The 71,648-nt window shown below is 41.6% G+C and overlaps 3 protein-coding genes and 1 long non-coding RNA gene across 5 annotated transcripts in view; 1 reads left to right on the plus strand and 3 right to left on the minus strand.

The window, feature by feature from the left end:
* Positions 1 to 671: 671 nt before the first annotated feature.
* Positions 672 to 17,314, minus strand: acsl3b (acyl-CoA synthetase long chain family member 3b). Of its 2 annotated transcripts, XM_078263706.1 has the most exons (16): positions 17,105 to 17,314; positions 15,651 to 15,691; positions 12,591 to 13,033; positions 9,174 to 9,351; positions 8,961 to 9,070; positions 8,618 to 8,756; positions 7,715 to 7,865; positions 7,382 to 7,505; positions 6,604 to 6,675; positions 5,662 to 5,801; positions 5,138 to 5,310; positions 4,905 to 4,979; positions 4,630 to 4,821; positions 4,431 to 4,545; positions 3,909 to 4,066; positions 672 to 3,443 (listed from the first exon to the last, which is right to left on the minus strand). In XM_078263706.1, the coding sequence occupies exons 2-16, from the start codon at positions 15,676 to 15,678 to the stop codon at positions 3,286 to 3,288; spliced, it is 2,256 nt and encodes a 751-aa protein (XP_078119832.1). In that variant the 5' UTR covers positions 15,679 to 15,691; positions 17,105 to 17,314; the 3' UTR covers positions 672 to 3,285. The 2 variants fall into 2 exon arrangements, with proteins under 2 accessions (XP_078119832.1, XP_078119834.1); XM_078263708.1 differs by lacking the exon at positions 15,651 to 15,691.
* A 15,211-nt stretch (positions 17,315 to 32,525) lies between these two features.
* On the plus strand, positions 32,526 to 49,964 carry pax3a (paired box 3a). The gene is made up of 9 exons (XM_078263662.1): positions 32,526 to 32,610; positions 33,359 to 33,594; positions 34,086 to 34,215; positions 34,446 to 34,589; positions 43,638 to 43,837; positions 44,473 to 44,638; positions 44,745 to 44,965; positions 48,562 to 48,825; positions 49,947 to 49,964. The coding sequence occupies exons 1-9, from the start codon at positions 32,526 to 32,528 to the stop codon at positions 49,962 to 49,964; spliced, it is 1,464 nt and encodes a 487-aa protein (XP_078119788.1).
* A 7,400-nt stretch (positions 49,965 to 57,364) lies between these two features.
* LOC144526529 (uncharacterized) lies at positions 57,365 to 59,582 on the minus strand. The gene is made up of 3 exons (XR_013502762.1): positions 59,515 to 59,582; positions 59,302 to 59,390; positions 57,365 to 59,192 (listed from the first exon to the last, which is right to left on the minus strand). It is a non-coding gene; the product is annotated as an uncharacterized LOC144526529 (long non-coding RNA).
* Positions 59,583 to 59,771: 189 nt separating this feature from the next.
* LOC144526681 (uncharacterized) overlaps positions 59,772 to 71,648 on the minus strand; it is a gene marked incomplete at its 5' end in the record, with an annotated part of 15,744 nt that continues 3,867 nt past the window's right edge. The window contains 15 exons of the mRNA XM_078264294.1: positions 59,772 to 60,286; positions 61,518 to 61,646; positions 62,125 to 62,145; positions 62,470 to 62,984; positions 63,407 to 63,586; positions 63,809 to 63,919; positions 64,275 to 64,815; positions 65,213 to 65,725; positions 66,081 to 66,282; positions 66,570 to 66,619; positions 67,017 to 67,529; positions 67,885 to 68,394; positions 68,877 to 68,953; positions 69,688 to 69,867; positions 70,556 to 70,797. Of these exons, the coding sequence (XP_078120420.1) occupies positions 59,772 to 60,286; positions 61,518 to 61,646; positions 62,125 to 62,145; positions 62,470 to 62,984; positions 63,407 to 63,586; positions 63,809 to 63,919; positions 64,275 to 64,815; positions 65,213 to 65,725; positions 66,081 to 66,282; positions 66,570 to 66,619; positions 67,017 to 67,529; positions 67,885 to 68,394; positions 68,877 to 68,953; positions 69,688 to 69,867; positions 70,556 to 70,797 (4,299 nt within the window). The remainder of the gene's footprint in view (positions 60,287 to 61,517; positions 61,647 to 62,124; positions 62,146 to 62,469; positions 62,985 to 63,406; positions 63,587 to 63,808; positions 63,920 to 64,274; positions 64,816 to 65,212; positions 65,726 to 66,080; positions 66,283 to 66,569; positions 66,620 to 67,016; positions 67,530 to 67,884; positions 68,395 to 68,876; positions 68,954 to 69,687; positions 69,868 to 70,555; positions 70,798 to 71,648) is intronic.

Here is a 71,648-nt window from a genome sequence, read left to right on the forward strand (position 1 = left end):
ACAATTGCTGCTTACAGCTGAGACAATTAGTCCATTAATCAACTAGCTGATTGACAGAAAATGTTCTGTTCAATTTCGAATTTTGACATTTTTGAAAAGTTTCTCAAGATACTTTTCAAAATACTTGCTGGTTTTCGTAGTCTTCTACGCTAGTTAACTGACAAAAACAAGCAATTGAAATATGTCAGCTTTTGACATTTTATAGACAAAATGATTGAGAAAATAAATAATTGGCAGAAGGTTCGATGAGAATAATTGTTAGTTGCCCTATTGCTGATATCAAAACACTGGTGTAAGATCAGGGCCTAATATATCCATGATTAATCGATTATCCTAAGAAAAGCAGACAATGCTTAAATGCTGGACTCGGACTTATTCAGACGCATTTGGCGGCAGGACAGAAGGTGTACGTGGTGCAGGGAGCCGAGCTTCTTATTTTAATAAATCAAGTGATTTACACGTCTGAAGCCTGAAAGGGGGATCCTTTGTTTACTAGCTCTGATTGAACCACATTCACTCAAACACACACATTCAAAGACACACTGGCCTTCGTTGCCATAGAAACTCTGGTTTCAGGATGATTCTAATCAAGCTGTTGATCGTTATCACACCGCGTGCCTCCCAGATTGCGTCCAGGTGTTAAACACGCAGATACACACACACACAAGCAGTAATTACAACACAACCTTTATTTCATTACATCATTTTCAAGGCCAAATCACAAATAAATAAGGAAGGAGACACTTGCAATAGCTTGGTTCGCAGGGCCACTTAACCACACAAATCAAGGAGACCCCAAAAACTGGTCAGTAACAAAGATTATTAAATATATAACAGGAGAATTTACACCTGTACAATACTTTTGCCTTACTGTTGTAATGAATTTGAATCATTGATCCCCTCCTCTCTCAACCTTTTTACAATGCAAGTGAAAACAACAGTTTGCACCACCCCACTGTCTTTTGTCTTGTTAGTTCAAACTGATGGAGCAGGACACGGCATTCTGTGCTATCAACAAAATGTGGGGCTCGTTCACATTCTTAAGACCCCTGAAGACAGCTAATGTGTGTCAGAAGGCAACTAGCTGCCTCTAGCTAGGCAGAGGAAAAGCAGCAAAGAGAACTGGTATAAAAAGAAAACCGGAAGGAACGGCTTCCCACCTCATGATAGTACTGTCAAATACTTTCAGGTACTAAAATAACCCTTCTGTGTTGAGCTAGTGGACATCTGATAAGAGAAGACGTAAGAGTACCTGACTATGCCTTTTTTTTATTAATGCTAAATGATTTCAGTACAAGCAAAGCAAAATTTTAGGGCAGCTGTGGGAAGAAATAGACTGAAGCAAGGGTGTCACTCATACAGATGCCATTCAGAGAATATCTCACAAAACTGAAAACCTAAAGTAATTAATGTATGTTATACATTGGTTTAAACAAATGGCAGTTGACAGAATCAAAGACCCTTTTTTATACATTGCACATATAGTGTCATACACATAAACCAATTTGAAGATACAGAAATGTTACCTGCACTCTATGAGGTCGGCGAGTTTATGCTGTATACTCTCAATTAAATTAGGAGTGTATCATAAGGAGTTTCTTCAGTTGTTCGACTGGAGCGCAATCCTCTCACTTCGTGCTTTGGTGCAGTTGCACGCTTTCTATCATGCAATTTCTACAATGCTAAATATTCAATTTTCACTTTACAGTCTTATTTAAAAGCACAGTACGTTCAAAACATCAAGACTTCCCTGTCAGTGTCTCTCTACCATCCTCTTCTTTATTCCTATGCTTGTGTTCCTACAGGTTTTCCAATATGAGTAACAGGCCTACACATTCAAACACTATGGAGGGGCTGCTGTATGTGCGTTTTTTTTTTTTTTCCCTACATACTTTAGTTTAAAATGTGTGTATACATATTGCACATTCATTTTGTATTTCATATTCATAAGTTAAAAAAAAAAAAAAGGAAAAAAAAAAAACAGTAACTAGACCTATGGCAAAAAAGGATAACATGTACAGTTGCACCAACATGTAACTGGGAGAGCAACCAATCAAAGGCTAACTAATGTAACTATTTTTTTTTTTTTTTTTAACAATGGGCTAAGTTCCCTTGGAGACATCCATACTGTGCATTGGTCATGACTTGAGGAATACGTGGCAGATGTGGCTGGGCTACAGCATGTCAATGAACCAACAAAACAACCAATAAGACACAGGTTGGGAGGCATCCAGGGGCTGCTAAGATATGAAAACAATGAAGCTGTGGGCAAAGAGTAGGGATAGGGGGGGGAAGTCCCAATGGCCAGCTTTTACAATTGATGTCTGACCCTGCTGTAAAGGCATGACTCTGCTGCAAAGCAGAAGGGACTGAAGACTAGATCGCTTCTACTAGTCAAGTCAGTAAACACACTCATATGAACAAACTAAGGGACACAGGCAGAAAAAGGGTAGGGAAATACAAAAAAAAAAAAAAAACCTTGTAAACAAAGCTTGTTAAAGTACAATTAGCGTAAACAAATTGGCAATAAAAAAAAAGAAACAGGATAAAGAAATGAAATAACTGTAGGTAAAAGTAAAAACATCTTAATGCTCAATCTCTCATGGCTTTGCAACACCGATTACGTACGCACACAAAATACTCATCAAATGGGTGGGTTCAAAGCAAACCAAACATGAAGGAAACATCGCGACACATGAAAAAAGAGAAAATATCAGTCAAAGACAATAGAGATCCCTGCATAGATTCCAACCTGAATGTTACTGAAAGCCCAGGAGGGATCCCTCTATCAGGCTCATGCTACCCAAATTTCCCTGCCAGGTTATCTGCACTACAAGCCCACGACTATGCTGAACTGGTGGAAGGCTCCAGAGAGCGAGAGAAAGGGAAGCAACAGAGACGGCACGTTGACATTGATCCAGATATACGTATAGCCTGACATTTTGATTCACTTCGAGTCATGCGGGCGTCCGACTTCGTGTGCTGCCTCGGTTGTCATAGCAACTCAAAGGGCTAAATCCATCAAAGGGCCAGGGTCTTGACAGAGAGCATTAAGCTGGATTCAAGAGTTTGTTCCCCTTGTTTTGATCGAAGCTGGTCGCAGGGAAGCTGAGGAGGAGGTTGCATGAGATGGGGGGTGTGTGTGTGTGTGTGTGTGTGTGTTTGTTTGTTTTTACCTTTTATCTAAAGTAGAACTCCTCTCCCAAGTGTTCCCGGTAGTGGCTTCTGAGCTCCGTGTGTATGTGTGCAAGTATATATGTGTTGTTTGGAGTGTGTTTGGATCTGTTATTTTCCTCCATACATTCTCTCAATGTCTTCCTGGTAGTGCGTTTTGAGCTCCTTGCGTTTCAGTTTGAATGCGTCAGTGACCAACCCAGTCTCTGGTGTCCAGGGCTCAGCGCTCAGACGGATCTTCTTGGGGATCTCAAATCGCTCCATTTTCGCTGGTTGGGGGAGAGAGCAGAATCACGGTTCAGACTGCGACAAATCCAGTGTAATACTGGTGCAAGTCTGGCACAAGGCGGACACTATCGCACCCAATCTGAACTGTCAAGTTATGACAGAGAGAGCCCTGTAAGAATGATTACACAGTTGTCTAATCGCAACTTTGTTTAACTGCAATTACTTGCTACGTGTATAACTGTTGATGGTAATTGTCAATTTTATGTTGATTTCAGAAAAAAATACTATTTTTTTTTTTTTTTATTTGACTGAAAGACAATTATATTGTTAATCGCAGTTATTTCTGAGGCAATTAATTGTCCAGTCAAATTTGGAGTTGTTACAGCTCCAGACAGAGAGTACCACCACTTTGGTTTTGTTGAGAAGGCTTTTATCGGACATTTTGTGTGCATATGCAGAATGAATAGAAGCCTAAAATGATAAAAAGGCTTCTTTTTTTTTCCTACCTGAGAGAGCAGCCTCAGTAATGATGCGGAGGGCCTCTTTCTCAACCTGCGAGTTGTTGCACATTTCCTCCCATGTGCCCCTCACATGCAACTGCTCCGCCAGCGCCGTTAGATGCTTGTGGTTAGGCACCACAAAGCTGATCACATACGACTGGTCACTGAAAAATGAGTACAAAAGAGTCCACACGTTTAGATGTTTCACCATAAGGGAGAGAGAAAAAGAAAGAAATAGAGGCAGGAAAATTAGGCAAGACACTGGCTGAAATGTTGCTGTGCTTGGTGAGCCTGCATTTTAAAAAAGGGACTTGAGTGGCGCCCTGAGCCATGTTGTAAGGCTCAGTCCTATACCGCAGAGGCCCAGGTTCGAGTCGACCCTTTGCTGCATGTCGTTCCCAGTCTCTCTACCCCCTTTCCCCTTTCCCATCTTAATCTGTCCTATCAATAAAGGCCAAAAAGCCCCAAAAAATAATCTTAACAAAAAAAGTCTGGAAGAAACAGATTGAGAGGTGTGCACGATTTTACCTGTTAGCATAGGCACAGATGTTGTCTACGAGTGGGCAGTTCTTCAAAACAGCCTCCACTTTCCCTAGAGAGACGTACTCGCCTGCCTGCAATTTCACCAGGTCCTTTTTACGGTCTGTTGGAGGAGAACACACGTCACGATCTGAATAGATGTAACACTTGTACTGCACACACGTGCACTAGTTTGTGGATCTCTTACCGATGATCTTAAGGCATCCGTCAGTGTGGACCTCTCCGATGTCTCCTGTACAGAACCATCTCTGGCCGTGCTCATCCACAAAAAAGTCCTCGCGGTTCTTGGCTTCATTTTTGTAGTAACCCATCGTTACATTGGGGCCGCCAATCAAAATCTCCCCCCGTGGGTTGGGGTTGTCTGTGCTGTAGTAACAACCTGGAGGAGCACAAACCTGATTATTAGAGTATCAATGCGTTTGTTGGCTTCAATAAAAGGTGGGCTGTTGCCATTTGACTCACCCTCCTCCCAGTCTTTCAGCGTGATCTCTGAACAAACCAATGGAGCGCCAACGCGTCCTGTGCTGTAGTCCCACACTGAAAAAACAAACAAAAAAAACACCAAAAAAGACTGCTGGTAAATGTAGGTAAAAATTACAAATCAAGTTATTTTATATTTTTCATTTGCTCGTCTCACAATTTCCCAAAGGGTGGCAAAAACAACAGCTGTTTCAACATGAAATCCCCTCTCTTACTCTCACTGATGGTGCCAGCTCCACAGGTCTCCGTCAGGCCGTAGCCCTGCCCCACAGGGCAGCACAGGCAGATGTTCATGAAGCGCTGTGTGGCAGCGGAGAGTGGAGCTCCGCCAGACAGCAGCACCCGTATGTTCCCTCCCAAGAGCGCACGCACTCGTTTGAACACCAGCCTGTGGGAGTGGGGGGGGCAGAATGAAAACAAAAACGCACAGTATGGAGATGATGAGTGACTCCTACAAAAAACTATTTTTTTTTAAAGTATGCTAAAACCGGGAAATAAAACTGAATGAAAAAGCCATTCAAGCTTTTACAAAGTTAATACATCTACATAGCATCCACCGAAGAATGCCCTGTGCAAACACTATCATAATCAATAATATGCAATGATTCACACCTTTTGTAGAGGCTCAGTGTTAACAAGAATTCACACAAGGCTATGATAGAGGTTAAAGTTTGCTCATGTATCACAGGAGAAGCAAATGTCTCAGCTCATGTACACGGGAATATAAAAGGTGTTTTACCTGTCACAGAGAGGCGTGCTGTAGCCTTTGGAGATCTGCTCCATCTTGTAGTTGTAAGCCAGCACAAACAGCGTCTTTTGGAGTTTGCTCATTTTATCCACTTTGGTCATCACATTCTTGTAGATTCGGTCCATGATCTCCTACACGCGTCAGACGGGAGAACTCTCAGTTAACAACACTTTTGACATTTTCAGTCTATACTCTGTGGCTGTTCTTTGTTATTGACTTTATTTGAAGGTCTGATAAATAATGTTAAGTTACAGGCTATATTACTAATGAAATTGGATTTATGAGTTTGTGTAGTGCAGACTGATCTCACTAAGTGGCGTATGTATGACACACCAATTCGTCTGCCATTTTTGTGCGTTATGAAGACGCGTAATCGTTGTTTAGCGTGTTTATCAACTCCGTTTGGCCTCCATTGACCTACATTACATGTGAATTATCGCCGTAGCGAGTAGTATGAAAGGATGGTGGTTGGTTGGGGTGGCAGATGGGTAAAACACAGGACTTTCACCCAGGAGGGCCGGGATCGCGTCCTGCGTGTTGCATTTAACTGTTTATTTTTTTTTAATAAAGCCTTCCCCAATATTCTTTTCCTAAACCCAACCGTTTATTGTTTTCCTAAGCGTGTGACGTTGGTCTCCGTCGTGTTTCTGTCATTTTTTTAGTGTTACTAAAGCCTTTCCCTAAACCCAACATTTTTTTTTGCTTTTTAAACCGCGTGCAACGTTCTCGCGATAGCACAGCACGTTCTCGCGATAACACGACACGGGGCGACGCCATGTGGTGTGTATGTTTACATCCGCTGTATACAGTGTAGACATACACGTGGATAGCTCAAAATGCATACAGATAACACGCCATTTGGCTTTAGGAAAGTGGCGTGTATGTTTACGCAAAGTCATGATGCCATGTTGGTGTAGTGACAAAAAGACTTACTGGTACAGCAGCCATGAGAGTAGGTTTCAGCACACTGGTATCCCCTTTACTGCCCTTCTTTATCTTTGTGGACTGTGAAAATGAAGGAAAACAATCTTGTCAACTCTCAGAGACCTACTGACCACACAGAGCTTTAAAAGTGACCATAGGCATATTAAATGGATTCTGAATTTAATGTGGAGCCAGAGTAACACCAGATAGGAGTTAGGTTAGACAGAGGACATTATCAAAAGCTAAGCATTCTGCTAGGATCCAGAGATGTTTTGTTAATAAGGGAGCTACAACATATTTCCATCTCATTTTTTATCTCATATTTTCATCTCATCTTGCTAGAGATACAGAGGACCTACGTTTTAGTAATATATGTGAAATACAACACTGACTGCAACAGGGCTGCTCGATTATGAAAAAAAAAAAATCTTAATCACAATTATTTTGGTTAATATTGAAATCACTATTATTTAACACAATTACTCAGCGACTTTTGGAAAGATGTTGCATTTTTACTGTGAAACAGTTAAACAAATCAACAGTGAAAACACTTTTTGAAACTGTGAAATTTCCCTGACTACTTTTCCCGAACACAAGACAAAATAAGAGTTTACTCGCAAAACGTAATGTGCAAAACAGTTGGTTTTCTCGATTACATTGTTTTTGCGATCGTTAGGAGCCAAAATCTAAATCATGATCAAAGTTCGATTAATTGCCCAGCCCTAACTGCAACAAAAACCTGCTGGCCACAAGGTGTGTGTGTGTGTGTGTGTTTCTACACACTGACCTGGTCGGCTAGCGTCTGAGGGGAGGAGTAGCCGATGCGACAGCCGTGAGAGATGCACACCATTTCAGCGCTGAGCTCTAAAACGTGGGCCAACGGCAGGTAGCCAATATAGGTGTCTGTTTCACTGCCAGCACAGAAATATCAGCAGGTTAATTTCCACAATAGACACAGCAGAGAACATAGTGAGGTGGTGGTAATTGAGTGTATGAGGAAAGATGTGATTAGTGTTTCAGAAGCGGTACAGAGAGGAGGAAGAGACTGAGAATATTTTGTTGATTTGGAGAGTTGCAGAACACGAAGAAATGGAGGAAGTGAATCTGATATTTGGCATACTTGAGGTTAGGGATTCGCTCAGCCATGCCAGTGATACCAGCAATGATGTTGCCATGGGAGATCATGACACCCTTGGGGATGCCAGTGGAGCCGCTGGTGTACATGATGACCGCGATGTCCGAGGGCTCTGGCTGTCTGCGGTCTACTGCTACTGCAGAGACAGAAGAGCAGAGGCGTGATGCTTAGAGAGGAAATGGCTCACACACACACCAACATAAACATTAGTAGTTCAGCAGTTTTCCATGCCATTATACAGCTTAAGCGTCTAATCACCTAAGCGTTTTTGTGCGCACCGCATAAGCACATGAACGTAAAAAACAACGTGTAGGGCATCTGGACGAGCTGACGCACGGGGCGGGCGTCCGTCCAATAATGTAAAAAAGATAAAAGCAGCAAATCCTTATACTTACTCTGCCAATCCTATAATCAAGAGACCCCCTTTCAATTAATCTCAACTCATACATGTTTGTTTAATTATAGAAATAATTATGTAAATATTGTTTTCTATGTGATTGTGAAGGAAACTTGGCTAAAATTCATTCAGAAAATATTTCCCATGCATATTGTGTGTTCTATTTGCAATTATATCTAATCTTTTATACAATCGTTAGTGTTTTCTTGGTCAAATATTGTGAGAGGAAAATTATAAAAATGACTCGAGTGATTGTTGCAGTACAAACAATTTCTGTTCCCCCTAATATTTTCTAAAAAGTCGACCAAAGTCATTGTGGCACCGTGTATTTGGCAAGTGGTGATTGACCTCTTGCTGACTCTGTCATGCACAGCACATCACTCCAATTACACATCAGGGTGTTGGCTTTGTATTAAGCCTCCATCAGTGTACTTCCATTGCCCCAACAAAATTAGAAAAACCCTTTTTAATCACAATGCACAAATACTCACAATTGTCAGGCTTGGATCCCATCTCCTTCACAGCGTCCATGTTGTAGACCACGATGCCTCTGGGGATGTCTGGCCAGCTAGTGGGTTTAGTGTCTACTACGATGATGTACTGCAGCCTCGGCACATCACAGAGTATAGCCTGGGACATGGAGTTGGATGTAAGAGGGAGGGAGGGAGAAGAGCGAGTGAGAGGAAGAAGTAATTATGCAAATAAAACTGAGCTTCTTATCAAGCCCTAATGCACAAACTGTAATTTAGTATTCCTATTAGTGAATTTAAAGTGCACAGCCTTGTTTAAAACAGCTAACATCATGGAGACAGATGACGACAGCAAAGCAGGTACCTTGAGGCGGCTCTGAAGCAGGTCTTTGCTTGTGATGATGTGCGTGATCCCGGTCTCGTTCAGGCCGTGGGCGATGGCCGTGGGTCCGAGAGTGACGTACAGGGTCACAACTGTCAAATTCAAAACCAGTGAAGTTGGTCAGTCATCTCAAGTGCTTTACAGTGGGCCCACGATTGTCTGAATACACATATATTTGTCATATTTGTCACTCACGTGGGAAATTGTACATAAAGCAGGCTTGTGCTGCCACGATCCACTCTGCTCTGGTCTCACAGAAGATGGCGATATTACACTGAGGTCTCTGGCCGAGCGCTGCCAGACCGCTGCCAAAACACCTTGCTGCCTTGTAGGTTTCCTCGTACGACAGCCAGTTATAGTTCCCTAGAATTACCTACACACAACATGCAAAAGGTTGTATGCAATATTCAGGATTATTTCCACATACTACACCAAACATAAAAAAAACGATGTATAAAGCACATATATTCTACAGGCCTGGGCAGCTTCAGAGCATCTTTTCAGGAGCAGTTTTAGTCAATATGACAAATATGAAGAGAATGCTCACATAATTTAAGGGACCTTACAGCCATGGTATCCACGTTGATGAAATGTGAGCACCGTATATCTGCATCACAATATAAAAAAGATCATGTGCAATACTGACACTGTTGAATCTAAAAGAGGTCTGATGTTGTTACCAGTACAACAGCATCCTTCATATGCAGTCAGTCAGCGCCATCTACAGGGCTTTTGCAGCCATGCAGGTGTTACTGAGGAGGCTCTCAGCTGCGAGAGGAAGCACCAGTAACACTGCTGCTCCTCCACCCACATTCAGGCGGAGCTGTCAGTCTCTCACAAGCCGAGCCTTCTATAATCCCACAGATTCACCTAATGCTTACAGTTCTCAACTTACAAGTGATGAGTGATACCACCCACTAACTTTTTTTTTTTTTTTTTGGTGGTCCACTTTTTATTATTATTTTTCCTTTTTACCAGACAGAAAAACACCAACCAGAAATACAGTTGGACAACAAGACGATACCAAAACAAAAAAATAAACCCTGTGGCGATCCCTCCCTCCCCCCCCCACCACCCCATGGGTCTCCATTAAACTGTTAATCCATTGGGCTTTTGTGACTGTGTGTGGGGGTTTCCAACGTAAAGCTAGCATCTTCTTGGCAGCAGTGATGCCGGTCAGAAGAGTGCGTGTAATCCTACAGGTTAATTTCAGTGAGGTGATATCATTCAAGAGTACCACCCACTAACTTGACTAAAGGGCTGTCCTAGATTTAACAAATTCTTAGTCGACTAACACTCACACGATGTTATCAAGTAATCCATTAGTTGACCTATTTGACAGCTTTGTAAAACTAAGTTTCTCCACAAAGAATCATGCAAAAGCCCCACTTTAGATATTGTGTGCCAAAGATGTGCTCATAGGTTTCTTGGAAATAAGTCATTCAGCTAGTCTGGCTATCACCAGACCAAGCTCAATCTTTTAAGATTGAACATTAGTCTGGGGAGTCTGCTCTGTATTTTCTACTGCACAAGAGGCGTGATCAACGGGCATAGTTCAAATGATTCTGTACGCAATTGGACAGTCCTTCAACCAATCAGACCAACTATCCGGGTGACGTACTTTGCTCCATTCTTTTGGCCACCAGCGGGGCTAGCTGGTAAATTAGGCTTTTACCAAAGCTGGTCGGTAGTAAGGCAAACACATCCTTCTTTTGTAGGAATTGTTCCAGGGCAAGTTTCGGTTCCGTTTTCAGAGAAAACTTGCCTTTGAAATCTATTGAAACAGCAGCGACAGCGGCATCAACAGGTTGCTGCGCTTTTGGTGGCCGCTATGTTGAATGTAAACAAAAAGCTGCTTACCGTCTCTATCGTCATCGTGTTAAACCCGCCAATAGCGCGCAATCAAATCACCGGCAGATCGGGCTGGGTTTCCCCAGTCTATCATTCAGCATGAAAAATGTATGAAAAATAAGTAATCGACTAAAGAAATCTTAGTGGACTAAGATCAAAACGACGGATTTGTCAACATATCCACTAAGAGGGGGCAGCCCTACTTGCAGTATATCCAACAGACTAGGGTTGAAACGATTCCTTGTGTAACTCGAATAATAACAAAAAATCCTCGATGCAAAATTCTTTGCCTCAAAGCTTTGTTTAATCAATGTAACTAACGTTGTACGGCTCACTGTGTTTCCGCACGGAGGATTATTACTAGCGCACAACAGGCTGACGCTTCTGTGGACACAAGACTGAAACGTACAGTGTACTAGCCACAGCCGACCTGTCAAGCGCCAGTGTGACGTCATGGGAGCGCCTTAACAGTTTATACTCGCGCGTGGTGGTCGCGACACTAGTTGCAGTCCTCTCCTGAACAGAGGCGGCGCTAATGAGGAAAGGCTACTGACTTTGCTATTTCTACGGACTAGAAGAAGAAGAAAATAATATAAAAAAAAAAGGTAAACAACGGCAGAACTGGCAGCAGCATTGCCGTCAATGCTTTGATTTGATTCGATGACCTACTTCGTCGGATTAATCCTTTCATTCACGGTAAAAGAACTCATCTTAACCCAGTAAGTTTACAAGAGAGACTTGCAGTCACTCTGAGAGTCCTGGCATCTGGTTACCCTCGAGCTCGTTCAGGCTTCCTGTTTCTGCTTTGTTGCGCGCCGCAAAAAAAAAATGGAGTGGACGCGCACTCAAAATCCTGGCAGCAAGATCTACGTCATTTTGGCGTCACACTGGCGCACGCTCGGATGCTGCGACTGTAAAACGGCCTTGACAGCGCAGATTACAAATTAAGGAAGACAGCGAAAATAGTGAGGGTCTAAGAGAAGAGACAGGCTAGAGAAAACGACGGAAAGTTTGGGATCATTTTAAGCTACAAACATGCTGCTACAAAAACATCCAGTGTACTCATCCATTCCACGGAACGACTCCGACACAAGGTAACATAAACGTCTGCTGCTCTCTTCCACCGCGCTGTTTTACACAACAATTTAAAACGAAAGCTGTCGGTTTGTAGTCTAACTGTTTATTAGTTTGCTACTAATCTTTGGAAATTTAGCTGCTACTGGAGACAAACCAGCTCCTCCCCCCCTGGAGCATGGCTACTTACTATGCACGTGAATGACGTCATTGGACCATGCCGGTGATATCTGCATTCTTTATTCTTTCTCCTCACTCAGTATTAGGCTTCTGAAAATGTGTCCCCAGAACAGTATAGTTGAATGGACCTGCTGTAAGCTTTGTACCGTCACATTTACCCTCGGGTTAGTAGTTAGTTTTTTTTTTTTTTAAGGGTCTTGGTAGTGTGTTGCTTTTTCTAAAAAAGGAAACCTGTCTTTTGTATATATACAAAAGACAGGTATCCTTTTTTAGAATTTTTTTTTTATTGCATTTCCTTTTTTTAGTAAACAGCAATTGTTTACTATAAAGCAAAAGTATTTCTTATCCGATTACTCGATTAATCGATGGAATAAATCGGTAGAATACTCGATTACTAAAAATCAATAGCTGGAGCCCTACAACAGACTGAATTTAAAGAATAATGAAGGTCATAGACAATCTACTGCATGTGTGCAAGGGTAACAGGAGCAGGTCAGTGTCTCTCACCTTCTTGAAGACCTTGCCGTTAGGCTGGGGCTCATCCTCCTCATTGAGCACCTCCCTGGTGCCCAGACAGTCTCTCTGTGGAAACCGACTCGCAGCGTATTCAAACATTTTGTCCAGGGTGTCCACCCTAGGGTGCAGCCATGCCACCAGCTTCTCTTGGCTGTTGATGGCCCGGTAAGGCCCTGCTGGGTGTCCACTAACTGAGCGTGCCTTGATCCGGCGAGCCCGTTCCAAGTTGGTGCCAGCTCCGGAAAAGAAGTACCAGGGTATGAAGGTGATGACAGAGTAGACCCAGACCACAGAGTGGAAGACCTGCAGCAGCAGGGGGTTCATATCTTCCTTCAACTTCATCTTTGAGGATGAAGTCAGGGCTGGAGATGAATCACACCAGACAAGCAATGATGAACTGTGGTGGTTCTTTTTGTGCAGCAAGGCAACCAGACCTGCAACAGAGAGGCACAACATGACATTTTAGAAAGTACTGCTAGAATAAAAGCAGTATCAGCACATTTGGAAATATCGAGCAGCAGCAAAAACGTGGCCCCTGGTAAATAAATCCTAGCTTGTCTGAGGACCATCTCTGCCTATTGTTAGGTTGGCTCTCAGTCAGCACTATTTCACCAGATCCGCTGGCCCTGTTGCACGGATCCCAGCATGATTTTCAAGATTAAATAATAGTGCATTCTTTTTTTTAAAGATTTTTTTTGGGGCTTTTCAGTCTTTTTATTTGATAGGACAGCTAGGTGAGAAAGGGGAGAGAGAGGGGGAAGACATGCAGGAAATCGTCACAGGTCGGATTCGAACCCTAGACCTCTGCGTCAAGACAAACCTCTCAGTACATGTGCGCCTGCTCTACCCACTGAACCAACCCGGCCACAATAATAGTGCATTCTAAAATGATTAGTTAATTAGTTGGTAGACTAATAGAATAAAAATGAATTGCCTCCTGTGAAGATTTGTTGCTTGTATTTACAAACCAAGAAAACATTGCCTCCTCTAATTTTCAGGAATTATACACTTTCTCTGACTTATTGTACCATTAGTTTAGTTTGCAACTCATACCATGAAGTAGGGCTGCACGATATTGTTTCATCGTCTACATCGCGATGTGCGCATGCGCGATAGTCACATCGCAGGACGTTGCGATGTTGACACTACAACTTCTTTGCTGCTTGATAAAAAAGTAAACTCTCACCGTTCTCTTTTTCCATGATTGTTACCGGCCGACCCTTCCCCTTTAAGACAGGTGGTCATGTGACGTAACGTTAGTCCGACGGGGGGGGGGGGGGGTTTGTTATGGGAAGTGAGGCTCTCCCGTGTGTAGAAAAGTACCGTAAGCGGCAGCTGCAGCTGACACAGTGATGCACATGCTTTTCCATGGGTAGTGAAGCTACAGTAGTCAGTGCTCTTGGTCACACAGTTTGTTGAAGAGTGTGCCATGCAGGCTCTGCATGCACAGCAAACCAACAATCATGATCTATTTTAATCAATTTATCAAACAACCAAAGCAGGCCCCGCTAGTCGACCACAACGTGAAGTTTAGAGGAAGCAACATGCATGCATTATTAATATCATTCACTTTAGCCTGGATTGGTATTATATGCATACAATGGTGTCATGTCAGTCAACCAGTGTATTTCTTCCTAATTTCCCTCTCCAAAATCTCTTCAGAAGAGTAGTCACAGCCTTACTTGCTTTGGTTTTTGTAAAGCATTAAAGTTCAACAAAGACTGGTTCACATAAGAAAATTTCCTTTTTCATTTTTATTTTCTTTGTAGATGCACTCCCCTACAGCATCACCCCAGTAGTTGAGAATTATTTAGTATTTCTAAATAGGGCTATTTATGTCCTTGTAAAAATTTATTTTTTTCATATCGCAATATATATCGCAGGGGAAAAAAATATCGCAATGTAAGTTTTTTCCAATATCGTGCAGGCCTACCATGAAGTACAACAATGTTTGCAAATGCAGTATTATAGCATGTTTTTATACTTGTTACTGCTCTCATTTGTTTGGCTTTAACACAAAAAACCTTTGGATCAACTCCAACCGTCACCCGGAGCTCAGCTATTCCTAGTGCATCCTTAAGGCCAGAGTGTAATTTGCAGTGCAGACCTGTCGCCACTGCGCCTGAGCATGTTAGAACTAGCGGCAGTGATTCATACTGCATCTTAGAATGAGCCGTCTAGGGGTCACAAGGGAGGTTAGCACAACCTGGCCAGCTAATATAACAGTACTGAGAAGAATCTAACACTGACCGATGAGGTGGGCTGCTCCTGGCCAAATGCAAACGAACAAGCTTCAAGAAACAACCCACATGTAATCTCTACATGTTTAGCGGCACAAGAACATTTAAGGATCCTGTTATTTAGACAAATATTCTTCCTTCTAACATGCTACACTTCTATGGTAAACAGAGATGTGTGCGCAGACAGGTAACTCTAGTTAAGAGTGTTAGTCCTTAGTGTCCAACTAGGCTAACTGGTCACCTGCACTGCAACACACTCTTGTGCTCAGTAAGGACTATGGCCAGTGTAAAATTCCATGCAGGGTCCAATCTGTTTCTACGCCACAATAGATTTCCTCTCACTGTACAGAGTTCATTATGAATTCAAAGCAGCATGTTTAAGCGTTAGTGTGTGCACTAGGAATGGGCCGGTTACCGGTTTTCAAGGTATACAGATGTTTGAAAAAGTCACTAAAATTTTCTGTCATAGCGTTCAACCGAGATATTTTTGCTGAAGGTTATCATACCATCAGAATCTCCTACCGGCCCATTCCTAGTGTGCACTGCACAGGGATGTTAACACGAGTGCTCTAAACTTCCTCATGAATTCTATTCTCAGACAAAAAAAAAAAAAAGTGGTACATCTGCCCATAGCTATTATGAAACTGTTATGCTGCTAGGTAAAGGAAGCCAATTCGATTTGTCTCTGTAGGCCTATGTTTTAGGGTTTTATTAGAATGCAAACAGCAACTGCCTTTGCTATCAACTGCCTGTCTATACACATTGCATAAACCATCTCAAACCATTCAGGTAAAGGTTGAACATGTCTCACCTGTTTTGCAACAACTCCCATACCACATCCAACTGCCAACTCTACATTTGGGCAGAGCAAAGACACAAAGAAGTCACAGGAACTGCAAGATGAAAGCCTACTCCGTTTCTGTTTAACAGTTGTAAAAAAGGTTCAGTCATTATGTACTTTGAATAAAGTAGACACAACTGCTCCTGATAACTATTCCAACAAGGCGACGTATGATTATAAAAAGGAAAGAAACCAATTAGCATGTAACACAGTTTTTAATAACCAACCACGTATGACGTACAGTCAAGACTTCATGATGAAAATATCACCTTAGTTGTAATGCCAGCCCATCTATCCAGGTTTGTAATGCTGCCATAAAGCTGACTGTAAGCACACATGCATATTGTCTTACAACAGTATTAAACATACACACATAAACATATGATGCATAAAGGATAAATTAAGGTTTGGTATGTAAAGCACTCAGTGTTCAACAATGGAGAAGACTGAGCTTCCCACCACCATACTTAAAACTAGAGATAACAGCACAGATTAGTGTTTATGTATGGCAGTATTCCAGTAGTACATTCTTCAGCCCATCAACCTAAAATTACTTTTATCTAACTATCATTTTTATACTAAATCTGTTTTATCCACAGTGCCATTATCTGAGTCAGTGGGCATCTCAGGACAACAGGATGATGCCACATTACAAACCTTACCCTCTCTCTAATCTGGTGATCATCACGCAGTTTCTCCATCTTATCTTTTGGGCTAACGTTACATTGTTGTATCAGATAATGCGTCGCCTTTTAATCTACCATATAATGTGTATTCTTCTTTAACTTTGGACTTTTTTTTAACGGTTATCATATTGTATCTGTGTTCCTATGTGAAGCACTAGATACGGTGTGGTATCGACAGTGTTTGTTCAATGTTTTGTGTTTCCATCTTAGATATTTGCTATCAAGATAACATGTTGTTATGATAACACATTGTGTCTCACACACGCACACACACACACACACACACACACACCTAGATCTCAGTGTCTGTGTGTGTGACGCTATCAATGCCTAACCGGGCAAGGAGATAGTTTTCATTTTAAATCAGCTAACAACAGAACATTTTCACTGCGCTGTGACCATCTCTGAAGCTAACGTTATAGGCTAACAGCATCAAGATTAGCAGCTAGAGGACAGCTCAAAGACGCGCTAGTAGCTAGCAAAGCGGGGTAGCTAGCATTTAGCGCTTCAGCTAACCACTGTAACGTGACCTGTTGTTGGCTCGCTGCTGCTAATGTAGTAAAATCTGTCTATTTATCAAAATTCGGTAACTAATATAAAGGAGGCACACGCCTCGTATTGTACACAAATGTATCGCACATTAAATGCGATGTGCCGCGCTGTTGAGCAAACCGGTCGCTAACAATCAGCCCATCTCATCAACATCTGCAAAGCGTTCACACAGCAACACATTCTCACCTCTTTTCTCAACCGCTACGCCTGAGTCGCTGGGGGGTTGGATTAAGTCTCTTTATCCTTGTAACCAAAGCTCTGACATTATATTTATTTAATCTATTAACAGGGTGTATTTGGTTATAAATCACGCCTGCTAGTCTGTTAAAAAACGTATATAAAATTTGGTCAAATTGTAAATCTCAACATCACCGGGCCAGTGCTGCCAGCCCGGAAGCTACTGAATGACGTCAGGAATTTCTCTGTCAGCGATTGGCGCACTGGAGGTGGCGCGTGCTTGGGGGAAAGGGGACGTCAGTGAGGTTACTAGCGTTCACAGCATGGTTCACACTGTCTATGGATTCACACCATAGACATATATAGATGTCTATGGTTCACACAGCCACACCAACTGTCTGGACGATAGACACGTAGTATATCCCGCTACTGTTCCTAATGCATGTGTGGCAGGAGGTCTATCCATAATTAAAGTAATCATTTCTCGATGAATTTTGCACCGATTTTCAAGCGGTCTGCTTTGTTACAAATGCCAGACATGTATTTATGATAGCCTACAGGATACTTGGTTAAATAAAAAAATGCGAGTTTTCATACCAAAACACCCTGTCTTGTGTGAAAGGGTGTTTTTTTTTTTTTTTTTGATGGGTTTCTGATTCCTAATTCATATTTTGTAAATCTTTTAATGTGGAAAGCACTTTAGCTTAATGCAAACGTGTTTATTTCTGCTGAGAATTTAGGATTTTTTTTTAACATGGGGTATGGGGACACAACTGTCTGGACCATCAAATGGTAATGACCCGGGCTAGACCCCAGTGGCCAGTTCATTTGGTCGACCACTATTTGACCTGTCATCGTGACCAGGTGTGAACGTTTTACCAGAGCGAGAAAGAGAGTACACAAGACAAAGACCTAAGGAGAGAACTAACTGAACGTAATGTAAACCAATTATGTGTATCTGTCTGTCTACAAACTCTGAACAGTCACCAGCAGATCCTCCCACACAGTTCTCCTGTACGAAATTAACGTGTTATTAAAGCAAAACCAAAACCGCAGAAACTCAATGTCCTCTATTTGTGGACGAGTCTAGCCTAGCAACTACTACTACACTACTATACTACGTTTTCATTTTTAAGCAGCGTTTTGAGACAAAAATGTAGCAGAACATATCACATGACCATTCGCATACACTGGGCATGTGCGTGCCGGTGTAAACAGGAAGCAAATTGTCTGAAGTTACTAAAGTAAGACAAGGAATTTACTTGCTTGGACCGACGACAAGGTGGAACTGGTACTGAAAGGTATGTAAACCTACCTAACTGACAAGATTGACTGACGTGCATTGTCATTTCCGAAGGTCTCCGTTTGTGCCCATCCAGACTACAAAGCAACCCCAGAGTTTTCAAACCAAAAGGGGGGCAGTAATGTTTCCAAATGTCTCTGTTTTAGGGGTTCTGAAACGCCGGAGTAGTGTGGACGCAAGGCCTAAACCTAGCAAACGATATTAGTTTTTAAACCAAAACGTAGTAGTGTAGATGTATATCCTGCAGACCCGAGAAGTAAAACCGCACAGATGCAATGGTCCTTGAAAGTAGCTTACCTTATATCTTTAGAATTGGTATACCATTCATAAATACAACTAGCCACAATAATCTGAAGAAAGGTGAGCCCAGTAGTTGGCTTCCTTTCTTAAACTAAAGACAAACGACAAAAAAACAAAACCAAAGAAAAAATGCATTTCTCTGAGTACAATTTGTTCAAATAGTTAAAGCGTAACTCTCGCCAAAATGCAACCTAAGGTCTTTTTGTGAATGTACCCGAGTCAAACTTTCGTTTAAAAGCATATTTAGGACGGAAGCGCCACTTTTAAGATTTACCGTATTTTAGTTTTTCGGTCAAATGGCCTTTTTGAATGGGAGTAATAGGGGCACTTTTATGCTAGCCTCAAAATAGCTATTTTTAAAACACTAAGAAGGCTCGACACAACATGAAACTTTGCTCAAAGTATCAACAGGGTCTCTACACATGAACTCGAGCATTGAGAACATTGATTGTGTACCCAGAGTTTACTAAAAAGAGAGGTTTTGAACAACTCACCATAGCTCTTGTTGTTTGAGGCCGCTACCACCTCGGCAGTCAAAACAAGTCGATATCAAAACAAGTAGCCACAGATTTAGTATATCCCTTGTGCACCGGTGTAGTTAAGGTGTAGAGCCCTTGGTCATACTTCAAGCAAAGTTTCATGTTGTGTCGAGCCTTCTTAGTGTTTTAAAAATAGCTATTTTGAGGCTAGCATAGAAGTGCCCCTATTACTCCCATTCAAAAGGCCATTTGACCGAAAAACAAAAATACGGTAAATCTTAAAAGTGGCGCTTCCGTCCTAAATATGCTTTTAAACGAAAGTTTGACTTGGGTACATTCACAAAAACACCCTAGGTTGCATTATGGCGAGAGTTACGCTTTAACCCAGTGGTTCTCAACCTTTTTGTGACCAGCGCCCCCATAACCATTATGCAGGTACCTTACCGCCCCCTCATCTGGCGCCCCCCGTCATCCTCTGAATGCCCCCTGGTGCGGGCTGTACCATCCCCGTTGAGAAACACTGAGTTAACCTATAAATATAGCTGTGTTTCAAATAGGCTATACAGGTTTATAGACTAATACTTATTTTGTATTAATTAATGTCGTTTTTTTAAGATTATATTTTGGGCATTTTTAGGCATTTATTGACAGGACAGCTGAAGAAATGAAAGGGGAGTGAGAGAGGGAATGACATGCAGCAAAGGGCCGCAGGTCGTAGTCGAACCCGGGTCCACTGCGTCGAGGAGTAAACCTCTATATATGGGTGCCCGCTCTACCAACTGAGCTTTCCGGGCGCCAATGTAGTTCTTTTTATAACTTTTAACTTTTAGCAGCTGGTGACGCTATGTACATTTCCCTCATCTTCATTCAGTACCTAACACCATAGCTTTTAGCATTTGCAATAACCCTTGCACCAATAAGAACTGTATTGACGAGACATAGAGACGCTTTATTATGCTTTACCATAATTAAACATTATAAAAACAGCTGTAGGAAGTATCTCTAATCTTTAGCAAGAAGAACGGATTTAGGGGGATGTAAGAGGTGCCTGCGCTGCTGTTAAATTCTTCTGTTGAAGTTTGGAGTTACAATGCGGTAGAAGTTTCTCTTCCTCCCAGCTGTCTGTCTCACCACTATTTTTGGCCTTGGCTCGTAGCTCTTTGTACCCATCCCACAGCTTGTCCCTTATGGCCTATTTTTTTTTTTTTTCCAGGCCAGTTCTAGCCTCTCATTTGTTTGCGTCAGTATAGCATGACAGGGGGAGAGTGCGATCCAGATGAGGAAGATGGGTGTGGAGTAGATAGATCTAGGAGCTGGCAGTGAGGAAGCTTGGTGGAGGATAATCCTCAAACCATCTCAACCACTACCCATAAAGATTTGATTTAATCCCCCTAAACAAAACAAAAAAATCTAATACACAGATTGATAGAAAACCGTTTCTTTCTCTACACAGCAATCATCTGACAGGCACCATCCCTGATAGAGCCGTCTGCAACAATGTATTGATTAGTCATACTGTTACTTGTGAAAATCAATATGGTCTGCTCCCATGACAGTGGGAAAAAAAAGACTGCATAAAGTTTGCTGATTTACTTACCAACGCAAAAAGAAGCAACCAAAAATAGCTGATGACTGTTGTTAAAACTACTTTACCATCATTACTCACCCAGTACATTTGACCAAGACACTGAACCCCAAAATATATTTTGGGTCACCGCACTTTGTTTTGTTTTAGCCACTCTGATAAAATGCATATGGGTGTATGTATGTGAAAACTAATTCTGTTGCTTTTATTCCTTTTTTGTACCTCTAACTTTACTTGAACTAGTTAATTTTACTGATGTGAGTGACAACTGGAGGCAGAATTAAAACATAACAAACAAAATAGATTTTTATAGGGCTGTAGCTAACGATTATATTGTCGATTAATCTGTCGATTATTTTCTCGATTAATCGATTAGTTGTTTGGTCTATAAAATGTCAGAAAATGGTGAAAAAATGTCGATCGGTGTTTTCCAAAGCCCAAGAAGACGTCCTCAAATGTCTTGTGTTGTCCACAACTCAAAGATATTCAGTTTACTGTCGTGGAGGAGTAAAACAACTAGAAAATATTCACATTTAAAAAGCTGGAATCCGAGAATCAAAATAGTTGGCAATTAATTCAATAGTTGACAAGAAATCGATTAATCTCTGGAACTAGGTTTTGTATGTAGAATTCATCATTTTGTAGCAGTAGGCATGTGGTTCATCACTATCCTTTGCTGCATTCTCACTTTTATACACTAGAGGGAGTCGCTGCACATTTCTTTCATGAGGGCTTCGCACTGCACAGAGAGAAGATCCAACAGTTCAAGACAAAGGAAAGTCTACTTTGAGCGATAAAGTGAAATGGCTAGGCAAGCCATGGCTGACTCTTTGACCCTGGACATTGACCTCTTCTCACTGGTCTCTGGAGTGTTTGCATGCTTGTTAGGCCATATGTCCGTGCAGACATATTCTGACATGCACACTAACACAGAAGTTCATGCCTTCTCCTTTTCATAAACACACGCTATTCACACAAGCATGTGATCACATGAAGAGTGTGTACAGAGTGGTGATAATCACTCTCCTCAGGCTATTTCTGAGGTCATCTTGATAGGACACAAGCCATCAGAGGGCAGATGTTATGGAACACTTTCATCTCCTCTGTGAAATTTGTGTGTCCAATATGATAATGACAGGAGGACACACTTTGCACACACTTTAAGGCCAGACACAGGAAGAAAGGAAATGTATCTTGGAACATCTCTGGGTGACTCAGTCTTTCTTGACAGCATGCACAGTGGCTAATGGCTGTTAGGGTTTTTACATATGTTTCATTTAAGTTCTTGCTGAGACTTCCACACTGAAAATACCAAAATTATGAAATGGAATATCTATGCTTTTGCAAGAAGTGTAAAGACAAGATGTCACTGTTTCACTGCACATTCCAATCTTTTAAAGTAAAACAACTAAACTAATAACTTTTGAGCCCCTGGCTGATTATGAAGCCCTTTGACATCCAGTTGGACTTATAGGGAAAAGGGGGGAGGTGTTGTTTGGGGATTAGGGAACAAAAGGATCCTTTTCTGTCATCAAAGAGGATCTGCTCCCAACTCATCCCCTGCTCTGTGGCGACAGCTTTTTAGTTTTTTTGCGAGAGGGAGCTGGAGGGATGACAGAGGGGGGGCTATAGCGGGAAAGATTGATGGTAGGGGATGCAGATTTCCTTAACTTCCTAACTTAACTAATCCTTAACTTTAAGCCCTGCAGTCCCTGTGAAATGAAGCCCAATGCCCCAGACACAGTGTTGCCTACAGCTCCCAGCGGAGGCCTGCCACCTCTCCTTTTTTCTCAAGCTTTTGTCACGGTGGCATTTAAGTGGCATTACTCACCGACTGGATGACCAAGAGAAGGAGTCCCTTTGAGAAACCTGAAAGAGATGGATTTTAACTCCTGAGACCAGTGTCACTACTTAAAACAACACTAAGTGGAGATGAATACCCACTGTGTTTTTGTGATTTAGCTAAACTAAACAGAGACGTCTACTTGAATCATAACTGATCTAATAACCCAAACCTAATGAATTGACAGCAGGGTTAGTCATATTATAATTTTCCTAAACATAGGAAGTGATGGATGAGAAGAGAATGTCTTTGGGGCCTAATTTATACAAAACAAACACACAGAAATGATATTCATTATTCTTTTATTTAACACTTCCCTGTAACCCGAGACCTTTGAGAATGATCTGGCCGTGAACCAAGTCAGTAGAAGATTTGATGTGTTCTTGCAGTTTATATGTATGACCAGAGGTGGAATGTAACTAAGTACATTTACTCAAGTACTGTAAATAAGTTCAAATTTGACGTACTTTACTTGAGTCTTTTCCTTTCAAGTCACTTTCTACTTCTACTCCACTACATTCAGAGGGAAGTATTTTACTTTATACTCCACTACATTCATCTGACAGCCTTATTTACTTTACAAACAAGATTTTTGCACACAAAACACATGTAGTTTATAAAATACGATGGTTTATTATAAATTAAACTACCCAACAATATACAGGCCTACAGGTACAGCTGAAATGATTAGCCGATTAAACACTTAGTTCATTGACAGAACTGTTTGGATCGTTTCCAGTCTCTAAAATGTGAAGATTACATTGAGTACTTTTACTTTTAATACTTTAAGTACAGTTTCCTGATGATACATACATACTTTTACTTAAGTAACATTTTCAATGTGGGAGTTCTAACAGATTCTTTTTTACAGTGTGTTATTAGAACTTTTACTTAAGTAAAGGATATGAATACTTCTTCCACTGCGTATGACTGGGAAAGCAAACTTAAGCAGGAGGTCATCTGCACTTCCATTGTCTCACCTCTTTACCACACTACTTATTTTGGCCCCCTACCCCAGAGTTATTTCTCTCATCTTGTGAAGGCTCATGTCCCCTCAGGGTCATTGGCCTGGGATCCCCTGCTGACCCGGTCCACCACGGGGAGTCAGTGTAATCACACAGAGGGGGCTATGGGGTAAGCAGGTTCTGTCATTAGAACAATATCATGTTGTTAGTAATGATGGTGCCACAAGAAGATTACAATAAATCAATCACATACCATCAGCTTGACACATACATAAACATATACGCCTGCTTGGACAATAGCTTCCAAGGCTGTCTTGAAATAATTTCAGTACATACATGTGAAACAAGTATGGGGGGAGAGAAGGGAGGGGTACTAGCAATCTTCCTGTTGTTCAAGTCAGTGTCGGCAAATGTTTCCATTAGCAAGACAAGTCAAAGTGCTCTTTCAATGATTTTGAGCATTTTGTGACGATGCTGTGTGTGTGTGTGTGTGTGTGTGTGTGTGTGTGTGTGTGTGTGTGTTAGAGATGTTCCGATGCCGATACCGGCTCCGATACTGCCTAAAACGCTGGTATCTGTATCGGGAAGTACTGGAGTTTATGCACCGATCCGATACCACGTAATAAAGCCCTAAAGAAAATCAACGTTAAAGTAGTTTATTTATGTTCTTTTTCCGTTATAACTGACTGTCAAACTGCAGAATAAAAGAAAGTTCTGGGGCGTTCATTGTTTGTGTTTGTTCATGTTTCATGTTTCACAAAGAGTTTAACCTGAGCCAGACTGACAACAAAGATATAGAAATCATACCACATCCATACAGGGATAGTAGTATACAGTTGTTAAAACATAATAAAATATATGACACACTAGTATCGGATCGGTACTCGCAAGTTCAGGTATCAGAATCGGTATCGGGAAGCAAAAAATAGTATTGGGCCATCTCTAGTGTGTGTGTGTGTGCGTGTGTGTGCGTGTGTGTGTGTGTGTGTGTGTCTCCTGTTCAGCCCATGGCCCATTTGCCACATCTGTCAGATCGTGTAGCACTACAACTCCCTCAATTATGAAACCGACATCCTCAGGTCCATCTGTGGGCTCTGCTCCATCGTGTCGCATAACATAGATTCCCAAGACCATTTTTCTCCTTGCACCAGGATCAATAACCTAAAAATGGGAGAAATCATAGCATTCACTCAAATCTGTAAAAAAATAAAAATAATAATGTTTGGTTATGTCATGATTTATGTTAAAAAAAAGTGTCTGTGTGTATGTGTGTGTGTGTGTATGTGTGTGTGTGTGTATATATATATTCTGGTAATGGTTTATAATAGCAGCTAGTATAAATAGGCTTTGTTACAATACACTTAATAAAGCCAAGTATACGTCTGTATGAGGCAAGAATACTTTTAATAATTATACTTTTCTTAAGTATATCTACATTAAATGATTAAGTACAAGTATAAACCACTTATATTGTTTTGTATACTTGTCAGTATAAATCAAGTATACTTAAGTATAATTCTGTTGTCTGTCTTTACATTAAAAGTAAACTGAAAGCCTACTCTCTTAGTTTAAAAGAAGTATAGTAATAGCACACTTGAATACACTTATTTTTCGTAAGTCTAATTGGGTTACAGAAACAGCTTTATTTCACTACAATGTCCATTTACGTGTATGACCAAGAGCATACTGTAGAATATTTCTGGATTAGAATATTCTCTGATGGCGTTAAAACGTTGTGAACTGAGAACAATTCTGTCTCTGCGTTTCCAGGTAGAATCAGTCCCGTCAGCTGTCGTGGATCCATCCGGTTTTGCGATCACAGACTTGTAGCGTAAACCGGCCCAGGGGCACACCCGTGAACAGGGACCTGCCGACTACAGGCTTCATTCCGATCACATTACCAGAGCTGAACCCAGTTTATCGCAAAAACATCCAGACGAGACTTGTTCAAATTGATTTCGCAATCGGGTCTGTGTCACCTGGTTGATTTGTCGCAAGTGTTGGTCATATGTTTAAGGTTTATTTAATAGCCGTATAATTAGAATGTAGCGCCTGCGGCGACAGTAAGGAGCGCCGTGTTTTTTTGTTGTTGTCCCTTTGCCTTTTCAGCACCACGGGCAGTGGACAGCGCCGAGCAGTGCGATCAGCAGTGACACAGCTAAGTCCCATTGTAGATATCAGTCTAGTGTTTGATGTGCTGTCCTTCTGGGATTCGTGCTTAACTTTTAAAGATGCAGGCCAGGTATTTTCAAATGGTCTTTCCGTCATCTTCCACACACTTTAAAAGTCCCTTTACTTCTCTAATATGTATGATCAGTTACAACGTGATTCTACATCTACAAAGACGATCTGACCAGCGCACAAAGACTTATTTAAGTGTAGGGCTGCAACTAACGATTATTTCCATTATCAATTAATCTGTTGATTAATTTCTCGATTAATCGATTAGTTGTTTAGTCTATATAATGACGATCAGTGTTTTCCAAAGCCCAAGATGACCCCTTGTTAAAATAATTATTTATCAAGAGACGGACAGAATCAATGTCATTTTCTCATAGTTTGTTTACTTGCAAGTAGAGTCAAATTTTACAGCACTCACAGCATAAGTACAGAAAAATGACTGACGAAAGCCTTCTACAGCAGCTTTCTATGAGTAAAAATGAAGTCATAAAATGATGTTGTTGTCTCCTACAAGGTCAGGAAGTGGCTCCCAAGATTTTTCTCGTGAGAATGTCAGCAGTATTTTGGCTTTCTATAATGCAAACAGGTTAATATTAACAGAAACAAGAAGAGTTGTTACGTTTTTTCTAACACCCCTTTAAATGTCTTGTTTTGACATCTGCAGCATCCATACTATCACATTACATCAACATATGGCTTTGTTCCTAGCCATAATAATGTACTTTGAAATATTTGAGTGAAAGCAGAAAAAGAGGGGATCAAGTCGTGGTCAAGTATTGCGACACCTTTACCTTGTCAGATATTCTATCTTCTGGAGTGAGTGACTGAGAATGGAAACCTGAAAGTATGTGCACAGCCTAATCGTGGATTTCTACTTGATCAAAAACAAACCTGCTGTGATAGCATAACTTTGTCACACATGATAGCACAAATAGAGAACTTCATGAAGGGATGTCATCATTTAAACAATTTCACTATGCTAGATTAGATAAAATACCCTGTGGAAAGAGGTCGGTGGGTTCGGTTTCATGATGTCAGACAGACTACATGCAGTATGAGTGTCCCCATAAACATGTGCCCTCTTGTGGCTGAGTTTATGCTTGCATTTTTGTACAGTGATAGTAGGGTTGGGTAGTAGCATATTGTTTCTAACTGGATTACAGTCACATACAATTACATGCATGTACTTACATTTTAACAGTGTAGTTACTGTAATGTGTTGCAGTTATTAAAACGCTTTTGATTCAGATTAAAAATGTGTTTGAGTGTGGCCGGGGTAGCTCAGTTGGCAGAGCACGCGCATATATGTCGACGCAGAAGGTCTAGGGTTCGACTCGGACGTGAGACGGTTTCCTGCATGTCATCCCCCCTCCCTCTCTTTCCCCTTTCATATCTGTCTGTTCTTTCCATTAAAGGCTGAAATGCCCCAAAAAAATCTTAAAAAAAAAAAAATGCGTTTGAAGGTATATATTAGGCCTCCTTTTAAAAACATGTTGGTAAGGTAAAAACAGAATCGGTGATATAGAGGACATAGTAATTGTCATATGTATCATGGATTAAAGGATTATTACAAATCTGTCATAAGAAAAAGAATTCACAAGTAGGATAATTACATGCATGTTGACTGAAATCTTTTCAAATGAGGTCGAATAGTTTTTTATGTACTAGATGTTTCATGTTATGAAAATAGTTCAATCTGTCAATATATTAAACATGTGTTGTTATGTGTTTCATGCTATGTTTTCTAATATATATTTAACAAAACAAAACATAAGGACATAAAATGTGTGATCCCTGCAAACCTCAGCAAAGGACTGGATTGTGTCATATTTTGTGATTTCAAAGCAAAAACATTGCTGCATAGTGCTATTTCACAGCTATTGCCTCATTACCTGTCATACAGTCATGCAGTATTTTTCACATCATACTCTTTACATAATACTCTACTGGATATGTCTCATCTAAAATATAGCATTGCATTGATTTTTATCAGAATGCATCTAGTTTTTTTGGGGAAGTGTGAAATCCACAATTCCCTCACACACACACACACACACACACACACACACACACACACACACACACACACACACACACACACACACACACATATATAAGTATAAACTATTATCTCCAATCCTTATTTACCAAACTGTCAATTAAAGCAGTTATCATTACAAATGCTCTTTGTAATGATAACTGCACTCAGTTTGAGTTCCAAAAAAAGTGTTGTGGGTCATATGCATTTAATAAGATAATGATTAAAGAAATGTTTATAGAGCACTTTTCATATACTCAAAAATATTTTACATAAGTTAAAAAAAAAAAACACGTATAACACAACAGTATTCACACATCAAAAGCAGTTCTGAAGCGGTAAGTTTTGATTAGTAATTGGAATATGGGCAGATTGGTGCAGTCTCAGGTGTGTTTGAGAAGAGAGTTCCAGAGGGAGGGGGCTGCTATGGTGAAGGCTCCATCGCCCCCCAGGTCTGGTGCTTGGTCCTGGGTGGTGGAGACAGGAGGTTAGCATCAGAGGAGCGGAGGCTGTGGGAAGGAGTTTGGCGGTGGAGCAGGTCGGTGAGGTAGGAGGGGGCCTGGTTATGGAGGGCTGTGTGAGGAAGCAGAATGACTTTGAATTGGATCTGATGTGGGAAAGGGAGTCAGTGGAGGTTTTGGAGGACAGCGGTGATGTGATCACAGGAACGGGAATGGGCGAGCAGTCGAGCAGAAGAGTTCTAGATGTACTGGAGTTTATCAAACACATCAGAAAAACAGTGTCTCTTTTGGAAGTGCCTTGTAACGGTAACATCCCAAGGCTTTTAACCACAGAGTTGATTTCCTTGTTCTAAAGATGCAAAGATTTCTGAGATGCTTATCTAAATGTCAGGCTGGCCATTCTTCAAATCTGTTTCTCCTATTTCACACAATGTCTGCTTTGTAGTCTTTGTGATGCAAAGCTCTTTTAAATTGTCAGTCAATGGCTGCAGGCTAATAAAGACAAAACATCAAACATAACTAAAGATATATATGACAAACTATAACTAAATGCAATTATTTTTGAAGGGCATTGTAACCACACGTCCTGGTCACCTCAGTCCAATGTTAACATAAAACACTTTGTGTTGCATTAAGATTTAAAACATGAATAAATGTAGAAATCATCTTGTATGGCATAAACACAACAATGATACATAAAGAACTTGTTTGATGAAAGCTTTATTTCAATGAATACAGTGTAAGACTGCAGATTTATTTAGGAACTGTGTCTGCGTAACGTGGCTAAGAAATAGTATAGTACACTATTTTCAAAATGTGTTTTTAGAATATTGCAAAGAAAGAATTGGCAGAAGCAATCGTACTCTCTGTCAAAGCCTCGACTATAATCAGACCTCTGCGGGCGACTGCAGTATAGAAACAGACATTATGGCACATTTGTTCAAAATTTCCTCACAGCAGTGGCACGATTCTCTGAAGACCAATAAAGGTTAAGCACATGCTGTTTTACAGCTAACTGTTATTTTAACATACTAAAACCTCTATAAAAACCCAATGAATAATGCAAATTAGGGTTATCAACTTAAGGTATCTGTCATTCAGCTTGTCACAGTAAGCTAGAGCGGTACATTTCCTGCTACAGTTACTGTGTGTCTTTTACAGGCAGGAATGCATGACTGACTATTTTAATTTTGAGAATGAATTGAAGCTTCTTAGTTCAGCAATTTACTCTTGGACCGATAATCACTGTGATGATCTGATTGCCTACAAATGTCTGTCTGTATTTGATCTGATGGCAGTGCTAATCATGAATGCTGAGCAGTATTCTAAGTCACTCTGGAGAGAATGGAGATGTTTTCAGTGTTCTACATGGCTGATGCAGTGTTGGACCTTATCGCTATAGGGCCACAGCCAAGATCAAAACTGCCTATGGGTTATTAGGCTATTAGACTAACTTAGTCTTTGGTGGATGCAGAGCTAATTATTCTGTTTTTGAAACATGTACGGTTTCACAAATACAGCCTGGAAAGCCCCAGGCTTATTCTGTGCCTATAACACACCATTTCTTTTTTACGTGGCCATTTTGTTCTTTATTTTTGATGCATTTTGTCCACCACCACCACGGCACATTTTTTTGACTCAGCTTACCCCACTAATTGATTTGACATGGTAGATCCAATATCCTTTTCATGATAGTCAAACTTTAGTATGATAACTTTCTTCTCCCCCTCTCCCCATTCCTTTTTTATGGACATATAATGTTTCCACATGTTCTGTGTCCACTGCACCGTTTTCTTTCTACATGAGGAGGTATAATATAAAAATATATTGGGCCACATGCTGTGGGATACTGCAATGAAAGGGTCAGAAAGACGACTCGACGCTGCTAAAATGTTGGGTCGGGGTATAGTAAAACATGGATAAACAAATGTCATCTTACAACCTTTTTACAACTTTTGTTTTAGCAAACAAAAATCTGTCACAACAGTAGCACCAAACAGCTGGCTTTGCTTATTCAAATTTTCACATAGAAGGTTCCATTCATCCCCTACATGAGGTTGTGACAATAATCTTTTCTTGATCATTGCTATGTTTAGACAATATCTAATGGTGATCAATTAATTGCCTGCCAGAATGTCAGCTCTGCTGATGCATCACTTTGTCTGGAAGAGGTCATGGCCAGCCAGTAACTCATGGCATGCAGGTTGAGGAGGCCTCTGAACAGAACCCGCCAGTATATGCTCTTATTCCTGGGGGAAAGGGTAAAAATGTATCGCTCTATTAAACACGCCTAATTATCATAATTATCACCCTACAAGCTTCAGAAAAGTCAAATGACCCCTCTTGTGGTTCTATGTATCTATAATGGGCCATTTGCACGGATGTGTTACACTGCCGTGTGGCTGAGCCACGGGTCCGCGCACCACCTATTGTTAAATTCATACAACTATTAGATGACCGTGCAGAGGTTTTGCGTGGGGTGTGGTGGAACTCTCCACGCTGGGAATCCCCCGCATCCACGCCATATTTCTCTCGTGACCTCCACTGTGTGTGCTGTCTGCTGGAGCGAACATCTTATAGGCTACTTTAGTGCAGTATTTGCTGCTTTAAGTTGTTGTTTTAGGCTATGTTTTTACTGTTTTTGCGCAGGCCTACTTTATGTTTGTGTGTATGTGTGACTGTACTGCTGCCTGTCTTGGCCAGGACACTCTTGAAAAAGAGATTTTTAATCTCAGTGATTTTTTAAAGGTTAATAAAAAATAAAAAAAAGTGATTAAAGAAAAAAATTGCCACTATTGCGATGACAACAAATGCGGTGTAGTCTTGATGATCATGATGTATTCATCATGTAATGTTGACGATTAATAGCTATAATAATAATAATAATAATAATAACAACAACAACAACAACAACAACAACAACAACAACAATAATGTCATATGAGAAGAACCTCAGGAACTTTATTCTGCATACGGTTAATATGGGCCTTTTAAGTGCTAAGTATCTGTATTATATTCCCTGTTGCAGAATAGGCTAATTAAAAATGAAGTCGATGGTGAATATGTTCCCACGTGCTGCTGCCTTTCTGCGCCAACATGATTGGGATGCACCACAGTAATAGTTACTATAGGTGCTGCTCAGTAGCTGTTTTCATATTCCTCTCAGCTCTACAGTGAAATCTCCACACGTATACAATCCTGACCGCTGATGTCTTTAAGTCTAATTCGATGCAATTCCCCCCCCCCCCATAGTTTTTTATTTTATTTTTTAATTCCTTTTGCCATTTTTAAAGTAAATGTTTATAATACAAAAACACGTAGGTAATAAAAACAAAAACAAAATGGACAAATGCGATTAGGCTGTAGCCTACTATTTATGATGATAAAGATCACAAGGAAATATTGAACATGCAATAGTGTGTGTGTGTGTGTGTGTGTGTGTGTGTGTGTGTGTGTGTGTGTGTGTGTGTGTGTCTGGGCAGTCTCATCACTGTATAAATGCTGTATAAGAACATTTGTATTCCAGATAACTATGCACTAATGAAAGCTCTTAGTGAAATAAGTCCGTGTTTTTCACATTTTCTGACGCGATATATACTTTATGTAGGGTAATCAACCTGTAGCCGATACTGTTCTCTTTACTGGTCCATCTTCAATCTTTAAACGTTCTTCTGCTATAGCCTATACGCCCAACAGGTTGCTCACCTATAGGCTACATTATATTTCAGCAGAGGCAGAGATTTCTTCGTCCATGCAGTTATTTCATTGGTTTTATTCAAAGTTGTGCACTTGGTGAAAAGTTTCCTGCGCAGCAGCAGCAGCAGACGCGTGTGACACATTAAACTGACCTCGTGAGGTCAACCCAGACAGAAGGGAGCTCCTGCTGTCCAATCACGGAGACCCTCCAGCCCCCGAACGTCCGGGTCTTTGACCAATCAGGAGGCGCAGCGCGTAGTCAGAGGGGACAGCGACCACAGATAAAAATGTTTGACTTCCATCCATCCTCTCAAAAGCATCCTCTCAACCCTCGCAGGACTGTCAGCGACCTGCGCTTTTGATTAAAACTCTCTGGATAGCAGTCAGCATCCCTTCTGAGGGATCCAGCCACTGTTCCCTCCGGTCGAGGCAACCTGTTACTCGAGGAGAAGGAGGCTGCATCGCGTCTGTAGAGAATAGAGACACATTACGACGAACAAAAGGGTGTTTTGTTGGGATTAAAAGCGACAAACAAAGGCAGCTTCGTTTAACCTGTTACCTGACAGAAGGTCAGGAGTCATGACAGCGCTTGCTGGAGGTTTACCGAGAATGATGAGACCGACTCCTCACCAGAATTATCCGCGGGGAGGATACTCTCTGGAAGGTAAGGGACTACCACCAGTTGCTGCTCACAACCTGAAGGAAATTCATCTTGTCCGTAACTTCAGTAAAGTTGACAAACTCGAGTTCTGAAAAGCTTTAAACCTGCAAACAACAGCCTATCGTTATGAACGACTCGTTTAGTAAATGTCATTTTACAAAAGAAATGAATAAACTATCCCGGGTTGAGACTAGGCCTATATTTTAAGTGGCACGATAGTCAATTGAATTTACATTTTATTTATTTAGGCTATTCTTTTGTGTGTGTGTGTGTGTGTGTGTGTGTGTGTGTGTGTGTGTGTGTGTGTGTGTGTGTGTTTTATTATTATGTTTTAATGTGGCATCATGGCTCACTCTGTCACATTAATTGGGAGAGACATGATCGACAATAGTTGGAAAGAAAATTGTTTTGTTTTCTCATGCCACTTTCAGAAAATTTCTATTTCTTTAGGACAATTCGACTTTTTTTTTTTTTTTTAAGGCTGAATATTTAGCCTATAAGATAAACGACGAGTTTATTTTAACAACGCAAGTCTTTGATTTTCCATATTGCACTTTCAAAGTGGAACTGCTCGTCGGTGATATTCTACAAAGGTCCTTGTCAATTTGTAAGTTGTTTCTCATCGCTAAAAACATAACCAAAAAAAATTAACTCGTTTTGGAATATTTCAACCAAAGACACATTGTTAAGTCTACTGTAGCTGCAGAGTTGTGAGTATTGCACTAACTGAATCCCATGCGCCGCTGTGCAGTCTCCACTCCGTTGGGACAGGGTCGGGTCAACCAGCTCGGCGGTGTCTTCATTAACGGCAGACCTCTCCCCAACCACATCCGCCATAAAATCGTGGAGATGGCCCATCACGGTGTCCGGCCGTGTGTCATCTCTCGTCAACTGCGCGTGTCCCACGGCTGCGTCTCCAAAATCCTGTGCCGGTACCAGGAGACCGGCTCCATCCGACCGGGGGCCATCGGAGGCAGCAAGCCCAAGGTGAGAGATACAGAACGGCCCGCTGATGTTTGGGTAAATTCACATTTATGGCTACAAACTGAAATGTGAAGATAGCAAGCACCAATGGACTGTATGTGAAATGTAGCAGTGATTTTAGAGAAGAGCCAGGTTGGTATGTCATTTAAATATCAAGTTGTTACTCTGTAGGAAAATGTCATTTCCAAAGGGAACAAACCCCACTGTTTGGATGTGAAACACAGAGACTATAATCTATAATAAACACAAAACAAAGCGGATTCAAAGTCTTTGTGAAAAAGATATATTTCAACTTCAACAAGTTTGACTTTAAGATAAAGCTAAATAATCTTTTGAACTTCGGTGTCACCTCTGTATTTTGCTTATCCGTCTAAACTTGTGGCAAATAGTTCAAACTTCTCTGTCTCGCCCATGATAACGAATTCGGCATTGAATCTAAAAAATAAATAAAATAAAATAAAAAAAAGACTCTTCTCTCCTTCCTCCTATCTAAGCAAACCGCTACTCCTGAGGTGGACAAGAAAATCGAAGAGTACAAGAGAGAAAACCCGGGCATGTTCAGCTGGGAAATCAGGGACAAATTACTGAAAGATGGGATCTGCGACAGGAACAACGTTCCCTCAGGTAGGCCACAGTTTTTGGAGCTGCGATGTAGGCCTATTAAAAAAAGAAAATACCAGGAAGGATGTGAAAATGATTGTCTCATATTGCATAAGAAAACTGTCATAACATTTAAATTACAAGATGGTGAACACGTTTTAATATTGTTTTGCATACAGGACGTGTTTGTTTTCCTGCTTAACTTCTCTATATATTTAATATACATTTTTTTGTCCATCCTTTTTTTTTCTAAGTGAGCGCCATCAGTCGTATCATGCGGTCGAAATTCGGCGGAGCCGGTGATGATGATGAGGAGGATGATGAAGTGGTGAAGAGGGAGATGGAGGAAAGCGAACCACGGACCAAACACAGCATCGATGGTATTCTGGGAGACAGATGTGAGTGCAGCGTTATCATTTTATCAATCCAAAACTAATGTGGCAAACTAAATGACCGAGAATATCCTCATCTGGTTGTGGATGGTTGATTTTTGAAAGTCGGCATCAGTTTAGAAAGGAAACTTTTAATTAAAGCTTAATACTAACAATAAAAAAAAATATAACTGGCAACTAACTAATTTAACTGGTATTCATAGATATGGAATTTATCACAGAGGAATGATCACTAATTTTAGTTTAAATGGCCAGAAAAGTTAGTTTCAAGTGTTTACGCATGCGTTTAGGCTTCTGAGATTTAACAAATGTGCGGAGATTTTTTTTCAAGTGGATAATCAAACATTTGTCTAACTTCCAAGCATGAGAACCTTTTTTTTTTTTTTTTTTTTACACACAATCGGACACTTGAGGATGAACTTCAGGGGACAAAGCAGGGAGAGTCCATTGAGACTCACACCTCAGTTTGACGAGCACAAAAGCCAAACTCCAGTGAGCGGCTCAGTGGTGTACAAAAAGACGCCAGGGCCTTTCAAAATGGGGAAAGAAAGGGAGAAAAAACTGCGCTGACAAAAGGCCGGCAGAAGACATTATGAACCCGCAATGAGCGATGAATTATTCAGGGACACCAATAGGCCCGGTGCGACCTGGTTTATAGACTGTTCCAAAACATAAAAGTGCCAATTTGGGGGCTTCCGCCCACTTTTACATTTTTTTAAATTTTTTTTTTTTTACAGTTTGTCATTCAAAAAATGAGATATAGGAAAATAGCTCAGACTTTAGGCAAACACCTGTTGATTTACGACCTGTTGGGGTCTGAGGAGGGTTGCCGCAAAAGGAAAGGTTGCTGTTGGAGACATAATGCAGTCTATAGTTAATTATTAATGACTAGACCTCTGGAAAACAGTGGTAGTGTTCTGGCAATATCGTCGAATGACGCACAGATTTATTCCCTTTATTTGTTGTAGGTTTGTTTAGATTCGGTTTTACTGTTAATGTGTAACATATGATAACTTAACAGAAAAATAAACATGAAGCTAACGCATTTTGCAGCTGGCAAAAGGCTCGTGATTTTTCGCCTGCAATGTGTTAAATTCAGGCCAGGCCTCGCGTTATCAAATTGAACGGTGCCGTTACTTTTGCGCACGGAGCTTTTGTCACAGTCTTTGCGCAGTGAGCGTGACGCCCTCAGCCAGCGAGCGCAGGGAAACCCTTCTCTGCACTAGATTAAATCCAAACCTTTTATTTCTCTCCACTTTCATCTCAGACAAAGTCCGCCCCTTTCCTTTCCGCCCAGGGCGCACACATTCATGCAATATCTGTGGGCGCTTCCCTCTCCCTCTTCCAGGCGAGACACATCTCCAATACTGATCAGGCAACTTTTAAAACTCATCACTGCAAAAAAAAAAAAAAAAGAAGAAGTAGGAAATTAAGTAAAGTAAATCATTAAATGCTCAGAATGATCAATTCATTAGGATGCGTCCTTGCTTCCTAAATTCATCTGATTTGCACATTTGTTGATCATTTTCTGTTTTGTTTAATAAGTGTGTTTGTACAACTCTCCGAAAACTTGTCATCAGTGGAAAAAATTACATTTTTGAAATATCTTTAATTCATACTTTTAGGCTGGTATGAATTTTGTGAAAGAAAACAAATAACATTAGCTATTTTACATCAATAAGTGACATGCAAACAGCTCTGAGGCACTTTCCTCCATTGATATACAGAACAGCACTATTTCATTCTTGTGTCTCTTTGTGGAAGTAGTTGTTGTTTTTCTCTTTTATAGCTCTTCATTAGAATGTGAAAAGGGTGGTTTGGGGACTGAGAGAGTGTCTTCTGGCCAAATATTGATTAAGTAGGTGTTTGCAGAGGCTATTGTTGTGGTGGAGAGAGGCCTGTTGCTCTCTGCCCCTTTCTCCTCTACCACTATTGTTAGCTTTCCTTAAGTGCTAAGATCAAAGCTGACTCATTTAGATTTATTTGTCTGGGAAAAGGACTGCTAAGGTTTGTGGGATAAAGTATACTGGGCAGGCCCAGGTCTGCATGGCATTAACAAGTGGCTGGAGCATTGTGGGAAAAGGATGTTTGCTGGGATGAATCCGATGCAAAGTTGTTTACATCTCCTTGAAGTGTTGAGTTATGGAGGTATAATTTACTCCAGTGTAGATCATTTAAACACCATGCATGGTTGCGCTGCAGCTTGAGAAGAATTATTTGTGCCATTTATCACATTTGCCCATAACGCAGGAATATACCTCATGTAACTCAGTGTATCTCTGGTACATGGTTTAATTGGAAGATTGAATAATGCAACTGTGCCAATAATTAATTTTTGCCATTAGTGGCACGGAATTAATAGATAGCATCCTTTCCCCTATTTATTACTGTTAGCACTTTAGCCTCATTTAACTAATTAAAGAAACCAAAGTCTTGAAAGAGGAGTTGCCACTCTTGCAGGATCCATTAATGGCAGTGGGGGTGAAAGGGAAAAAGAAGAAGAAGAAAAAGAAAGCTCAGAAATACAAACAGTCAAAGGGGTAACTTTTCTTTAAAGGGAATCCTGCGGTGCCAAATTGAATGAGCCCAGTTCTTTCAAATCTGCCATGGTGAACGCAGTCAACATGTAATAATTGGTTTCATTGAGGTGCATTCCAACAATCTGCTGCCATTCTCCTGCCTCTATTGTCCAGAGGCAGGCAAATAGCCAGAGGGACAGGAGGAATCAAGTGCTGACAAAACATGAAAGATTTAGCTGCTTTTGTCAAAGGAGCTGAGTAGGACTTTGTTTGTGTAAATAAACTGGGTTACTGGCTCCCCGTGACTTTGGCATGGATTTAGATTGAGGGAAATTAAGAGAGTAAGGAGAGCAGAACGGAGACTGTACCATATTTGAAAGCAGTTAAAATGTGTTTTGTAATATGCATTTCCGAAAGGGGAAAATTATCACGGTAGCAAACTTCCACGTGCAGCTGCCACATGCTAGCCATCTAATCCAATTTTTGAAATTTCATAACTTATATTCTCATGAGACATCTAAGAACATAAACTGATACATTTCTCTCACACGCAGGAAGCAAACCCAACCCGGCAGCACGGCAATAACCCACAACTGTAAACAGAGAGATATATGTTGAATTTCTACAACTTGTGTCTTTGTTAGGGGTCCTTGCATTTCCACGGTGAATGAGTTAAACGATTGAAGGTTTAGAGGAGACAGAAGGCCTCAATGCAACCAGAGGAATGTCTGCTACAGCCACATTTCCATTTTCCTCTCAGGGCTGGATAATGGAGAATTTTATGTGGGCCTCACTCTATGTTTTCCTGTGTTTATAGTGTGTATAATGCTAGTTTAGTCCTGTGGACTGTTCAAGGGGGAAACAAACCAAAAGTCACAATATTTAAATTTTTTCCCTTGAGAGGTGAAGATATATACAATAGATAGATAGATAGATAGATAGATTAAACATAGAAAACACTTTAAGACATCAGTAAGTGTTGTTTGAAACCAGTTTTTGCTACTTTTCCAACACATTTTAATTTTGTATTAATAAATGAATTAGTAAAAAAGTTTCAACACTTCTACGTTCTGTGTTGGCATGACTCTCAGGGCTCCCTCTTTCTCAAAAACAGAAAGAAAAAACCCACACTGGCTGATCTGCAACTGAATGCAGACTCTATGCTTCATTAAAGCCTCTTTCTCTGTTGGCACCCACATTGTGATCCTCCAATATTAATTCAAAGGACAATTAATGAATGCAGGCCAACTTTGAAGTAATGGGCCGGGGTCCTGCCCTGAGCCGGCCTCTCTGCGCTGATGTACTCTCGCCGCATTCTCCCCACTAACCCCAAAGACACTGTGAAGTGACTGAAAGAGAAGCAGTGAGCAAAGGAAGGTCAAGGAGAGGAGCCCCAGTAGAAAAAGAGCTCTCTATTTCCTTGGAAGTATTAGCCAAGCAAAACTCTGTGATGGGGAGGATAAAGTAGTGTGAAGAGAAAAGGGTCGGGGGCAAGGGGACTCTGCAAAGAGGAACACAATGGGATAGTTAATTGAGTAAAGCCAGACAGCGTTGTCAATCACTTAACTTTGTTTAGCCTCAGTTTTTGTGGAGCTGTTTCGTCCAGCACATTGCACATTATGGGCACGCCAGCACAACTCTGTTGCTGTTTTGATGAATGTCTTTTTTCCTGTTTGAAAAAAAGAAATTCCACAAAAAAAAAAATGAATATAACCTATGTCTATTTTATGTATTTTAAAAAAAAATGTTTTCTAAGTTACAGCATTTATGTCCTACATTTGTCCAAATAAAGGCATTAAAACGACAATAAAAGTTTAAAAAAAATCTGCACGCCTAGCTCATAAAACCAAAAGAAATGAGTGTTAATGAGTGTTTGCAGGGTAAAAAAGAGAGAAAGAAAGCGTGGAATGCGATGATGTCTTCTCTCTCTGTTGAGTGTGTGAAGTTTTGTTGCAGGGTCAGTGGTGAGGCCGTCTTCACTGCAGCGCTGTGCAGTAGCTGTGAAAAGGTCAGGGGCTAACCTAGGGTCACTTGACTGTTAAAACTATCAGGGCCCAGGAAAAAGAGGTTACAATAATGTTTGGGAAAAGATGACAACTGACCCAACTCCCTAAATTCAGATCAGGGAATCAGTGTTCCATCACTTTAAGATGCATAGGCTTTGAATCTGTTGTGTGAATTCAAGAACAGGTTTTGCAGTTTGGAGAGAGTATATGCTGGTTATTCTAAGTGAGGGGATTGGTTTGCTTGGCTGTCTGGCCTAAACACGGCCGGGCTGAGAATGAGCTCTGCTGGTTAGTCTCCGTTTGACTGGAACGTGCGGCAGACTGGCCTGTTGCTTTGTCCCTACGTGGGTTCTGTGCCGTGGCTTTGTCCATGCCCCGAGGGTGGAAATGCCACCGTGAAACTGTCACCTAACTGCACCATGGTGGAACTAAATAATAACCACCGCACACTGGGCACACATAATAGCCATGAAGGGCCATTTGTGGCATTTTGTCACCTCACCAATATTAGACAGAGATACATCTTTCATAGTCATATCGCCAGCTCTTTCTTTGTCCGTTAAGTGCCAACCTCCTGCGCTTATTCACTCCATTTTTTTCTGTCCATCACATCATCATCTCCCTTTCTCTTTCTCTCTATCTGCCCCCCCCTTTTCCCAGGCAGCTGCGGATCCTGGGGGCTCTTTAGCAAGTCAAGTGAGCAGCCCACTCACTCCCATTTTTTCCCTTAACTGTTAACCCCAGCTGAGCCCATACGCTGTCAGTTAACTATTCTTTTCCTCCAGTGCATCTGCTCGCTCTGGCTCTATGTGGCATGCCACTATTTTATTCAGTGTCCCAGTCGCACTATGCTCTGTGGCCTGAAAGGGCCAGATCTACTTCCCTGGGCAAATAACTAGTTCATTTGTCTCTTCTGCCCTTTGTTTTGTGTTGCGAACACATGTCACCAGCTCAATTACCTTCTCTATTAACAGCCCCTGGAGGAAGGGCTAGCCGCCCCTACCAAGACAAGGCTATAAACTGCCCCATATGCTCGGCTTCTCTTTCTCACTGAGGCTCTTCATCCCTTTCCCATCCATCCATCCTTCCTTTCATTCTTTCTCTCTTCTCCCAATTCCTTGCTTCTTTACGTACCTTCCTTTAATACCTATTTTGATTATCTCTTGCATTTACTGTCTCTTTTCACCTCATTCACTTTTCTTCTTTTTTTTTGCCATTTCAAGCTATGTGTGTGAATTTGGATACATGGATGTGAGCGTCTGTGCATGTCTCTTCAAATTTACATCTCTTGAATGGATGGGAGGGGGGGATGAATGCTTGGCAAGGCGAGTCCTGGCCGATGTAGACTACGCAGTAAACAAGAGCAGTCTTTATTCTCGCAGTTGGAATCCTCGCTTTTTTTTTGGAACTGTTAGAGGCCCTGCTGCTGCAGGTGAAGCTAATGGAACTGGACGTTCCCCGAAGTTCACATCTCTGACACTCTGGAGTTTATCTTCCCTGCCTGTCAGTCTCCTCTCTTGATCGATAAATGGTTCTGTTTACCTTGAGTGGTAGATCTGTAGCACTGTCCTTTTCCTGCTGGTCTTTGAGCGTGTGTACTATGTGTGTGCGCACAAACACACCTGTAAATGCACTTGTTTAATTTAATTATAGGAGTTTCTGATCAAGGAAAGGAACCTGTTGAATTCACTTGTTGAATACTCTACTCCCCTAATCTGTGCCTCCAAACTGTGTTAAATAAATCATCCACCATCCACTATACTATCTAAACTAGCTTGTTATCAGTTTATTACTCTACATCTTGCTTTGTTTTGAAAAGCGTCTGTTTTAGGGATAACTCTCCAGCAGCCCCAATTTCCGCTTCACGGATAATAATCTATCTTTCTATCAAGATTTTTGTCAGGGCCACAGCCAAACTGTGAGCAGCTATAGAGTATTTTCAGCTCCCTAGTGCTTTATCTGCAGCGTAAAATTTGATTTGGGTGTTTAAGTAAGGAGGTCGAGGCCTCCCTTTGTCTGTTTTAGTATCCTCTTCTGCTGTTTGTCGCGGGGAATGTGTGGGAACAACCCTCTCTGAGTCCGCTTCTGCATCAGTGTGCCTTAAAATCGATCCACTGCAACGTAAGAGCCTTGTTTGAAGATGTCAGAAATGTGGATGCAGCGACGGGTGAGCACACAGAAAGAGAGAAGTGAAGTGAATGGATGAGATGGAAAGGGACAGGTCCACTTTTATGAATGACCAGTACCCCCATTCTCCTTAGCTTGGCACCCCACACCCCTTCCCCAGCATCTTCTTCAGGTGCCTTCAGCCTCCCATCTCCTCTCCATGTCAACCTCTTCAACTCCCCCATCCCCCCAGCTCTGTGCCCCTCAGGCTGTGGAGGGAGGGGATGAAGGAGTGCTCCCCTGCTGTGCCCCTCCACAGCCCCCAGTGGCCCTTCTCTGGACCCTTTTGTGCCTCCCCTTCTCCCTCCCACCCTTCATTCCCCCCACTCAGCCCCTGGCCTTACAGCCCCCATCTAACCCTACAGCCCCCCCCCCCTCCCTGCACTCCCCTGCTGGGCAGGTGACAGACCCCTGAATGCGGGCCCGGGCGTCCCTGATGGCTCCTACAGATGGAGCGTGGTAATCGGTCCAACAGAGGCCTGCCACAGGCTTTTCCTTGCTAAGATACAAAGGCTTGGCCTCATCACTTCTTAAAAAAAAAAAAAAAGAAACAGAAAAAAAAGACAGCGAGTGAGAGAGGAAGAGAGCAAAAGAGAGAGTGCAAGCCAGAGGATGACAAAAGCAACAATGTCATTTGCTATTAAGGGAGAGTCTGTGACGGAGTGTTTTCTCTGTAGTTACTAATAATAAAAAGGAGGGGGAAAAGAGAAGGACAGACAGAAATAATGGGGGCAACGGAGGAGAGATCCACCCCCACCCTGCAGTTAACATGAGTTACAGTGCCAATAGGGAGCTTTCTCCTCTGAGGACTTTTATGAGCTCTCCTTCCCTCCCTCTGCAATCTTTTCGTTTCTGCGTTGTCATTGGTTCTCTGTCTTTTTCTTTCTTTCTCTGTTCCTCCGTCATTAAAATGGTAATGACACTGCATGTTACTTTGCTTGCTGTTTCTTGTAGTCTTCCACTTTCGTGTTGTTTACGTGCTGATGAATCTAAGTTTCACTTACTAATTCAAACAATTTTGACTATGTGCTCATAGGAAAAGTATCATGTTTTCATGCTGTGTGGCCTTCTCCTTATCCCTGTTGTACTATACAATTTGCTCCAACTGGTCTCAGGCCACATTCTTACCAGAACAAACCACATCTCAAACTCACAGTGCATGCTCCAGGAGTACTCCAGCCAATCCTCTGTGAGACTCTATGCCAGCGTGGCGCCCTTGGTTCAAATGTAATAAAGAGCTTCTCTCAGCATCAGAATCTTGTGTGCTGGCGGCCCGGAGCACAGCAGCATTCCCAGGGAGCAAATCCGTGTGTAATGCCTGGTCAGACACACACTGGCAACCGGCACAAACATTTCCTGCTTGGCTCCAGAGGCTCCAGAGGCAAGAGGAGATCCCTGCTACCCCCCTCCATGTCTGACTTGGCACTTTTTAATTAAAGCTTTAAATCTGGAGGGCAGAGGGAGAATGAGAAGTCTGGGGAAACGGACAAGCTTCAGTCCTCTGCTGAAGCCTTGCTGTTGCTTACACCTGTCTCTCTGCTTTTGAGTCTCTTATTTCTTCTCTCTCTCAGCTTAGGTGTTTGGCTGCATAGTCTGCAGAGTGTCAAAAAGATGCAGTGAACCTTCCTCATAAGGTTTAAGAGGTCCCTCTGGGGTGGATTTGGGAGTGGATTCCGACTCTTTCTGTCTTGTGTCCATCTGTGTTTGACACATTGTCATAGACTGCGTTCATTGAGTGAAAGCCCATTGCCGAGATGCAGCAGATGCATGTTTGTGAGTGTGCGTATGACTGAGAAAGAGATGGGGGATTGCAGACATGTAATGGCGGACAATGGCAGGCTGTCACGCTGGTTTGTGGAGCCTAATCATTATTTAATAGACGGGCAACCTCCCCCCGAAAGGCAGCAATAGTCCTCTGTCTCTAGTCTCAAGCCTTCATTGATTCCCTTCTTCTGCTGAATTAGATCCCAATGGCTGTCTCCCAGTTACCCAGTCGCTCTCTCCTGCCCTCAACTGAACAAACAGATTAAGAAGCACCTGCAAAAGGCTGCCTGCTCTTTATTATGGGACCCTATCGGCATAGCGCACAGCAGGGCTAAGACTGGGAGAGACACAGTGTCCCAGGAAATAGATGCCCCAGAGGGATCTAGTCCCTTTTTAATCCATGTTCAAGAAGCCTCTGGCTTTTGATCCCCTCAGGAACCACTGAGGAGTTCAAGGGACACAATTTAAATTTGCTCTGTACTCAGCACAACCTTTTGTCTCAAATCTGTCCCAGCTTAGTATTTATCCAAAGTTTGATTCTGTATCAGCCTGATTCCCTTGAATGTCACAGTAACAGTCTGTTTGTTTTGCAATTCCAGCCAGTCACTCGGACGAGGGCTCCGACGTGGACTCAGAGCCAGGCCTGCCTCTGAAGAGGAAGCAGCGTCGCAGTCGGACCACCTTCACAGCGGAGCAGCTGGAGGAGCTGGAGAGGGCCTTTGAACGCACGCACTACCCTGACATCTACACGCGGGAGGAGCTGGCTCAGCGGGCCAAACTGACGGAGGCTCGAGTTCAGGTCAGACACTTGCACAGACACACTCTTTAACACTCAAAAGTCTCGGAGACCCAATCTTGAAAGCATAGGAATGTGTCGATCTGTCATGGATATGTGTTTTGTGGGTGTTAAATTGCCTTTGGATGTTGTCACACATTCCTTACAGCCATTAGACATGTGTCTAATGGCCCGACACCATCAACCCCACACCTGACCCCCTTCTCCACATGTATAGGCACAGACAAACTCAGATAAACTGCGCCCACTGTTTATGAAGACGGCTCACTATTTTTGTCAGACACTGCAAATGGGCTATGAAAAGATTCCAAAATAGATGTCTTCTCTGTCTCTACGCTCTTAACCTATTGACTTGCAGTAGCACACAAAGATGTAATGTCTGTGGTTTCACTGCACACTCTAGATGTTAAGATCTCTGTCTGTTCAGCTTCCTGTGATGGGTCAGATAGGCCACGAAAACACACACACACACACACACACACACACACACACACACACACACACACACACACACACACACACACACATTCACAAGCACCAAGCACACTCACACATATGTACTGAACAAATCAATTTATTATTTTGGGTTAACACAAATAAATAAACATGAAACACACTTGTCTCTGTTTTTCTCTCAGGTGTGGTTCAGCAACAGAAGAGCCCGGTGGAGGAAGCAAGCAGGAGCCAATCAACTGATGGCGTTTAACCACCTCATTCCCGGTGGTTTCCCTCCATCAGCTATGTCCAGCCTGCAGCCCTATCAGCTGTCTGACAGCCCCTACACTCCCACTTCTATAGCTCAAGGTGGGTTCAGCTTAACATACCCAAACATGCCTAAAATGTATGCTTAAAAAACAATTCGGGATAAAACCAAAATGGGATTTTAAGTAAAACGTTTTATTCTCTGCAGCATCCGAGCAGCCCAGTACAGTCCACCGACCGCAGCCTCTGCCCCCCACCTCTGTGCACCAGGGTGGGCTCGGCTCATCAGCGGGCTCCCAGGATGGAAGCTCTGCGTACTGCCTGTCCTCTGGACGTCACGGCTTCTCAGGATATTCGGACAGCTTTGTGTCCCCGACAGGACACACCAACACTGTCAACCCCAGCATCGGCAACAGCCTCTCACCACAGGTTCGTCAACTACATCCTTTATTAAAATACAACATAGAAATACTAATAGAAACACACAAACCTATGAATACCTGCTTACATGTACATCCTCATATACCCACACACATATGTTATCACACCAGGAAACAGGACACTAATAGTTCTTCATGGTGTTTATGAGATGCACCATATGGAAGGATAATGATACACACAGTGTGTGTGACCTAGGAGGTATCATTGCAGTGACATTGATGAAAACCTTGTTAGGCTAAGCAACACGGTAGCTTTTCATTTTTGTTTATTCTGATGGGTTGTTTGATGAGTTTGAAATGTGGCAAACGTCAGTCTTTGGGGAGAGAGAAAGGACCAGACATGAGGAAGGATGTATAGATGTTGGACGATGACACAAATCAAAACTGAAAAGACAATTATGGTCGATTACACAGTCATCAGTGTCCATCAGTGGCTCCCTACCAGCCCAGAAGATGGACTAACAGGCGGAAAACGAGCTTTTAACCGCCACAAAGGGTGGCCGGCCTACATGCAATGCATGCTGGGTACTAATTCCCATGAGAGAGTATCTCAGACTCCTGTCAGGCACAGATAAAAAACTGCCTCAGGCAGGTTTGGTACTATGTGAATGCCTGACGATGTAGATATATTGAAAAAAAAAGAAGATCTTTGTTGTGGCTGCCAGGGTGCATGGTCAGAGAGTGGTAGGTGGCACCATTGTGGCTGAGTATAATTGACTGCTTTGATACATGAGCTCTAGTTATGGACTAGAATTAGTTATTTTCTCCTCAGGAACATTAGTTTAAAATCATTATTCTTTGGAGATTTTTATGTTTCACTGGACAGATAAAAGTATATAGACAGGGCAGGGGAGAACAAACAACAGATGACATGAGGAAAGCTGTGAGCGTCAGTGGTTGGTGGTTTTAATCGGAGCCAACTGAGCTAACTCGTAATTTGTTGAAACATAGCTGGTATGCAAATCTTCTCCTGTAACTGAGCGCATGGCTGTGGTGTGAGTTCACACACCCACAGGGTCACCAGTGATTTTAGCTCCAATAAAAAGGCTAAAGGTGCTGTGGCCTCATGGATGGTTTCAGCATTAACCTCAGTGGGCAGCTCCGTACAGAATGGACATCTCATCTTGCGTAGGGACGACGGCAGGCCTGGAATGTTTTCTCAGTCTGGAATTGCAATCACAGAATGTTCCAGTGTCTTAATTGATTGGAATGAAGTAATCTATCCCCTCGTAACAAAGTGTGTAATTTATGCAAATGACTCACTTTGTTGGCTAATTTGTTTTAATTCACGTATTCATTGCAGCTGTTTAAATGTATATTGCAATACAGTTTTCTCTATTTAGGACGAGGATAGAATTAATTCCCTGATTTGAACTTAATAAGAGAGAGGAAATGAGAATTGATTAAATTCTATGACATTGATAGTTAATACATGAAGACCTCTCTACACTTAGAAAACTTGACGGCCTTCAATTTTCTGGAATAGCTCCACAGCTTGGTCTACTTTGTGTTAAATCCTCCCTGGAATGATCTGGTTATCTGAACTCCAAATCTGTCTATAAAAGCTACTCTATCTGCTACTGTATCCATCAGGAGATTCAGGGGTTCAGTTAACTCCAGATATAGTCACATTAGAGTGCCATGGAGTTTTGATATGGATAATGTTCACTTTAGATAGGTGATATCGTTGTCTGAGCAGTTAGCTCTGTATTTAGAGCTTCAGTCAGGCCAGTGGTTTCCCTGTGGTGCGGGGTCTCTGGCGTCTCACCGCTGATCTGGTGCATACCAAAGAAACCCTTTCTCAGCAAGCATGCGAGCGGCCAGGATTTGCACCCCCCTGAGACCTAATCCCCGGAACAACCTCAAAACAGACACCATCGGGAACTGCTGCCGTTTCGGTTGCACACAAAGTGCCTGAACGTATGAGCAATGTAGATAGACACAGACCCTCTGACACTAACAGACACATACCACACATGTATGTGTGATGTTGCAAGGAGAAACAGCACTCGATAACCAGGAAAAAAATCTTTTCCATTAAACCTTAAATTTGTATTACAATAATTTAATGAATTAAATATTTCAATAAACACTACAACAAGTGGACGAAGATGGATGGACAACATTTTCTGATGCTTTAGGAAAAGGATACATTTAACAGTTTTTAAAGCTGCATGAAGATTTATGGTAACTGGATTGAATTAGTATTTTCTGGAAACCATGCACCTTACATGTATAAATACTCCAATTGTGATGGACTCTGTGTGCAACAGACTTTTGTATTTTACAGTATATAACAGTAAGATAAATAATAATAATGGTTTGGTGGTAGGCTGCATTGATGTGTTCGTCAGATGTGTGAGGTCAGATCACTCTGACAGACCAACTGTAAATTACATACATTAAAGACATTGAGGTGGCCTCAGTATGGGTACGTGTGTGTGTGTGTGTGTGTGTGTGTGTGTGTGTGTGTGTGTGTGTGTGCGTGCGTGCGTGAGCGAGCTGGCTGTCAGTTAGGAAAGCCCTGTTTTAACATCACTCAGAGGACACTATTGTTTTCTTTTCAGGTTATTTTCAGTGTATTTTCTTATTTTTTTTGCTTAGTCTTAGAAGTATATTCTCCTACATAGACTGTAACTCTTTTCCCTGTAACTCGTGTTCCCTCTTTAACTTCACTTTTTAGACATTTTCGTGACTTCGCTTCTCACGCAAACCTATGTGCAGCTGTTCACGATGTATCACCGATACCCTTACAACCCTGACATCAGGGCAAAAAATGCTTATGTTACACATGACCGTGCACACACACACACACACACACACACACACACACACACACACCTACTGTTAAATACACAATACCACACGTAGGAGAGGTAGCTCTCACACACACAAACACACCCTGCTACTCGTTCCCACGTACCCTTTGGCCTCTTCACCCTGGCCTCACAAGGACACGGTGATTTTAAGACATCAGGAGAAAGTGAGAGAGGGAAAGACAGACAATAAGAAAAGAGACACAATTCATCAGTGGACGAATACAAATCGGTTTAAATTCACCTTAAAATGCATCACATTCTCACAAATGTGTTGTTTAAATATTTTGTCTTATGTTATGATCAGCCAATGTCTTAGATTCTTCATTTTTTCTTCTTCTATCAATTCCATTTGTAACACAATACTACAAGCCCACAAGTGTCATGATATGGACAAATAAAAGTGAAAAAATATCCTCTACATCCATAAATTTGACAGGATAACTCCAACAGAAACCACTAGTATGTTAAAGGATTGAACTTTTTAGCCACCACCAGCTCCCCAATCAGTCAAGCAGAGTAAAGGGAAACCACATGTGTGAGGGAAGCCAGTAATAATGTATTTCTGACAATAAGCAAGGAGAGGGCTTACACTATAGGCCACCTGAGTGGAGTGGAAACGTTGACTGAATGGTGTAACAAAAGTGGGAAAATTGGCTATGTATTTTTCATTTTAAATGTATTGGTAAACGGAATTATAAAGTGTTACTAATTTACTTTGTGATTTTCTATTCTAATCACCCAGTTTTCCTCTTATTTATCCCCACAGGTAATGGGCCTATTGAACCCAGGTGGAGTGCCACATCAGTCCCAGAGTGACTTTGCCCTCTCCCCACTGACCGGAGGCCTGGAGCCCAATGGTGGCATGGCTGCCAGCTGTCATGGTTCCCAGCGCTTGGAGGCTCTACCAGGCCTGACCAGTATGCCCACCCTGCCTAGCACCCAGTCTTACTGCCCACCTTCTTATACCTCCCCAGCCTACGCCATGGACCACCATCCATCCTACCAGTATGGACAGTACAGTCAGAGCAAGGTATGCTTGAAAAACACTTTATTCTTTAAGTGTTTACCTAACTGGTGTTTTCATACTGATTTAGGGGTTTCATTTCTATATTTAAATTTAAGTACATCTCTAATTTATTAGAGGTTATGTCCTTCTATAACCCCTGCTCTGGCAATGCAATTTAGTTTATACTTTCTAACTCACAGCCCACAATGATTGCGCAGACCTTTCTGATGAGCGAGCTTCTCAAATCACGCTGTGCTGAAATTACATGTATGTTAGAGAGCGCTAGTGGCCAGGTTACCTCAGTTTACATTACCATCATCCGACTATCCACGCGGCCTGATGGCGGAGGCATGTCCGGGTCTTATCCTAACACTCACATTTTCACTCACTGTCCTTTCATGACCCTGTATGATGAGCTTGCCTATCAAACCCTCAGTGTAGCTCACCTAGCCATGTAATGACCCCTGTGTAACAAAGATAGCCGCCCAAATGAAAGGAGCCACTTCCCAAAGTGTGTTTGACAGGAGGGAGAGGAGAGTGCGGTGTGTTGCTAGGGCTGATCTGAGGTACACTACCACATGTTGACCGGCCCATCAGTGGCAACATCTTGATGTCGTTAATTTATCCAGTCCTGGGAGAGACCCACATGTAGCTTTTCGGGGGTTTGGGGAAATGTGTGTGTGTGTGTGTGTGTGTGTGTGTGTGTGTGTTAAAGGAGGGTATGGGGCTCTTTAACAGGGGGCGATTATGGCCCTTGGCAGGCCAGGATTAAAACCATGTGTCCCACTGAAGGTCAGATTTAGAGTTGTTATTGATCAGTGGAGCAGAGCCACAGATCCAGGCCAAGGCTCAGTCTCAGGCTAGTTTTACCGACCACATTAGGTTCAAAGAACGTCTCAGGAGATTCCCAAAGCTCTTCACCTGTTTTGAGAGTTTTATTATCTAACCTAGGACCCCAGTTTCCATTCTCACCTGCTCTCATGTGCTCTTAAACGCTTCTTTCACAGGCCTTCCTGTCAACATCACACCTCTCATTTAACTTCACGTTTCACACTTTTTGCTATGTTAACCATTGAAGGATTTAAGCTGAATGAAATGCAAAGAATGGCTTTATCCCTCCTTCTGTCTTTCCCTGTTCTCCTCAGGTGCCTTTCATTATATGAAGCCCCCAACATGGCCTGAACAGGAGGCTTCCCGGCCAGTCTGACATTCATCGCCAGAGAACACCCCCACCCTGCTGCCTTTGCCAAACATCCCCAGCCTCGAGGACAGTGAGAGAGAGAGAGAGAGAGAGAGAGAGAGAGAGAGAGAGAGAGCAGTTTGGGTGGGTGAAGGGGTTGAGGTGTTCTGCTTCAGCAAGGGAACCAGTTGAGATGGAGGTGTAGTGATGGCGATGGAGGGGGGGTTAACTGCAATAATTAGGACCAAAGGCGCAGCCTCTCCTGTTACCTGGCAATCGCTTTGCTTGTGCGTCACGTCACGCTCCATGGACCAAGCACGGCTTGTGGGGGTGGGGGTGGGGGGGTAAATACATTCAAGATTCCATATTAGATTTTTGTAATAAGTGGCAGAGAGGTGGACCTGGGAAAGACCCCTGTGCTTCTGTGGCCCAACTGGATAGAGGATAAGGAGTTTTCTTACAGTCATCAAAAGGCTGGACGGTGATAACGTGTGGTGCTCAGCGGAAATGTCCTTCTAAGGATCTCTTTATCACAATGTCTTAGGAAAATAATATTTACTGTACATTGATGCGATTTTTGTATAAGACTTTTGAAATGAAAATACACCAGGAAATACACCGGGAAAACCACCAGAAAGGCATGAATCGAGTGAAGTCATAGTGAAACCACTGCAACCCAAAGAAAGTGCAATACATTCATACCTCATGTGATGTAAATTAACACGGATCAAATGTCCCTGATTATACGCTCTCTCATTTTAATGTCAATAATTTTGGGTTGTGTGCATTGATAAATCAGGGGAAATCATCCAGCGATGAAAAATAGCAAGCCTAGTCGTGATGTCATTAAGCCAAAAAATTCTCTGCCAGTGAATACATTATTCAGTGTGACAGTTAATTTTTTTCTTTTGCATGTGTTAAATTAGTTTTCACCAGAAACTTGCAAACATTCGTTCCATTTCTTATTTATTTAGTGTTGTTCAAGTGTTACGTCTCTTCTGTATGTTTTGTATTAGGTGCTCTTAAGTGCTTAAGTCTTACACAATGTTCATTATACATGTTTTTTTCTTTTGTATAATTTCCATTTCCATTGGCGTAAAACATGATTTTGTTGTAAGTTTTGTGTACAATACAGCACTATTTACTATTTATAATAAACTATATAAAAATGTAGAAAGTTGTGACTTTGAGTGTCATTAATGGGATACCAGGGCTGTAGCTACCATTGGTCATGTCCTCATTTGTTAAAAAAAAAAAAAGATTTTTTGTTTGAGTAAACATTCTATAACTAAAAAATAAACCTGGTGGGTATTTAATAATCTAATTCTATTATTTTTAGATTCAACAACTACATTTGACTGATTTTAGACCAACAAATGAACAAATAAAGGCTTAAAGTCCTCCGTATTTATTCTCCAGAATTGTACTCTTGGCAGTGTGGAGAAGGCTTTAGTGTCTAGATCTTCAATTTCAATTTAGAGAAAGTATAATTGAACTGTAAACCGACTAAAATTAAATAGGAAAAATGTAAGTAATTAAAATCTGAGCCTTTTAAAAAAAATCTATGATAAACTGTCAGACTCTCTCTTTCTTTCTTTCTTTCTTTCTCTCTTTCTCTCTTTAATGCCATTTTAAACATACCAGCTGTTACCCTGTTATCTAAATCCAGACGAGCTACTCTCTGAGAGCAGCACCCCTCGTGCACACTCCTTGAGCACTAAATCATAAATATATCCCCTTTCATAAACACTCCTTTTGGACAAATTCCTGCTCCCTAGGGGCTCCTTCACACCCCTTAATGACTAAAGCAGAGCTGCTATAAATTATATAAGCACAGCGGCCCATAGTCACACCAGGACATCAGTCAGTGGCATGGTTGTACAGGGTGCAGAATGGTTTCAGCTCTCGCTTCCTAACAGAAACGAAAACACTGTTCACCCAGTTGGCAGACTCCTCAAAAGGTTACAGATATCACTGGTGCATTTTTATCACTCCCTGGCAGTTTTTTTTCCTTTCTTTTCTTCTGGAGGTTTAGGGATCAGGTATGCAGCTGTCCCTGTCATTCATGGTATATGTAAGTGTGCATGCGTGAGAATACATACACTGAATGTTTGTTTTTGTATGTTGGAAATATTATTTTGTATGCAAGTATTTGTGTGTTGGCAGGTTTGCATGTTTATGTTCGGTGTCCAACACAGCCAACAGATAAGATCAAGGCAAGATCACATTTCACTATTTTCTTTACTATTTACAAACTTTTTTTTCTCCTTTTTTTAACAAGTGCTCAACTTGTAAGACACAATGAGTGAAGAAGCCAAAGGGTTTGCTTTGGAGCGGAGTGTCAGTCAAGCAGCAACACACTGGAGACAACTTAACCTCTGACCCCAACACTCTTTGAAATGAGTAGACTACTTGACCGAAGCTGACAACAATCCAAGCGTCTCTGCAGCTTCCAAGACCCCACATTGAAAGTGAAGCAAGGAGCACAAAGAGGACGGGCTGAGAAAAAAGAAAAAGAGTTAAAAGGGAGCTTTAGAAAATACTGTGAGCCAAAATGTGCTCTGGGAATTGTAATCTTAGAGTGTATGAATGATTGAGATTCATTTCTGATCAAACTCACACAATTCTGTAGAAAGTACTCTCAAAAGGAGGTCATAGTTGTGCTTTTGTAATATTTAAGCTACATCCAAGAGGACAGAGAAGGAGTGCGCTTTATCTCTGAAATACCGCCTTATCAGGTCTCTTGAAGAGTGGGTGGATGACTCACGGCGTGCCTTTCCTAAAGTGGTGAGTGCCTGCCTCTCACACTTTCTATCTATAGTCTTTTCTCAGTCGTCCTGGTCCCTTCTCTGTCAAATATCTATTTTGTTTCTGTCAAAATTCTCCACTTAAGTCTTCCACCTTTAATTTAGCTATGAAACTCATGAACCGGACTCTCCTGCTTTCTCTTCTCTCCGGATGCCAGCGGATTCTGGAGGACACTGGTATGGACATTAATGGACAGCAAATCAACATGACTGTTTCCAGCACCACAGTGAGCCCTCTGCCCAGCACCAGTCCAGCATCTCCCATCTCCAACTCCAGGGGTACTTACGACAATGCTTACTGCTACATCCTGTTTGTGATGATCTTCTACTCCTTCATTGCCATGACACTTTTCAAGTGCTTAGGCAGCGTCGAGGACAAAAAGGACCCGTACAAGGAGTTCATAAGTACTGGAGAGCCGTCAACACAAAAATTCAACACAGGCCACATGGTGGAGAAGTTTTACTTTGAAGAGGAGAGCAGCCTGTGAGCCACAAGCTTTCTAAAGGAGAAGAAGGGAGGGTATGAACGCATGGGGGAATGTTTTGACAGTCACCAAGCCAGAAAAACGTCAGTGCGGACTACTCAGGCAAGACCTGCTAGTGATTTTGCAAAAACCTGTAGTAAGTTCATTTTTTCCCCTTCTCCCCCTTCCATCTGACAATCAGAAATCTCACGCAAGCAGGCAAGCAACCAGGAGGAGACGGCTGCCTCTGATGATCTGAGAGAAGGGTGGAAACGTGGAGAAGTGTGGGTCAATGGCAGGCCGGAATCTCCTCCTGTGAGGCCCAATCAGGATCAATAACACTGGGGCCTTCGACATGCACACACCACAGGGAACCAGGGATACCTCAGTAGACTGATGGTGTGGACAACATGGACACTGTGTGTGTGTGTGTGTGTGTGTGTGTGTGTGTGTGTGTGTGTGTGTGTGTGTGTGTATGTGAGAGAGAGAGAGAGAGAGAGAGAGAGAGAGAGAGAGAGAGAGAGAGAGAGAGTATTGATCTGCTATTGGATTTTCCATTCTCTGAATTCAATTTAACTTAACTGAACATACTGAACAAATTAGTAAAGGGTTACACATTATTTCCATGCATTTAAGCTAAAGACATTTATAAGCATTTATATTAGACTTTGTTTTTTGTTATGTATAAACCAGTAAAGTATTTAAATGTGGACATGATTTGAACGTATCATTTCACATCTTTAGGATGTACAGTAATTGCAGCATCAACCACGGTTAAGATAGTTAAGCCTATGTGCCTAAAATGTAAATGAATGCAAAACAATGTTCCTGAATCAATTATAATGACACCCCACTCGCAAATTGGTTCTAATTAGTGCCAAAAAGCTCCATGCAATAGCCAGGGACTGAGCGACATTCCTTTGCCATTCTACATTGTAACTGATCTTTGGAGAGTGGACGCGCAGCTACAGGGCCGCTTCAACCTCCCGGTGACCCCATATGATCTAAGTTTACAAAGCTGTGGCGAAACGTGAACCCGAGACTCACTCTGTAGAATTAACTCCAATTGCGCAGCGGGATTGTGCAGAGGAGTTTACAGAGAACACACGCTTCTGATTTGCACCGCACATCGCTAACGTTACCTTTGCGGAGAACTGGGGAGGACGCTTCAGATTAGCAGACTAGCAGCAGAAGTAGGCTACAGGATGACCATCAAAGAAAGAATGAACGAAAGGAAAGAAACGTATTAAATGTTGGCAATAAATTAAAACATCCGGGGTCAAAGGTGGGTCTGGACTGACAATGCTTTGTCTGATTTGAACTATCCGCTGCCAGAGGTTATGCCGGTCCCCGAGGCCACATGTGGACCTGTTTCTTCTTCTTCTTCTTCCCTCAGCTTCATAATTACATTTTTGTCTCATCCTCCCCTTGAAGTGCTGGGGTCACCACGTGTATATCCTACCCAGCCAAATAACACTGCCTTGATGTTTTGGGCGAGCTTCTTAAACATTTAACTCTGACCAGATAGTGCTGACTGAGTTAAGTATGGGTTCAAGTCATTTTCTTACCAAAGGCTTGAAGTGGGAATTGATCATTAATGCAATTTTCCTTTTAACAAACAATTCTCATATTCTCTCAGTCTGTTCTCACTCTAGTCACACCCAGTCCCCGGAGCCAGAGAAAGGGTCTTTTTTAAGCCTTCATTAAAAACGATATTGGAAAATGATGGAAATATCGTCAACATTTAGCCTACATTTTATTTCATACATTTCATTTTATGTATCGTTGGACAGAACTCAAGGAGGAATTGATTATGTCTATTTAGTTTGTGAGATTGTTGCATTCATAATATAAATTTTCAATGCCACGTGATTTTCTTTTTAAATGTATGCATGCAATGCTTTTGTGATTTAGCCAATAAAACCACAGCATTACAGATCAACTTAATTACATTTTATTGCAAAAATATTTGCCACTTTGTAAATCACATGTTCACAGCACTATACAATGTTATGAAAAAAACAATATGACAGTATAAAAAAACAGCACAGTTAAGAAATGTAGCCTAAGAAATGTGTAGGCTTAGTCATCAGTATAACTAACAGACACAGCACAGACTCATGACGAAACCACACTTTTAAGCATTGCTGTTGGTTGAAAGCTGCATTTGAAGATGTTTTAGTTCCTGCCAGAGGCTGTCTGAATCAGCAGATCAACAGGCCTACAGACGAATGACTACAGGATACTATACTAAATACTATAGGAAAACCATCTGGAAAATAATTACAAGAGATATCGCAGATAACAGGGAGCGGGACAGATGGGTTGTTACGTGACCGATTACGGATAACAAACCTCAACCTGGGGGTTAAGGTATATTATATTATATATTATTCTATTATATATTATCTCAGCACCTCTCTTTCCCACGGCTGCACCCCAATGGCCCACCTGGCGATGGGCCCGGCCACACAGATGATTTACTGTATGAAAGTAGACCATTTCTTGGATGGGTTTGATGCGTCTCCACTTCAGGGTGCAGCCTTCACCGCTCTGCTGCAGAAGGGCTCGGGCTACAAACTGAGAGAGACAACACACTCTAAATACACAAGCAAACAGAGTATATATGATGGGTGGCTTTCTTGTGAACTACTGTAACTTAATGATGCTTGTTTGCAAATTGCAAGTGCTTACGCTACATCCAACTTCTAAAATCACATCTTCATTTTTCTTCTCGTGGTTTAAAAAAGAGACTTTTAGGTGAACAATCCTGTTTAATACACCCGAAGAGAGAAAGAGTCAAAGAAAATGTTTCTTTCCTTTCAAACTGTTAATCATTGGGTAAGACAAATACCTATTTCACTGCCTGTACCTGAGATGATAGTGGTATGGTTGGGCATCGTTTGGATTTGAACAATTCTGATTCCAATTGTTCCAATCCAGTTCTTCCTTTCGATTGCGGTTCTTATTGATTCTCAATTCCGATTCTTTGAGGGGTGGAGTTGAAACGGGTCACATGCTTATTTCACAAATAAGAGGAACGTTTTATTTTGATTCAATTGTGGGTTGGAGTTTTGCCGGGCTTTTCAACGTAAAATAAAGCCAGAGTGCCATTTACTGTGCACCATGGCTGCAGCATAACAAGCGCCTGGCCGCTACAGAGACCAAAACTTGAGCATGTCAAATTTGGAACCCATGATCAGATTTGAAACCAAATCCTCCAAACGTTTCCAATAAAGAAACGATTTCACTGGAATCGTAATTTCTGAAACGATTCCAAGTAGGAGTCGATTCTCGATGCCCAACCCTAGATAGTGGTCCTGTAGTCTGACCTTTGGTCGGAATCAGTGCATATGCTGCCATCTGCTGGTGAAGATGTGGCACTACTGGTAGAGTTGTGCTGTTTGCTGTCATCACTGTCCCATGCTACCAGTACAAGGAAACTGTCAAAAGCCTGAGGTGTTATTACGGTTGTTATTAAGTTTGCAGAGGTGTGGCAGCAACATAACTACTGAGGATTCTTGTTGACTCAGACTCTAAGATCAATGATACATTTTCATATATTTCAGCAAAAGTCTTCTACCTGTAGCAGTGCGGACTGTGCATGCTCAAGTCCTGCTGGTGTATCTTTAGTGCAAGGTGCTGTAGAGGACTGTTTATGCTGTGGTTCTGCTGCCATCTACTGGTGTTGATCAAAATTTGCCAGTGGCAGTAATGAAATCGGTCGTCAAAAAGAAAGGTTTGTGCAACACAGATATTTCCCTCAAACTGACCTACACTGAATGCTTATGATGTGGTAAATGGGTCACATTATGCTTAGACCATCATCAGGACCGATCATTTATGTAAATATATTTAGCGTTCTGCTGTGTAGTGCAAGATCTCACACTCTCTACTGGTAAGCATGGACCAAGGAAGAGACACACAGGTCAAGCAGTGGCTGGGGTACACTAAAACCTAAGACCATAAAAAGGCTGCACACATATTTACTGAGTGTAAAAATAAAACTAAGCAATTCGTTTTTGATAAGTCAAAGAACAAACATTGATTGAAATTCAAATGATTTTAAACAGCCCTTTAATATTTGTATATCTGTATTTTTCTATCTTACACAACTGCTTATTTTTTGTCTCTTAGTTTTCATACTGTTCAGAATAAAATACAATGATGTTTTACTTATCATTACAGAGAGGCAGCAAACGTACTGTATCAGGAGCAGGAAGTGTAAACCAATCCACGACTGATTGGCAGAGAGTGTGGCCAACAGTAGCCTACGCTCCTGACAACAATGGTTTTATTGTCTGCCAAAATAAATAAGCATGGAGTTCTTAGGGTTAGGGTTAGAGTTCTTTGATGTTTTCTTTTCCTATTTCACTGTCAGATATTGAGTTACAAAACAGTCTGCCTGTAGATAAGTACAAAGTGTTTTTGCAGCTACACTTGAGAGTCCAATGATTCGACTACTATTGCCACAAATGTAGCCACATTGCAGAGCTTTACCATTACTCAATGTAGATAATCATCTCCAATGTACGAACATTCAAACACACATTATGACCAAATGCCAGAAATATTTGAATAATCATCATTTTTTTTCTACCAATATTATTAGATAGTGACACATATTCCATTTGGAGTCATAATATCATGTCATGTCTCACTTAATTAGTGGATACACTTATATTTATGCACAGCAAAAGAGTATAACCTTTGAATAAATGTATGCTCATTAATATCTATGTCTAAAACATTCATAATGTTTTTGAGTAAAACTAAATGAAACCCACTCTTAAATTAATTCTAAATAAAGAATAAGAAAAAAATACAGTGGCATCTTCTATGTAATGGAAACACTGAATCAAGTAATTTCCTAAAATGAATGAAACAGCGCCCCTCTAGGTTATATTGGCTGGAGCTGGAAAAATGATAATGCACCCATAAAGTCTAGGCTACTATACTCTACCCAAGGAAAGAAAGGTGAAGTTAATATACATAAAAAAGTAAGCTAATTCTAAGTCAGTGGCGGCAACTGTGAAAGAATTGACACCTTTCTGAAAACGAGATTACAGTGAACTGTGAAGCAAGCAGTCACACTCTGGCCCTGTAACATACAAAAGAAAGTTAACATCATTTACAAACAGAGAGTTAGCTTGTTTTCAAGTGTTGCTAATGCTTTTACAGTTAACGTTAGCCGACAATGGAGAGAGGAAATGAGGAGTTCTGTCGACAAACAAACTAAATGACCATCACAGCAACACGTGTAGTGGGACATTCATATGTAAACATGGAGAATGACCACTTCACATCCATTAAAGAGGGGAGAAGGACCTCAACATTAAATAAAGTAAGTCAAATAACTCCCCTGACTGTCTAACGTTACCTGTCTTTGCTTGCTGGTATCTTTAACTGTTACCTGTTAGTTAAATGTCTCTCTGCAGCTTTCTGTATTTAATTCCTTGTGTAGTTGTTGAATTTAACTTATCTTCAACTCTGATGCTGATGTGTGGTGGTTATATTCTGTATTTTGCCTTGCTTCCTGCTGCAGGGACACTCATATGTATTCATTCTTTTTTGTCTTTAAACTGTGCTGTAAAATGAGTAATAAGCTTTAATAAGTAATACTCTAGGCATTGTAGGATAGTTTTCTTTGGGCCTATATCTATCACAGTAGACCCAGTAAGTCATGTATTTGATACATGCGTTCAATCATGTAGGCCTAATATCTCTGATATACAGGCACTGATCTCTACCAGTTTATTTAGTTTTAATAGGTGATGGTGTTGTTTCTGAGAGTTGTGTAGCCTGCTGTCACAGTACTGCTACAGCCACACTGGTGCTCCTGTTGGCTGAAACATTGGCCCTTCCTCAGGTGCGTTTGATGTGTCTGATAGTTGATGAGCAGTCCTCACAGTTCAGCTGGAGAAGGGTCTGGGAAATAAACTGTGTGAGAGAAGAACCTCACTGATTAGTTGTGCGACAGGGCTGTGTATAATGTTTTTTTGTGAAACTGTAACTGCACAATGTATATGTGAAGGTTGTTTGTGCTTACATTGGATAAAGCCTCAAAAATCACATCTTCATTTTGCCCATTCTGGGATAATACATACGCTTTTAGGTCAATGGCCACTATATGGGTATCTGTAGAAATGAAGGTGCAAATTAAAATTTATTTTACAATTTAAACTTAACTTCAGAACTGAAGTACAGAAGACCATGTGATGGTGAAATCTGTTTTTGTTGGAAAATCGGGATTTGCTGCCACCTGCTGGTGAAGATGTGACACTAGTGGTATCCAGAGTTGTCCTGGTGTCTGTCAGTGTTGTCCCTGCTATGAGGACAAGGAAACTATTATTAAGCATGCCAAAGGAGGTGAATCTCTAACTGACCCTGATGCAAACAAAAGAAATTCAGATTTGACAAAAGATTGCCAATACATTTTCTGCAGTGACATACAGAATTAATATATTTCTTAATAAATTAATAAATAAATATGAATTTTGGAAATGGCTTGAGCAGAAATCATAATGACCAACCTGTAGCTACTGAGACTGAGGATGTTGTGAGTCCGTCTAATTGTGTAGATGTAGTACTGCTGCTGTCGTGGCTGGTAGGCGTAGCAGTAGACATTATGGAGGCCGAGTCTGTGCTCACAGCGCTTGATACAGTAGTGCTTGTCGTACTGTGTTCTGTTGTTGAAGACATTGCAGATGACGGAGATGGGGGGGTATCTGTGGGTGTAGATGTACTGCTTGTACTAGTTGTGCTTTGTGGTGTTGTGTCAGAAGCTGTGGGTGCTGAAGTTATGCTGATATTTACAAGTACAGATGTAGTACTGCTGTTTGTTGTGCTGGGATTTGGAGAAATAGAGTCTGTAGATGATGTTGTGATGTTGTCTGCTGGTGAGACTGGTAAAGTTCTGTTGTTATCTGCTGGTGTAGGTGAGCTGCTGCTTGTTTGGCTGGTTGCTGTAGTAGCAGGGACTGTAGATGCTGACGTTGTACTCGCTTCCATCAGTGTAGATGTTGTATTGGGTGCTGACGAGACAGTGGATGAAGAAGTTGTGACGTCATTTGCCAGTGTAGATTAGGGTTGCACGATATTAACAAAATGTGATTTTGTGATATTGATTATGAATATTGCGATATTGATATTAATTTTGATATTTTTTAAACACATGTAAAATGACAAAAGTTAGTTTACAACACAAGGTTTATTTCAACTGACTGTCATATTGGACTGGTACAACATGAATACATAAGGACCATGTCTACAGAACAGGACATGTTTTACTGGTTGTACAGTATAAAATACATAATAAAGACACAACTTTTCTTTCGCTTCTCTGATTCATTCCGTTGTGTTGTCTCTATCTATTTCTTCACTTACACTGTCACTCTGTCGAAATATGCACACACGTGGTACGCTCCATAGGGTTTTTCACATAGTGTACCCATGCGCTGACGTGCACTAACATGTGCAAGTGGCACGGTAACTGGCCAATGAAATGATGATCATTATAGCGTTTCAGGCGGGCTCTAAATTGAGCACAACTAAGCCACACATTTTGCGGGACGCAGCGCTCCACAAAATAAAAAAAATATTGCATACTTATCGTGACACTTTTGATATAATATTGTGCAACGTGATATCGAGATAACGATAACGATATATAACACATATATCATGCACCCCTAATGTAGATGTAGTACTGCTGCTTGTTGTGATGGGTGTGCTTGGTGGCACAGTGGTAAAAGCTATAATCAAGAATAAAGATATGCACTATTAAATCTTAAACCTCATCTCAAATCCTAAACTGACAATTAGGGGTGCACCGATTCAATATTAAGATCGGATATCGGTCCCGATATTGACTAAATAGCTGGATCGGGGATCGGAAAAATGATCAGATCCACAGGCCGATCCAGTTTTGTTAGTTTTTTTTCCCCTCTGTCGCACGTGTGTCAAATGCTGGAAGAGTCGAGTGTACAAATAAATAAGAATTCAATACATTACATCTATGTTATTTTGTCTTAGTTAGGAAAGTAATGTTTAGTTAGGAAAGTGTGGTGCCTTTAGCCTCTTCCACATGGTGGAAGGAAGGTAGAAGGTAAAAGGTATACAGTGTATTATTAATTCAACAACGGTATGGGATCGGTATTGGGTATCGACAGATACACAAAGCCCAGGCATCGGTATCGGACTGAAAAAGTCAGATCGGTGCATCCCTAGTGTAAATGCCAACTTTTTGTGTTTACCCTCACTCACGTTGCGTGCAGGTGGACTTGTAGTCAGGACAGCAGTCGCCAAATTGCAAGCAGGCATTATCACAGAAACATTGCCTGAAGCAGGAGTCGTTTCGACCAGGACAACACAGCAGGGGTGGACCTGCACAGCCTGAAGCACACACAGAACAGCTGTATACAAGATCACCACTGTACTCATTTGTTACTGTAATGTAATGCATTATTTCAAGATCACGAGATCATGAGACATTTCTAAAAACGCATCACATGTCAGTCAGTCTGTTTAGCTGGAAACAGTTATGACATAGTCACTGTCAGCAGCATCGTATTAACAGAAGAACATTGGTTAAAAAACAAATTAATAAAAAATATTGATTGTAGGGAAAAGAATAATTTAAAAAAATTGTCGCAAACAAAATTGCCATTGAGCTTAGGAGAAGGTTGGAAAGGATCACTCCAAGTCAGAATGAAAGGGGGTGAACATGTTTTATGCATCTTGGATGGATGCAGCTGAGAAACATGAAAGGGATGTTGCTGATCATTGTGGGGTTGAGATGGAGGCAGAATATGTTGCACTGGAGGAATGGGAGCAGGAAGTACAGTGTATGAGGTGGTGTTGTGGGTATTACCTTTTGGAGCTGCTGGTTGAGCTAGAAAATGAAAAAAGACAATGACATTTCATTTCATTTGAATGCAGGAAAAACAAACGTTTAAATTAAGCAATTGCTTGAGATGTGATGGTGGAATCTGTGTTGTTGAAAAATCGGGATTTGCTGCCACCTGCTGGTACACTGGACACTAGTATCCAGAGTTGTACTGGTGTCTGTCAGTGTTGTCCCTGCTATGAGGACAAGGGAACTATTATTAACCATGCCAAAGGAGGTGACTCTCTAACTGAACCTGATGCTGTTCTGATTTGACAATAGATTGCCAATACATGTATGCTGGCTTTAGCAGGAATCATAATGACCAACCTGTAGCCGCAGAGACTGAGGATGCTGTAGTTGTGAGGCCATCTAATTGCGTATATGTAGTGCTGTTGCTGTCTTGGCTGGTTGCTGTAGCAGCAGACATCATGGAGGCTGAGTTTGTGCTCACATCTGATGATGATGCAGTAGTGCTGCTTGTACTGGGTAATGTTGAAGACACTGCAGATGACGGAGATGGGGGGGTATCTGTGGGTGCAGATGTACTTGTGCTTGGTGGTGTTGTGTCAGAAGCTTCGGGTGCTGAAGTTGTGCTGGTATTAACAAGTGTAGAGGAGGTACTGCTGTTTGTTGTGCTGGGTCCTGGAGAAATATAGTCTGTTGATGATGTTGTGCTGTTATCTGCTGGGGAGACAGTGGTAAAAGCTATAATCAAGAAGAAGCTGGGGAGAATGGTAAAGTTGGGGATGTTGCTGATCATTGTGGGGTTGAGATGGAGGAAGAATCTGTTGCACGAGGAATGGGAGCAGGAAGTACAGTGTATGAGGTGGTGTTGTGGGTTTTACCTGTTGGAGTTGCCGGTTGAGCTAGAAAATAAAAAAAGACAATGACATTTCATTTCATTTCATTTGAATGCAGGAAAACCAAATGTTTAAGTTAAGCAATTGCTTGAGATGTGATGGTGGAATCTGTGTTTTTGTTGAAAAATCGTGATTTGCTGACACCTGCTGGTAAATATGTGACACTAGTGGTATCCAGAGTTGTACTGGAGTCTGTCAGTGTTGTCTCTGCTATGAGGACAAGGACACTATTAGTAAGCATGCCAACGGAGGTGAATCTCTAACTGACCCTGATGCAAAAAAAATAAATAAATCAGATTTGACAAAAGATTGCCAATACATTTTCAGCAGTGACATACAGAATTAATATATTTCTTTAAATATGAATTTTGGAAATGGCTTGAGCAGAAATCATAATGACCAACCTGGAGCTGCGGAGACTGAGGATGTTGAAGTTGTGAGTCCATCTAATTGCGTAGATGTAGTACTGCTGCTGTCTTGGCTGGTTGCTGTAGCAGCAGACATCATGGAGACTGAGTTTGTGCTCACATCTGATGATGATGCAGTAGTGCTGCTTATTGTGCTGTGTTCTGTTGTTGAAGACACTGCAGATGACGGATATGAGGGGATATCTGTGGGTGTAGATGTACTGCTTGTACTTGTTGTGCTTGGTGGTGTTGTGTCAGAAGCTGTGGGTGCTGAAGTTATGCTGATATTTACAAGTACAGATGTAGTACTGCTGTTTGTTGTGCTGGGATTTGGAGAAATGGAGTCTGTAGATGATGTTGTGCTGTTATCTGCTGGGGAGACTGGTAAAGTTGTGCTGTTATCTGCTGGTGTAGGTGAGCTGCTGCTTGTTTGGCTGGTTGCTGTAGTAGCAGGGACTGTAGATGCTGACGTTGTACTCTCTTCCATCAGTGTAGATGTTGTATTGGGTGCTGACGAGACAGTGGATGAAGAAGTTGTGACGTCATTTGCCAGTGTAGATTAGGGTTGCACGATATTAACAAAATGTGATATTGCGATATTGATTATGAATAGTGCGATGTCTATATTTATTTTGACATTTTTAAACATATTTAAAATTACAAAATTTACAGGAAAACGCATCAAAATAGATTCATAACAAATAATGTCAGTGTTGTCCCTGCTATGAGGACAAGGGAACTATTATTAACCATGCCAAAGGAGGTGAATCGCTAACTGTACCTGATGCAAACAGGAAAATTCAGATTTGACAATAGATTGCCATATACATGTATGCTGGCTTTAGCAGGAATCATAATGACCAACCTGTAGCCGCAGAGACTGAGGATGCTGTAGTTGTGAGGCCATCTAATTGCGTATATGTAGTGCTGTTGCTGTCTTGGCTGGTTGCTGTAGCAGCAGACATCATGGAGGCTGAGTTTGTGCTCACATCTGATGATGATGCAGTAGTGCTGCTTGTACTGGGTAATGTTGAAGACACTGCAGATGACGGAGATGAGGGGGGTATCTGTGGGTGCAGATGTACTTGTGCTTGGTGGTGTTGTGTCAGAAGCTTTGGGTGCTGAAGTTGTGCTGGTATTAACAAGTGTAGAGGAGGTACTGCTGTTTGTTGTGCTGGGTCCTGGAGAAATATAGTCTGTTGATGATGTTGTGCTGTTATCTGCTGGGGAGACAGTGGTAAAAGCTATAATCAAGAAGAAGCTGGGGAGAATGGTAAAGTTGGGGATGTTGCTGATCATTGTGGGGGTTGAGATGGAGGAAGAATCTGTTGCACGAGGAATGGGAGCAGGAAGTACAGTGTATGAGGTGGTGTTGTGGGTTTTACCTGTTGGAGTTGCCGGTTGAGCTAGAAAATAAAAAAGACAATGACATTTCATTTCATTTCATTTGAATGCAGGAAAACCAAATGTTTAAGTTAAGCAATTGCTTGAGATGTGATGGTGGAATCTGTGTTTTTGTTGAAAAATCGTGATTTGCTGACACCTGCTGGTAAATATGTGACACTAGTGGTATCCAGAGTTGTACTGGAGTCTGTCAGTGTTGTCTCTGCTATGAGGACAAGGACACTATTAGTAAGCATGCCAACGGAGGTGAATCTCTAACTGACCCTGATGCAAAAAAAATAAATAAATCAGATTTGACAAAAGATTGCCAATACATTTTCAGCAGTGACATACAGAATTAATATATTTCTTTAAATATGAATTTTGGAAATGGATTGAGCAGAAATCATAATGACCAACCTGGAGCTGCGGAGACTGAGGATGTTGAAGTTGTGAGTCCATCTAATTGCGTAGATGTAGTACTGCTGCTGTCTTGGCTGGTTGCTGTAGCAGCAGACATCATGGAGACTGAGTTTGTGCTCACATCTGATGATGATGCAGTAGTGCTGCTTATTGTGCTGTGTTCTGTTGTTGAAGACACTGCAGATGACGGATATGAGGGGATATCTGTGGGTGTAGATGTACTGCTTGTACTTGTTGTGCTTGGTGGTGTTGTGTCAGAAGCTGTGGGTGCTGAAGTTATGCTGATATTTACAAGTACAGATGTAGTACTGCTGTTTGTTGTGCTGGGATTTGGAGAAATGGAGTCTGTAGATGATGTTGTGCTGTTATCTGCTGGGGAGACTGGTAAAGTTGTGCTGTTATCTGCTGGTGTAGGTGAGCTGCTGCTTGTTTGGCTGGTTGCTGTAGTAGCAGGGACTGTAGATGCTGACGTTGTACTCTCTTCCATCAGTGTAGATGTTGTATTGGGTGCTGACGAGACAGTGGATGAAGAAGTTGTGACGTCATTTGCCAGTGTAGATTAGGGTTGCACGATATTAACAAAATGTGATATTGCGATATTGATTATGAATAGTGCGATGTCTATATTTATTTTGACATTTTTAAACATATTTAAAATTACAAAATTTACAGGAAAACGCATCAAAATAGATTCATAACAAATAATGTCAGTGTTGTCCCTGCTATGAGGACAAGGGAACTATTATTAACCATGCCAAAGGAGGTGAATCGCTAACTGTACCTGATGCAAACAGGAAAATTCAGATTTGACAATAGATTGCCATATACATGTATGCTGGCTTTAGCAGGAATCATAATGACCAACCTGTAGCCGCAGAGACTGAGGATGCTGTAGTTGTGAGGCCATCTAATTGCGTATATGTAGTGCTGTTGCTGTCTTGGCTGGTTGCTGTAGCAGCAGACATCATGGAGGCTGAGTTTGTGCTCACATCTGATGATGATGCAGTAGTGCTGCTTGTACTGGGTAATGTTGAAGACACTGCAGATGACGGAGATGAGGGGGGTATCTATGGGTGCAGATGTACTTGTGCTTGGTGGTGTTGTGTCAGAAGCTTGGGTGCTGAAGTTGTGCTGGTATTAACAAGTGTAGAGGAGGTACTGCTGTTTGTTGTGCTGGGTCCTGGAGAAATATAGTCTGTTGATGATGTTGTGCTGTTATCTGCTGGGGAGACAGTGGTAAAAGCTATAATCAAGAAGAAGCTGGGGAGAATGGTAAAGTTGGGGATGTTGCTGATCATTGTGGGGTTGAGATGGAGGAAGAATCTGTTGCACGAGGAATGGGAGCAGGAAGTACAGTGTATGAGGTGGTGTTGTGGGTTTTACCTGTTGGAGTTGCCGGTTGAGCTAGAAAATAAAAAAGACAATGACATTTCATTTCATTTCATTTGAATGCAGGAAAACCAAATGTTTAAGTTAAGCAATTGCTTGAGATGTGATGGTGGAATCTGTGTTTTTGTTGAAAAATCGTGATTTGCTGACACCTGCTGGTAAATATGTGACACTAGTGGTATCCAGAGTTGTACTGGAGTCTGTCAGTGTTGTCTCTGCTATGAGGACAAGGACACTATTAGTAAGCATGCCAACGGAGGTGAATCTCTAACTGACCCTGATGCAAAAAAAATAAATAAATCAGATTTGACAAAAGATTGCCAATACATTTTCAGCAGTGACATACAGAATTAATATATTTCTTTAAATATGAATTTTGGAAATGGCTTGAGCAGAAATCATAATGACCAACCTGGAGCTGCGGAGACTGAGGATGTTGAAGTTGTGAGTCCATCTAATTGCGTAGATGTAGTACTGCTGCTGTCTTGGCTGGTTGCTGTAGCAGCAGACATCATGGAGACTGAGTTTGTGCTCACATCTGATGATGATGCAGTAGTGCTGCTTATTGTGCTGTGTTCTGTTGTTGAAGACACTGCAGATGACGGATATGAGGGGATATCTGTGGGTGTAGATGTACTGCTTGTACTTGTTGTGCTTGGTGGTGTTGTGTCAGAAGCTGTGGGTGCTGAAGTTATGCTGATATTTACAAGTACAGATGTAGTACTGCTGTTTGTTGTGCTGGGATTTGGAGAAATGGAGTCTGTAGATGATGTTGTGCTGTTATCTGCTGGGGAGACTGGTAAAGTTGTGCTGTTATCTGCTGGTGTAGGTGAGCTGCTGCTTGTTTGGCTGGTTGCTGTAGTAGCAGGGACTGTAGATGCTGACGTTGTACTCTCTTCCATCAGTGTAGATGTTGTATTGGGTGCTGACGAGACAGTGGATGAAGAAGTTGTGACGTCATTTGCCAGTGTAGATTAGGGTTGCACGATATTAACAAAATGTGATATTGCGATATTGATTATGAATAGTGCGATGTCTATATTTATTTTGACATTTTTAAACATATTTAAAATTACAAAATTTACAGGAAAACGCATCAAAATAGATTCATAACAAATAATGTCAGTGTTGTCCCTGCTATGAGGACAAGGGAACTATTATTAACCATGCCAAAGGAGGTGAATCTCTAACTGTACCTGATGCAAACAGGAAAATTCAGATTTGACAATAGATTGCCATATACATGTATGCTGGCTTTAGCAGGAATCATAATGACCAACCTGTAGCCGCAGAGACTGAGGATGCTGTAGTTGTGAGGCCATCTAATTGCGTATATGTAGTGCTGTTGCTGTCTTGGCTGGTTGCTGTAGCAGCAGACATCATGGAGGCTGAGTTTGTGCTCACATCTGATGATGATGCAGTAGTGCTGCTTATTGTGCTGTGTTCTGTTGTTGAAGACACTGCAGATGACAGATATGAGGGGATATCTGTGGGTGTAGATGTACTGCTTGTACTTGTTGTGCTTGGTGGTGTTGTGTCAGAAGCTGTGGGTGCTGAAGTTATGCTGATATTTACAAGTACAGATGTAGTACTGCTGTTTGTTGTGCTGGGATTTGGAGAAATGGAGTCTGTAGATGTTGTGCTGTTATCTGCTGGGGAGACTGGTAAAGTTGTGCTGTTATCTGCTGGTGTAGGTGAGCTGCTGCTTGTTTGGCTGGTTGCTGTAGTAGCAGGGACTGTAGATGCTGACGTTGTACTCTCTTCCATCAGTGTAGATGTTGTATTGGGTGCTGACGAGACAGTGGATGAAGAAGTTGTGACGTCATTTGCCAGTGTAGATTAGGGTTGCAACGATATTAACAAAATGTGATATTGCGATATTGATTATGAATAGTGCGATGTCTATATTTATTTTTGACATTTTTTAAACATATTTAAAATTACAAAATTTACAGGAAAACGCATCAAAATAGATTCATAACAAATAATGTCAGTGTTGTCCCTGCTATGAGGACAAGGGAACTATTATTAACCATGCCAAAGGAGGTGAATCGCTAACTGTACCTGATGCAAACAGGAAAATTCAGATTTGACAATAGATTGCCATATACATGTATGCTGGCTTTAGCAGGAATCATAATGACCAACCTGTAGCCGCAGAGACTGAGGATGCTGTAGTTGTGAGGCCATCTAATTGCGTATATGTAGTGCTGTTGCTGTCTTGGCTGGTTGCTGTAGCAGCAGACATCATGGAGGCTGAGTTTGTGCTCACATCTGATGATGATGCAGTAGTGCTGCTTGTACTGGGTAATGTTGAAGACACTGCAGATGACGGAGATGGGGGGGTATCTGTGGGTGCAGATGTACTTGTGCTTGGTGGTGTTGTGTCAGAAGCTCGGGTGCTGAAGTTGTGCTGGTATTAACAAGTGTAGAGGAGGTACTGCTGTTTGTTGTGCTGGGTCCTGGAGAAATATAGTCTGTTGATGATGTTGTGCTGTTATCTGCTGGGGAGACAGTGGTAAAAGCTATAATCAAGAAGAAGCTGGGGAGAATGGTAAAGTTGGGGATGTTGCTGATCATTGTGGGGTTGAGATGGAGGAAGAATCTGTTGCACGAGGAATGGGAGCAGGAAGTACAGTGTATGAGGTGGTGTTGTGGGTTTTACCTGTTGGAGTTGCCGGTTGAGCTAGAAAATAAAAAAAGACAATGACATTTCATTTCATTTCATTTGAATGCAGGAAAACCAAATGTTTAAGTTAAGCAATTGCTTGAGATGTGATGGTGGAATCTGTGTTTTTGTTGAAAAATCGTGATTTGCTGACACCTGCTGGTAAATATGTGACACTAGTGGTATCCAGAGTTGTACTGGAGTCTGTCAGTGTTGTCTCTGCTATGAGGACAAGGACACTATTAGTAAGCATGCCAACGGAGGTGAATCTCTAACTGACCCTGATGCAAAAAAATAAATAAATCAGATTTGACAAAAGATTGCCAATACATTTTCAGCAGTGACATACAGAATTAATATATTTCTTTAAATATGAATTTTGGAAATGGCTTGAGCAGAAATCATAATGACCAACCTGGAGCTGCGGAGACTGAGGATGTTGAAGTTGTGAGTCCATCTAATTGCGTAGATGTAGTACTGCTGCTGTCTTGGCTGGTTGCTGTAGCAGCAGACATCATGGAGACTGAGTTTGTGCTCACATCTGATGATGATGCAGTAGTGCTGCTTATTGTGCTGTGTTCTGTTGTTGAAGACACTGCAGATGACGGATATGAGGGGATATCTGTGGGTGTAGATGTACTGCTTGTACTTGTTGTGCTTGGTGGTGTTGTGTCAGAAGCTGTGGGTGCTGAAGTTATGCTGATATTTACAAGTACAGATGTAGTACTGCTGTTTGTTGTGCTGGGATTTGGAGAAATGGAGTCTGTAGATGATGTTGTGCTGTTATCTGCTGGGGAGACTGGTAAAGTTGTGCTGTTATCTGCTGGTGTAGGTGAGCTGCTGCTTGTTTGGCTGGTTGCTGTAGTAGCAGGGACTGTAGATGCTGACGTTGTACTCTCTTCCATCAGTGTAGATGTTGTATTGGGTGCTGACGAGACAGTGGATGAAGAAGTTGTGACGTCATTTGCCAGTGTAGATTAGGGTTGCACGATATTAACAAAATGTGATATTGCGATATTGATTATGAATAGTGCGATGTCTATATTTATTTTGACATTTTTAAACATATTTAAAATTACAAAATTTACAGGAAAACGCATCAAAATAGATTCATAACAAATAATGTCAGTGTTGTCCCTGCTATGAGGACAAGGGAACTATTATTAACCATGCCAAAGGAGGTGAATCTCTAACTGTACCTGATGCAAACAGGAAAATTCAGATTTGACAATAGATTGCCATATACATGTATGCTGGCTTTAGCAGGAATCATAATGACCAACCTGTAGCCGCAGAGACTGAGGATGCTGTAGTTGTGAGGCCATCTAATTGCGTATATGTAGTGCTGTTGCTGTCTTGGCTGGTTGCTGTAGCAGCAGACATCATGGAGGCTGAGTTTGTGCTCACATCTGATGATGATGCAGTAGTGCTGCTTATTGTGCTGTGTTCTGTTGTTGAAGACACTGCAGATGACAGATATGAGGGGATATCTGTGGGTGTAGATGTACTGCTTGTACTTGTTGTGCTTGGTGGTGTTGTGTCAGAAGCTGTGGGTGCTGAAGTTATGCTGATATTTACAAGTACAGATGTAGTACTGCTGTTTGTTGTGCTGGGATTTGGAGAAATGGAGTCTGTAGATGATGTTGTGCTGTTATCTGCTGGGGAGACTGGTAAAGTTGTGCTGTTATCTGCTGGTGTAGGTGAGCTGCTGCTTGTTTGGCTGGTTGCTGTAGTAGCAGGGACTGTAGATGCTGACGTTGTACTCTCTTCCATCAGTGTAGATGTTGTATTGGGTGCTGACGAGACAGTGGATGAAGAAGTTGTGACGTCATTTGCCAGTGTAGATTAGGGTTGCACGATATTAACAAAATGTGATATTGCGATATTGATTATGAATAGTGCGATGTCTATATTTATTTTGACATTTTTTAAACATATTTAAAATTACAAAATTTACAGGAAAACGCATCAAAATAGATTCATAACAAATAATGTCAGTGTTGTCCCTGCTATGAGGACAAGGGAACTATTATTAACCATGCCAAAGGAGGTGAATCGCTAACTGTACCTGATGCAAACAGGAAAAATTCAGATTTGACAATAGATTGCCATATACATGTATGCTGGCTTTAGCAGGAATCATAATGACCAACCTGTAGCCGCAGAGACTGAGGATGCTGTAGTTGTGAGGCCATCTAATTGCGTATATGTAGTGCTGTTGCTGTCTTGGCTGGTTGCTGTAGCAGCAGACATCATGGAGGCTGAGTTTGTGCTCACATCTGATGATGATGCAGTAGTGCTGCTTGTACTGGGTAATGTTGAAGACACTGCAGATGACGGAGATGGGGGGAGTATCTGTGGGTGCAGATGTACTTG

The sequence above is a fragment of the Sander vitreus genome, chromosome 12 (assembly GCF_031162955.1).
Source record: "Sander vitreus isolate 19-12246 chromosome 12, sanVit1, whole genome shotgun sequence".
NCBI classification, from domain to species: Eukaryota; Metazoa; Chordata; class Actinopteri; order Perciformes; family Percidae; genus Sander; species Sander vitreus.

Bases quoted from the DNA above. Each gene is read 5' to 3' on its own strand.
- pax3a (XM_078263662.1), top strand. From the start codon at position 32,526: ATGACAGCGCTTGCTGGAGGTTTACCGAGAATGATGAGACCGACTCCT. The intron at 32,611-33,358 runs GTAAGGGACTAC...GCCGCTGTGCAG, and splicing joins GGGAGGATACTCTCTGGAAG to TCTCCACTCCGTTGGGACAG. The intron at 33,595-34,085 runs GTGAGAGATACA...CTCCTATCTAAG, and splicing joins TCGGAGGCAGCAAGCCCAAG to CAAACCGCTACTCCTGAGGT.
- acsl3b (XM_078263706.1), bottom strand. From the start codon at position 15,678: ATGTGGTATGGGAGTTGTTGCAAAACAG. The intron at 7,506-7,714 runs GTATGCCAAATA...CTGTGCTGGCAG, and splicing joins GAGCGAATCCCTAACCTCAA to TGAAACAGACACCTATATTG. The intron at 3,444-3,908 runs GTAGGAAAAAAA...TCCCCCAACCAG, and splicing joins TACTGAGGCTGCTCTCTCAG to CGAAAATGGAGCGATTTGAG.